At 35.1% G+C, this 67709-nt stretch overlaps 3 protein-coding genes across 9 annotated transcripts in view; 2 read left to right on the top strand and 1 right to left on the bottom strand.

The window, feature by feature from the left end:
- The first annotated feature begins 8199 nt into the window (after window positions 1-8199).
- Window positions 8200-22849, top strand: LOC131948299 (uncharacterized). The gene is made up of 8 exons (XM_059309859.1): window positions 8200-8297; window positions 12220-12385; window positions 15237-15392; window positions 20086-20168; window positions 20727-20930; window positions 21368-21472; window positions 22095-22151; window positions 22415-22849. Exons 1-8 carry the CDS (start codon window positions 8216-8218, stop codon window positions 22786-22788), a joined length of 1227 nt encoding a protein of 408 aa, XP_059165842.1. The 5' UTR covers window positions 8200-8215; the 3' UTR covers window positions 22789-22849.
- A 1489-nt stretch (window positions 22850-24338) lies between these two features.
- Window positions 24339-53515, bottom strand: LOC131948303 (pumilio homolog 2). Of its 7 annotated transcripts, none has more exons than XM_059309869.1 (21): window positions 53424-53515; window positions 52975-53221; window positions 43142-43222; window positions 42387-42587; window positions 41855-42015; window positions 41475-41724; window positions 41311-41392; window positions 40325-40408; window positions 36922-37131; window positions 36664-36798; window positions 36466-36579; window positions 36171-36320; window positions 35908-36090; window positions 34126-34264; window positions 33881-34015; window positions 33515-33773; window positions 33290-33427; window positions 32869-33116; window positions 31757-31846; window positions 31400-31614; window positions 24339-31313 (listed from the first exon to the last, which is right to left on the bottom strand). In XM_059309869.1, exons 2-21 carry the CDS (start codon window positions 53188-53190, stop codon window positions 31285-31287), a joined length of 3120 nt encoding a protein of 1039 aa, XP_059165852.1. In that variant the 5' UTR covers window positions 53191-53221; window positions 53424-53515; the 3' UTR covers window positions 24339-31284. The 7 variants fall into 7 exon arrangements, with proteins under 7 accessions (XP_059165852.1, XP_059165853.1, XP_059165855.1 ...); XM_059309870.1 differs by having other exon boundaries at window positions 41311-41389; XM_059309872.1 differs by having other exon boundaries at window positions 41855-41994.
- A 10244-nt stretch (window positions 53516-63759) lies between these two features.
- Window positions 63760-67709, top strand: part of LOC131948302 (cullin-associated NEDD8-dissociated protein 1) — a 15257-nt gene continuing 11307 nt past the window's right edge. Inside the window, exons 1-10 of the mRNA XM_059309866.1 lie at window positions 63760-63904; window positions 64868-64969; window positions 65190-65257; window positions 65492-65604; window positions 65885-65985; window positions 66294-66360; window positions 66483-66581; window positions 66733-66859; window positions 67154-67316; window positions 67594-67700. Coding sequence (XP_059165849.1) covers window positions 63863-63904; window positions 64868-64969; window positions 65190-65257; window positions 65492-65604; window positions 65885-65985; window positions 66294-66360; window positions 66483-66581; window positions 66733-66859; window positions 67154-67316; window positions 67594-67700 — 989 coding nt within the window. The 5' untranslated portion in view covers window positions 63760-63862. The remainder of the gene's footprint in view (window positions 63905-64867; window positions 64970-65189; window positions 65258-65491; window positions 65605-65884; window positions 65986-66293; window positions 66361-66482; window positions 66582-66732; window positions 66860-67153; window positions 67317-67593; window positions 67701-67709) is intronic.

The raw sequence follows: 67709 nt of genomic DNA, 5'->3' as shown, positions 1-67709 counted from the left end.
ACATGGGTAAGAGAAATGTGGTAACCCACGGGTCTAGTGACTGGTAACATGGGTAAGAGAAATGTGGTAACCCACGGGTCTAGCTGGTAACATGGTTGAGAGAAATGTGATAACCCACAGGTCTTAACCCTGTAGCAGTCTGCCTGACTAATAAACAAAAGTTTGGCATGACGACAGTTGTGAAGGCTAATCGATGTGTTTACGTGGGTCTAAGACATACCCCCCCCCCGATATTACCCCCGGAGTCATTACCCAACCCCCGTCAATCCCCTCACCCCACCCGCATGCTGAAGAACCCTAACCCCTACATAAATCCTAACTCCAACCTAACTCCAACCCTAACCCTGGCCTTAGTCCAAACCCTAACTTATCCATAACAGGGCGTGGGGTTCATTGACAGGGGGTAATTGACGAGGGGAGGATAATTGCTCCGGGAGTAATGTCGGGGGGGGGGATGTCCATGGGCTAATGCCCTGCTCCCGTTGTAGTGATACATACGTGATACACATGTGACAAATACACACAGTGTACGGATGAGTCCAAATCCTGACAACCATTTGCCAGGTTAAAATATCAATTAATAAACCAAAACAAATAACAATAAAACATATCGAGGTTTTAGTAAACAGCATAAACAGCGCCCTCGTAAAACACAATATTTTCTCCATCATAAAAAAATATATAAATTAATAAACCAAAACAAATAACAATAAAACATATCGAGGTTTTAGTAAACAGCATAAACAGCGCCCTCGTAAAACACAATATTTTCTCCATCATAAAAAAATATATAAATTAATAAACCAAAACAAAGAACAATAAAACATATCGAGGTTTTAGTAAACAGCATAAACAGCGCCCTCGTAAAACACAATATTTTTCCCATCATAAAAAAATATCGTAAATCAACTAAATCTATCAGATCCTAAACAAAAACTACAGAGAACTAAGCTATCGATATTTCAATTAGCATTAGCATAATTCCTTTTTTTTCTTAATTATAGACCGGCTAATTCAGATAATAAAGAGAAGGTAACGTCTTTTTTTAACACTATATTTTATAGCTTAGGTGTCGCTTAAGAGGATAATATTCGCTTTCAAGTCTAAAAATAGATCGGCTGAGTGGACAATATATTTCTAAAGATTGGCCTAGATACGCTGAAGTTTTTAACGCAGTAATTGATCTATTTTCGTCAAGGAAGTTTTAAGACTTTTCATAAAATAATTTTAATAAACGACTTTTTGGTTGTTAAATTGGTTGGCTGGTTGGTTGGTTGGTTGATTGGTTGGTTGATTAGCACGATTTAGAACTGGCACATAGGTCAAATTCAAGAGCATCCGGGTAATTCAGTCCTTAGCTAGTTTCTTCAATTGAGTGGTAATGGTATCATTCTTCAAATCAAATGTCCCCAGCGGTAGCCGATTTTTCTTGTATCATCCAAATGTCTTGAATCATCCATCCTATCTTTCTTATATCATTCTCAAATTCTCCCCAGTGGTAGCCCATCTTTCTTGTATCATTCTCCAACTGTCCCCAGTGGTAGCCTATCTTTCTTGTATCATTCTCCTACTGTCCCCAGTGGTAGCCTATCTTTCTTGTATCATTCTCCAACTTTCCCCAGTGGTAGCCTATCTTTCTTGTATCATTCTCCAACTGTCCCCAGTGGTAGCCTATCTTTCTTGTATCATTCTCCAACTGTCCCCAGTGGTAGCGTATCTTTCTTGTATCATCAAATTTACCCTGATTAGCTCGTCATTGATGTGCTAATTAATAAGTAGAATTAATCTAGCCATGTTCCACCGCTTGCTGTTCCTGTTAGAGACGGAACTTTAGAATCGAGTACTGATATAAACACTAAGCCGTCTCAATAGCCAAGTCATTATCGACAACCCAATCTGTTTCTGAAAGCAATTCACTTCTGTTGTTTGGTGTTGTGTTGTTGTTGTTTTTTTTTTAATTTATTTATTTATACTAAGAGCGTTCAAACGCAGATGTAGATGATTATCCTTTCTTTTTTATTTTTTCACAACCTTCGACCTTAACTAAGTTTAACTTTCCGCCCCACACCCCACTTAACAACCTTGAATAATGTTATTTGTTATGTTGTGCGTGCAATTACCCTCTCCCACACAACCATCCCAGTAAGGTATCATGCTCTGATCTCCGCCACCTTCCCCCTAAAATACTATCGCTGATATAATTAAGTCTAATACTCCCCCAAATGCAGGGGCGTAGCGAGGGGGGGGCGGGGGGTGCGGACCGCACCGGGTGACACCATTTAGGGGGGTGACACCAAGGCAAAAAATAGCAAAATATATAGAGAAAAACTCGAGGGGGGGTGCAAATCGAAAACTTGAGGGGTGGGGTGCAAATCGAAAATTTGAAAGTTTGTCCCTGGGAAGGGTCTCTATGCCTCTGGGGGGGTGACACCATTAAGTGCCGCACCGGGTGACACCCGACCTCGCTACGCCACTGCCCAAATGTACACGCTGATAAAAAGGCGAAATTAACTAATTAATTTTCAATTAAGCGCTCTTGTTTCAGCGTTATAAAAACGTGTGAATCGTTAAATGAGCATTTAAAGGAAATAACTCACAGTGGCTAATCGAGTTAGAAGTTTTTTGAAGGGCTATATATATGTATTACCTAGGGGCGATGACCTGCTAGTGAGTGCCTTTGTTTGTTCTAGCGGTTGATCTATTTCTTATGTCATAAACTATGATAAACATCGATTCTACGTTATGGAATATTAGCCACTCCATTCCCCCTCCCACCACACCCTAGTCCCATCACCAGTTAAGTCAGCCAGAGACAACCTACGTGCATTCAACTCACACCAGGCTACATCTGCTCAAAGTGACGTGTGTTCTAAGCCGGGCGTCACGTGGTTTAACGATACAGCCACTGCACCGTGTCACGAGGTAGGGTGATTAATGACTTTTTAAAACATCTTCAGCGTCCAGCGGGAATTCCCAATGGGGACAAAGTGTTTCTTTCTAGGAATAAAAAAAAAAGAAAATTCTTGAACAGAGCGAAAAAATATTCTGCCCATATCTCCCCCTCCCGGCACAATCAAGATTTATCTACCACGGTAAATGTGTCTTTCGTGTTCGATGCTTTACAGCGAGAAATACTCAATACTGAATACATATGTCTTTATTGATATGTCTTTATTGATTGCATGTCTGACTGCTCGTAAATTGCCGATATGGTCTTGTAGCGCTTAGAGCTCCAGGCTCTACACTTGTGCTTTATGTGAAGGCCGCTCCAAACTATGTTCTTAAAGCGTGGATGGGGGTTATAATATACACACATACGCACCGAAACCCCCCATCCCCCCACACACAAACCCATTGTTATATATATATATATATATATATATATATATATATATATATATATATATATATATATATATATATATGTGTGTGTGTGTGTGTGTGTGTAGTGTGTGTGTAAATGTGTGTATATAAATGTATAAATATATATATATATATATATATATATATATATATATATATATATATATATATATATATATATATATATATATATATATATATATATATATATATATATATATATATATATATATGTTTGTGTGTATGTGTGTGTGTCCACAATACTCATTGTACTAAATTCAACATACCGAGCTGAAAACAGTATAAACATCTACAGCAATAGAAAGGTGAATACATGTTTAGATAAGGCATAGGCAGCAATGTAGCAAAAATTATAGACGTTTACATAATGGTATACGATTATACCCAAGAGTGTAACATATATAGAAATTAATGTAGTCACTCCAGCATATAAAGAAATTAATTTAGTGATTCAAGCAAATAAAGAAATTAATGTAGTGACTCAAGCAAATAAAGAAATTAATGTAGTCACTCAATCAAATAAAGAAATTAATGTAGTGACTCAAGCAAATAAAGAAATTAATGTAGTGACTCAAGCAAATAAAGAAATTAATGTAGTGACTCAAGCAAATAAAGAAATTAATGTAGTCACTCAATCAAATAAAGAAATTAATGTAGTGACTCAAGCAAATAAAGAAATTAATGTAGTGACTCAAGCAAATAAAGAAATTAATGTAGTCACTCAAGCAAATAAAGAAATTAATGTAGTCACTCCAGCAAATAAAGAAATTAATGTAGTCACTCCAGCAAATAAAGAAATTAATGTAGTCACTCCAGCAAATAAAGAAATTAATGTAGTCACTCCAGCAAATAAAGAAATTAATGTAGTCACTCCAGCAAATAAAGAAATTAATGTAGTGACTCCAGCAAATAAAGAAATTAATGTAGTCACTCCAGCAAATAAAGAAATTAATGTAGTGACTCCAGCAAATAAAGAAATTAATGTAGTCACTCCAGCAAATAAAGAAATTAATGTAGTCACTCCAGCAAATAAAGAAATTAATGTAGTCACTCCAGCAAATAAAGAAATTAATGTAGTCACTCCAGCAAATAAAGAAATTAATGTAGTCACTCCAGCAAATAAAGAAATTAATGTAGTCACTCCAGCAAATAAAGAAATTAATGTAGTCACTCCAGCAAATAAAGAAATTAATGTAGTCACTCCAGCAAATAAAGAAATTAATGTAGTGACTAAAGCAAATAAAGAAATTAATGTAGTCACTCCAGCAAATAAAGAAATTAATGTAGTCACTCCAGCAAATAAAGAAATTAATGCAGTGACTCAAGCAAATAAAGAAATTAATGTAGTCACTCCAGCAAATAAAGAAATTAATGTAGTCACTCCAGCAAATAAAGAAATTAATGCAGTGACTCACTGGATCATCACCAACTCTCCCGACTATCCCAAATTTCTCAACTATCCTAAATATCCCAAATAACCCAATTATTTTAAATATGCCCAAATATCATAGAAATATTCCCAACAATCCCAAATATCCCAATTAATTCAATTATCCCAAATATTCCCACATATTCCCAACCATCCGTAATATCCCAAATTAACAGCAATTATCCTAAATACTCCTAGATATTTAAACTAACCCTATTATCCCCAAAATTATTCCCAAATCTCTCAGGTAATCCCAACTAGCTTGACCCTTCCCAACTATTCACTACTATCCTAGCTATCCCTAAATATCCCAACTAACCCATTTATCCCAACTAACAGAACCTGTGTTACATAAAACAACAACAATGTTCATTCCATACCACCCCTTCCAGACACCCCCCCCCCCTCAATTTCCATCAAAGATTAAAAAACACCACTCGTTAATTAGGAGCCTCAAATTACGAAATCTTATTTCAATTATAATTGATGCAACATAATCCGTTTTACCGTTAATTGATTTGTTAACTTAGCTGCAATTTTTTATTTATTTTTTATTTTTGAAAAATTAAATTTCCAGCAGTTAAATTTTGCGCTAAGCAGGCACAATGAGAGGCATTTCTTTTTAAATATCATACGATTTATTCAAAGTTGTCAACAAAATAAAGGAAATATCTTGTTACGGCTAGAGGTGTAGCCGTAACATGACCGGGCAACCAATGAAAAAAAACAACACTCCAATCACGTGACAAGAAAAGACCACTGGGCTCGCATCTGTGGGAACTTCCTATGAATACATTCATGGCTTTTGTTAACTGACGAATGAAAAACCGTGTTTACATGCGCGGTTATTGTAAACTAGCCAATAAAAATCATGTTTTCAATTTATAACCATAGGAACAAAAAAATATATTATTTCAGAATTTTTTAAATATTTATTTAAGTACAAAAAGACCACACCTTCTAACTTCTATACCGTAAAACTAGATTTTGAAACGAATCAATACGTAATTATTCCTCTTGTTAATTAAAATTAATGCAGTGTTTATTTTTTTAATAAGCTTTATTGTGTAGTATAGTCGTTTAAGGATAACGGAAATTATATAAAACGAATGGGGTTGGGGTGTTATGATTTTATTTACTTAGGTTTCTCTCAATTTATGAGCGATTTTCTGATTCCTACAAAACCGTCAGAATTTATCTATATATATAATTCTCTTCTTCGAGCCGTTAGAAAACAAGCTGCAAACGCTCTCCCTACCTCCCCACCCCTACATGGTTTTAGTGAGCTGTGTTCACTCTAAATGTTTACAAGCAGAGCCAACGATTTTAAACGTAGGGGGGGGAGGGGGGGTTATGGTCCTTAACGAGCTACTTATAGTGTTTTAAAGAAATATTTTCAGTGTCAGCGTTGGTACTGTCGAATTCACAAATTATGAATTATTGAAAATTAGAAACAACTAAATAGCGGCGTATGTTATGCCGCGGGCCGGCTCGTATTTTATATTTTTTTAAACATATTCAGACATGTCTGAATATGTCTGAAAGTGAAAGTTATATTCTATATTTCTGATAAACGAATAGAAAAACAGACCAGAAAATATACGATTTGCTAAGTTTAGCATGTAGAAATCTAATTAAAAAAATGTATCACAGTATCCATACAGTCGCAGCAGTTTAAAACCTTGCTGTGATGAACGTTACCGGAAATAGAACTGGTAAAATAATATTACCATAACGAGACTACATGTGGGGCAAAATGTTCGAGTGATTATTTCTAATCACAAATCAAGTGATTATCGGAAATTCGTTTTTTTCCTTACTTTTTTTATAATAAAGACGCGTTGATTTGGGAAAACTGTAAGGGGGGATAACTGCATCGCGTGCACGGTTAAACTTCGTGTCAAGGCAGACAACTGCGAGGTAATCAATTTCAAAACAATGTAGTCAAGCAAGGTTAAAGTTCAGGTTGTCCCTATAGTCAAAATAACTAGATATAAAAGCGAAAAAAAGTATTGTTTAATTTAAATTGGGTAAAAAAAACTTTAGTATTTGTAATGATTGTCAGACCTATAAAAGAATGTTAAACTCATGTATCAACAATCAACATTTATTATGTCGATAATGATAACTTACCCCACGCGATTAAAACAAAATTAGTGCGAGCTTTTGTCTTTGTAACTTGAGACCTATGCAAATCTGTTCATTTGAAACCACCGAATGGAGTGTTTTAAAGCTGTATGTATGTGTGTTTGTGAGCGCGTGTTTATGTGTGAGAGTACATCACTCTTTGTGTGTGCGTGTGTGTGAGTAAGAGAGAGGAAAACAAAACCGAGTGAGTTTTTTTAATTCTCGTTTATTCTTCAGTCAGTAAAATTGGAATCAGATGGTGATCACGCACATTTCAACATCAATGGATGGGTGTTTAATGGAAGGGGGGGCGTGGCATGTGTATCAAGAAGGCAAGAACAGAGGCGTAGCGAGGGGGGGGGGGGCGGGGGACACATGTCCCGGGCGCCGACCTTAGGGGGCCGCCAAAATGGGTTGGAAAAACAAATTGAAAGTTTGAGAGGGGTGGGTGTAAATCAAAGTTCGAGGGGGTGCAAATCGAAATTTTGAGGGGGGGGGTGCAAATCGAAAGTTTGAGGGGGGGGGGTGCAAATCGAAAGTTTGTCCCCGGGCGCCGGGAAGGGTAGCTACGCCTCTGGGTAAGAACAAGAGGGGTGTCATGTAGACAAGAGCAAGAGGGGTGTCATGGAGACAAGAACAAGAGGGGTGTCATTGAGACAAGAACAAGAGGGGTGTCATGGAGACAAGAACACGAGGGGTGTCATGGTGACAAGAACAAGAAGGGTGTCATGGAGGAAAGAACAAGAAGGGTGTCATTGAGGATAGAGCTTGGGGTGTTAGGGGAATAGAGCTAAAGGTGTCATAGAGAATAGAGCGAGGGGTGTCATAGAGGATAGTGCGAGGAGTGTCATGAGAATAGAACGGGAGTTGTCGTGAGGCTAGAGCGAGGGGTGTCATGAGAATAGAACGGGGGTTGTCGTGAGGCTAGAGCGAGGGGTGTCATGAGAATAGAACGGGGGTTGTCGTGAGGCTAGAGCGAGGGGTGTCATGAGAATAGAACGGGGGTTGTCTTGAGGCTAGAGCGAGGGGTGTCATGAGAATAGAACGGGGGATGTCGTGAGGCTAGAGCGAGGGGTGTCATGAGAATAGAACGGGGGTTGTCGTGAGGCTAGAGCGAGGGGTGTCAAGAGAATAGAACGGGGGATGTCGTGAGGCTAGAGCGAGGGGTTTAATCCCACCGCGAACTTCTGGCACCGCGTCACGCAGAGCTGACGACGCGCTGAGCTGTTGCTGGGCTAGGTCTGGTTGGTGTAGTTGGTGTGGGCTGGTGTCAGCATGACGTTTGTTGTCGTGCTCTGTCTACTGCAGGTGTTGGATGGTATTGTCGGCACAGGTGGATGGTTCCTGCCTAACACAGGTAAGTGAGGAGAAAGTGAGGAGGGGTTATATGTATTTCTTTGTCGATAACACACGTAGTGAATGTGTTAGTTATATTATATGTATAACTACAGTAAAAAAGGTTTTTTTTTATCCACTCATGACGATAGCGACGGGGAAATTTCACGGGTTAACGAGGGGGGGGGGGGTGGGGTAGGACTTTTCTCTTTTATAAAAATATAGACAGAACTGCTAAATTAAGTCTATCCTTGCCCATGTTGGAGTAGCGATAAAGAATCCGACCGAAAATAGAAGTAGTGCACATTTTAATTTTCTCGTGGTGTGTTGATAGAAAAAACAGAAAGCTGGTGTCACTTACAGGGCGATGAAATGGGGTGGAGTGGAAAGTTGTGAATACACTAATTTAATTTCATGAAAAAATAAACCGGAAGTGATCTCCCTTAAACTTTCTCGAATATACTTATATAACACTACCGTGATGGCAACTAGGGACACAGACATGCTTTTTGATCAGTTTTACATGCTAAAACTTTTTAAAATAGAATAGAATCTCGTAAAAAAAAATTGCGAACAAAGTGAACAGCAAACAATAAAAGTATAATAGTGCGGAATATTAGTACTTTACAAATTCATATGCGTTTTTTGAGAAATCGAAAATAGCGCCAAATACTTATGGTCCACGGAAATTACTCAGAATTTTACAGCAGACAGAGAATTAGATCTTTTACTTATATGTGAAATTTTGTTTATCTAACTGAAACAGTACTCAAGTTATAGGCTTTTGATAAACAAAAAGAATAAGATCCACTTCCGGTTACCGGAAATCGCTGAAAAGTTGATACAGAACTACTTATTTGATATAATACTTATATATGAAATTTCATTAACCTAGCTGTAACGGTACTCAAGTTATCGTGTTCACAGACATACACACATGCATACACACATTCATACATACATACACACACAGAGAGATATACGGAAAAAATGTAAAACTATGTTTTTCCGACTCAGGAATTACAATACTTCGAATACGAGAAATTAAAAATGCAATGACTTCTTAACATAAAACATGTTAATTGCATTATTACTAAAACAAGTTAATTAAAAAGTCTAGTGACATTAATGCGCAATTTCCTTATGTTATCTAAAAATAGCTCTGACGTATAATGCTGGGATGCGTTCAAGCTAGAAGAACGATCGGTTTGTAGGTGTTTATGTAATTTTAAAATTTGTGACTAAACGAGAGGATATTTTTGAAAACTTTCTTCGGCAATATTGTTCTAAATTATGGCAGGAATCGATTGGTACATGTTTCAAGTCGCTAAGTGGTCTGGTTGCCGAGATATGGGCCAAAAACTGCATTTGTTCGAGGTTTTTTGGCTTTTCCGGGAAATACATGAAAGAAACCCGGAATTTTTATGGCCTATGCTCATTCTCGTAACTTGCTTAACATAATTGCTTTTGGAACTAGTCATCGATATTGCTTCGTTGAGGAGGAGATACGACTTAAAGCCCGGACACACATTCATCCATACATTCATTCATCCATCCATCCATCCATTCCCAGAAATGACGCGTTAATAAACGCAATTCTCCAGAATGGAAATTGCGCTAAAAAAATCTAACATTAAAGTTCTAAAGGGAATTGTTGTATAAAAAAGTTTCAATGACAAGCTTTTATATAATTATGCTCAAAAAAGCATTAAAAATTATTTTCTTTAAATATATAATAATGCACTATAATTTAAATAATTATATAATTATATGTGTATGTGAGTGTGTGTGTAGGTGTGTCTGTATGTGAACCTTGCGTGTAGCCACGATGAAAAAAACATAAAACTGTAACATAATTAAGAAAACTATAAAAGCCGCGCGATCAAGCTATTTCTGGTAGCTTATTCTTTAATTAATGTAATCCTAACGCTACTAAAACCGCTGTTAGGCTAAACCAGTAGCTCTTAACCTATTTTGGGGTACCTAACCCCACCAGTTTCATATGCGCATTCACCGAACCCTTCGTCATAGTTCTATAGTCCAAACTTACAAAAATCCGATCGTGAATCATACGTCGAGTGTGTGTTTTGACCTTCGCCGAACCCATATTTTTTTTAATCATTTTTACTTTCTCGTATATATGTAGTATAGAGAAAGTATTGTAATCGTGCAAAAAAAAAAAATCGAGATTTTTACAAATCTCGACGTTTTACACCTCACTGATACGGAAAAACATAATTTTGCAATCTTGTCCGTATGTCTGTGTGTGTGTGTCTGTCTGTGTGTCCGTGTGTAAACACGATAACTTGAGTACCGTTACTGCTAGGTTGATGAAATTTCATATGTAAGTATTTTATCAAAATCGTAGATCCGTATCAACTTTTGAGCGATTTCCGATAACCGGAAGTGGTACTTTTTCTACTTTGAATTTTTCAAAATCCTATAACTTGAGTACTATTTCAGATAGATAAATGAAATTTCACATGTAAGTAAAAGATCTAATTCTCTACCTTCTGTTAAATTTTGAGTAATTTCCGTTGACGGGAAGTACTAATTTACGCTATTTCCGATTTCTCAAAAACGCATCTAAATTTATAAAGTACTAATAATATTGCGCACCATTATGAACATCTTTATTCGGCGTTCGCTTGGTGTGCAATACTTTTTTCTATGAGATTCTATTTTATTTTAAAAAGTTTATGTATTTAAAATTGATTAAAAATCATAACTATTTCCCGAGTTCCCATCCCCTGTTGTTTTATATAAGAATATTCGAGAAAGTTTAGGGGAGATCACTCCCGGTTTATTTTAGCGCAATTTCCATACTGGGATTGTTATTATTAACTCGTCATTTCTGGATGGATGTGTGTCCGCAGCCTTTAAGTCGTATCTCCTCCTCAACGAAGCAATATCGAGGACTAGTTCCAAAGCAAATATGTTAAGCAAGTTCCGAGGATGAACATAGGCCAAAAAATTCCCGGAATTCCTTCCTGGATTTCCCGGAAAAGCCAAAAAACCTCGAACAAATGCAGTTTTCGCTCCATATCTCGGCAACCAGACCACTTAGCGATTTAAAACATTTACCAATCGATTCCTGCCATAATTTAGAACAATATTGCCGAAGAAAGTTTTCAAAAATATCCTTTCGTTCGGTCACAAAAAAAAATTTAATTATTTAAACTGAGCATCGTGTAGGCCTAGGATGATATTTTAAACTGAGCATCGTGTAGGCCTACTCGTTAAAATAAAACTATTTCCGTTGATATTTTCTATTACCCCCTACACGTCCGCATATTTTTTTAAATCTCGTTAATAAATATTTTTTCTATTTTGTTTTGAATTATTAAAACTACTTGTGTTGCATTATTTATTTGCTGAATATATGATTTATCTCAATTTAAAATTGTTATGGATAACATAAGGAAACTGCGCTTAAATTGTCACTAGACTTTTTATTAACTTGTTTCATTTATTAAAATTAAAGTAAAGTTCCATTTTCGAAACTTACGGTCCATGGGGCAAACGAAGCAGAGTTTGCCTGTTAGTATGCTCATATTCAGCCACTTTTATATTTGTAGAAGTAATATGCCACACAAACATGCATTTGTCAAACATACATATGTTGCCGATTCATCCATTAAATCTCGGGCAGATGAGGCACGTTAGCTGGGGACAGCAACTCTTCTAGGAGAGACAACTCCAAAATCAAACAACTGCTGTCTTGTAGTTTGTTCTTGGTTGGACAAAGGCTATGGAAGCAAATCCAAAAAGAAAAGCAGGCTGAAATCTCAGTCAATGGCCTCAATGGCGCATAACCATGCAGTTGACACTTAATTATGTTGGAGGGGGATCCCTTCCAATACTAAAATTAAAAACGAAGAAGAAGAAAAGAAGAAGATCCATAAAATAAAATAAAATTGTCTAATTTTGAATTTTATCTACAGTTGAAACGGCAAGCGGACGAACCAAATTTATTTTGGTAAAGAACAAGGTGTCGTGGAGAGTAGCGTTCGATGCGTGCAAGAACTTGGGCGCATCTTTGACAAGAGTTGACACCCCTGCCGTTCAGCGGGAACTGACGTCATTTGCCAATAACCAATGGATCAACGAGTAACTTGACCATAATTATGTCTTGGTTTTGTTTTTCGTTGGTTAGTTAGTGAAAGTTCCTTTTCTAAACAAGCGGTTCATGGGGCAAGTGAAGTAGAGTTAACCTGTTTCTGTGACCTCGGCATATGAAGGGATAGTAAGGTCAGCAGTATTCCCAGCCGCCGTAAGCCAGGTACCCATCAGAGCTTGGTGGACTCCGTACCTTATTCGGACGTGAAGCCGGATGTGAACTCGAGACTTTTGGATTAGCAGTCGCATGCTCTACCATTTGACCGCGCCGTTCCATTATCGAACCTTTACTGTTTACCCTAACCCACCACTACCCTAACCCACAAATATCAAATACACCCAGAGACGTAGCGAGAGCGGGGTGGGGGTGCGGGTCGCACCGGGTGACATCATTTAGGGAGGTGACACCAAAGCAAAAAATTGCTAAATGTACAGAAGAAAAGGCTTTTCTGCCAATCCCATTAATAATTAATACAACTTAAATAGTCTTTTAAGTACAAATAGACTATTGTAACAAGAGAGTGGGAGTGACAGCGTGACATAAACAAGTTAACTGTAGAGAAAATAAAATACTTAAAAAAACTTTTTAAAAAACCACGTTTTTCTTGTGGACTAAAAAGTAGAAAATAACTATTTACATACATTTGATGACAAAAAACGTGGGTACGTTCACCATCACATTTCCCGACCCATCTGCCCGACCCACGTTTTTTGTCATCAAATGTATGTAAATAGTTATTTTCTACTTTTTAGTCCACAAGAAAAACGTGGTTTTTTAAAAAGTTTTTTTAAGTATTTTATTTTCTCCTTTTTAGTCCGTTGCTACACATGAAAAACGTGGTTTTTAAAAAAGTGTTTATAAATACACGGACTAAAAATCTTGAGCGACCAGGATTCGAACCTGGGTTGTCGCGGCCACAACGCGAAGTACTAACCACTATACGATCACGGCCAGCGCGCTCACATCGATTGGGGCCGAAGTAACTGTGTCAATAAGGCTCCAGTCTTGTCGGTATCTTTAGAAATCATGTCCTCAATTTTATGGTCCTTGGGGCGTAATTAAATTAAGCTAATTACGGTCACTAATTGCTAGTTTTTATGATTGCATCTGAAATTGTTAGGCGAAAGTAGCATGCATGCCAAATTTCAGGTCTCTAGAGCAATCAGAAGTGGGCTAATTTTCGATGTCAATTTTAACAACAAACCCACAAACGCGAAGCTGAGTTAAGAAAAACGTGTTAATAATGCTACATCCAACTATATTATTAACAAACTATAGATAAACATCGTTGCAGCGATTAAAGATTAAAAACATAATATACGCCGTAGGTGGCATGCATTTAAATTATAGGCCTCTGTAGGACGACACACATACACACACAAACACATACACACACACACATATATATATATATATATATATATATATATATATATATATATATATATATATATATATATATATACTTTGTTTCTTGGGGGGGGGGGGTGTAACACCACGAAGTGTCGCAACTGGTGACACCAGTGACACCAATGACACCCGACCTAGCGACGCCACTGAATACACCATTACCAAATCCACAATTACCCAATCAACCGCTGCCTAACCCACCCCTGCCCAACCCACACTATCCAACCCACCAACACTATATGACCCCGACCCACCAACAATGACCCCGACCCACCAACACTTTATGACCCCGACCCACCAACACTATATGACCCCGACCCACCAACACTATATGACCCCGACCCACCAACACTATATGACCCCGACCCACCAACACTATATGACCCCGACCCACCAACCCTATATGACCCCGACCCACCAACACTATATGACCCCGACCCACCAACACTATATGACCCCGACCCACCAACACTATATGACCCCGACCCACCAACACTATATGACCCCGACCCACCAACCCTATATGACCCCGACCCACCAACACTTTATGACCCCGACCCACCAACACAATATGACCCCGACCCACCAACCCTATATGACTCCGACCCACCAACCCTATATGACCCCGACCCACCAACACTATATGACCCCGACCCACCAACAATGACCCCGACCCACCAACACTATATGACCCCGACCCATCAACACTATATGACCCCGACCCACCAACACTATATAACCCCAACCCACCAACACTATATGACCCCGACCCACCAACACTATATGACCCCGACCCACCAACACTATATGACCCCGACCCACCAACACTATATGACCCCAACCCAAAACCACAACACTATATGACCCCAACCCACCAACAATGACCCCGACCCACCAACACTATATGACCCCGACCCACCAACACTATATGACCCCAACCCACCAACACTATATGACCCCGACCCACCAACACTATATGACCCCGACCCACCAACACTATACGACCCCAACCCACCAACACTATATGACCCCGACCCACCAACAATGACCCCAACCCACCAACACTATATGACCCCAACCCACCCACACTATATGACCCCGACCCACCAACACTATATGACCCCGACCCACCAACCCTATATGACCCCGACCCACCAACACTATATGACCCCGACCCACCAACAATGACCCCGACCCACCAATATGACCCCGACCCACCAACATGACCCCGACCCACCAACACTATATGACCCCGACCCACCAACAATGACCCCGACCCACCAATATGACCCCGACCCACCAACATGACCCCGACCCACCAATATGACCCCGACCCATCAACATGACCCCAACCCACCAACACTATATGACCCCGACCCACCAACCCTATATGACCCCGACCCACCAACACTATATACCACCTGTCCCCAGCTGGGACGAGGCCTGGATATCCCTGGTCTGGCACCAAGATGGCACCACGCAGACGCTGGTATGGGCAGACGCCTGCCAGACGGCCAACACGTCACAGTGGGCCAACTTCGAGAAAACGGATGACGCTCAGTACACAAACGGCGAAGAATGTTACTCGTAAGTTGACCTGTTTTCCTCTTCTTCGTTCTTAAACACAACATTGAAGGGGATTTCTTCCAAACTTTTTTTTTCCCCGGGGGGGGGGGGGGGAATTGAAATTTTCGGTGGGGGGGCGGACTAAAAAAATTGGGGGGGGGGGGGGGGCAAACACTGTTATAAGTATATATATATATATATATATATATATATATATATATATATATATATACATATATATATATATATATATATATATATATATATATATATATATATATATATATATATATATATATATATATATATATATATATATATATATATATTTTCTATATAAATTCCATTTCGTACGGGGAGGGGGCGGTAGACTTTCTTCGGCGAGGGCTCCACGTCCGTCACCCCCCCCCCCCACCCCCCGAAGAGATGCCTGGAAGAAACTCTGCCTCAAACACATGTAGGCCTATTACATGTCAGCATGTAATGCGTCATATGGCCCGTTGAGTCCGACTTCAGTCTGTTTCTCTTTTCTGGCTGTGCTTACATTGCCTCTGTCCACTCAAGAATGATCTGCGAAGGAACACTAAGTTTGAATTTGTGTATCGTCGTGCATTGGTTTAAGCCAGGGGTCGGCAACCTTTTGAGACGGAAGAGACGAAAGTTAAAATCTACAAAATTTCCCAGACTTTAAAGAGCCACTAACATTTGTATGTGCACTTCGGTAGTGGAAAGCATAGAACCATTGCCACGGGTCTGGCCACAACATAGTTGTGCGGCAGGGCCTAATGCCTAATGCCCTAGGCTGTCAACTGTCCATATACACTCTACTCCACCTATTCTCGTTGTTTTTTTTTTTATTTGTTTGAAGTATTTGTTTTTACAGTATAATTTTTTTGAGTTTCTATAATAAACAATTATAGGCTAATTATTATAGAACTAGAGAGCCGCATATTGACATCAATATTGACATGCAACTCGCGAACGGTAGGTTACCGACCCCTGCGTGCGAGTAATTTGGTTAACACAAGAAATCTTGTAGATTTTTTTTTTAATTTTTTTTTTAAATTATAAAATACTATTTGTTCATATAAAAACATACATATGTGTCGCACAAAACATAATAAAGTATTTTAGCTAGCTCTGATAGAATAATAAAATAAAATTATATAACTATAGCACTATCCCTACCCAAGTTAGAAGCTAATAACTAAAAAACTATGTCACTCAAGTCAAATTAATGCACACTGACACATACAAAAATGCTTTCTACTACTAAAACTACTTTTGAAAATATTCGAAAATAATAAATAAAATATGCACTTCGGTAGTAGAAAGCATGGAACCACTGCCACGGGGCTGACCACATCACAGTTGTGAGAAAGTAGATCTATACATTTTTTGAGAAACAAACAGTGAACAAAAAAATTGATTAAATATAAGGAATTTATTTTATTAACGCGAAGTTATCTTACATAGTTATGAGTTTCGTAATTTAATTAAAAATATTTTTTCTATTAATATCAATACATTTTAAAGGCAGACAAATGTTTTACATAACATTTATTAATACTTATAGAAAAGTAAACAAAATCAACAAGGATTTACATGAGTTTTATATTTCAACTGGGGTATTGGTTTATTTATTAATTTGATAACATAGTTTGAAGTTGTTTCCCTTATTTGTTTGGAACTAAAATATTGGAAGTAACAAAAAGAAACCAATATAATACAGATCTATCAAGTTGCAACATTGCTGTGGTGTATAGAAGAATTAAGATTTATGTTTACGAGAAAAGAGCGGAGCATTGTAAGAAAGGTTAATTTATTTTACTATATTGAAGGTAGAACTACTTTCCTAAAATAAAGAAGCTACATATTTGAAACTATGTGATTTTTTCAACTTGTTAAACAATAGTAAACTCGCGACATTTCTTTTAGAACTGTCCAGTTGTACAGTGAAACATGCATGTTGTTCTGGGCCTCCAAATCGTCAAACTTGCTCTTGAGATATGTGAGCTTACCGCTCCACAAATGTGTGGTTTTCAAATCTAGCAATTTGATTTGAAGCGAACCAGCATCAATTCCAAATCTCTTTTAATTTTGTGTTGAGAGAATCTACTTTGACTGTGAAGGTCAGAGTACTTTCATTTCTTTTGAATTGCTCAAATATCTCAGTGAACCCATCCTTCATTTTGTTTATAGTAATGCTGAAGTGATTCGTGTTAATAGTAGTGTTGGGTTGTTCATATTTTGTTTCAGATTTTTTAAAATAAAGTAATTTGCCGCTCTTCGGGTTTTCAACAAAACGAAGTAATTTGTTTTCGAAACAATCATCTTCTTCAAGCAAGGCATAGGCTGAGTTTTCCTTTCCGTGCAGTTTTTCTTTAGCTCGTTTAGTTTCTTTTGTGATCTTCCCCATGAAGTTGAATGTTGCAATTAGCAATAGACAAGTAAATAGGAAGTAAATTGAAATAGGGCGTAACTAAATATTCTAATGGGATAGCGAGTGTTTATTATTTTATCGTTCATTGCCGAGTATTGCAGAACAATATTTGTATGTGTTTTAAAAATAAAATAAAATAATTGTTAATATTTGTGCATGGAGCTGAAGAGCCGCATCACGACATCAAAAGAGCCGCATGCGGCTCGCGAGCCGCAGGTTGCCGACCCCTGGTCTAGTGGAATCGGATTGGTAATAGAGAATTGAGAATGCGGGTGATGAAGTATGTAGTTTTGGAGTACGGGAGTATTCATTCTTGTGGTATTAAGGTATTGAATTCTATTGACTGTTAAAGAGTAGTGGGTCCAATGAAATCGTTGTTGATTGGAAGTACCGTTTGTAGAGTTTGGTGTCGTAGTTCTGGAGCGTCGTGTCTAGTTATGTTTAAGTATCAAAGCTTGATATGTGTTGTGAATGTAGTAGAGTATATTGAGTAGTCTAGTTTATCGTACGTAAGATGCTTTCAATTCAGTCCGGAACACACTACAAAGAAAGGTAGGGGGTCCTCTAGCTGAAAAAATCTTTAGTTTTTTTTAGGAATCTATATTACCACCCTTAAAGTATTAATGTATAATATTAAATGGGATGGAATTTATAACTAAACGTAAACTTTGTTTTTTCAAATTATAATTTTTTTTAATATTTAATCAATAATGCTAGCATTGTCTAAAACAGATAAGCCTGTTTTATTTTTTGAAAGGTGTCCCTCTAATTAGGGGACGGAAAAACCTTTACAATGAGTGGAGATCAAGAGCAACAAATAATTGAGTGTCATCAAAATTGAATAGAAGTATGTTACGATAAAGCTACCAGGACATTCAAACTAAATCTACAGTTAAGTATTCAACAAGTAGAAGATATTGTTTTCACAATCTAACATAGCTAATATAAAAGATTTGTTATAATCATTACGTAATGAAATTTAGAGCGTTTTATTATGTTTTTCAAACATGTCTTAGTTACACTTGGTTAATTTAGCTATTCTTGTGAAAGTTATTTCCCTTGAATGAAATTTTGGTCTTTGGATTTTTAAATGGAAGATAATTCGTTGCTTAACTTTACATTCATTGCAAATTCCTGCACCTTAGGTTGACCGTTTACATATAAATACAACTTTAAATTATTATTTGCTATTGTAAAAAATATATATAGCTTAAGTTCTAAACGAAATAGTTTGGTAGGTTTTTTAGCATTATCAAATACATCTGTAGCCGTTGTATATTGCAATACTTAATGTTAGTAGACATACAGTCTTAGTCGTAAATTAAACATCTAATTCATTGTATTTTCATATTTTTCACCCTCTCCTAAAGGATTAATATAAAACAATTTTAGGCTGGAATCTATAACATTTATAACCTTTTATTTTTCAAAAACAAAAAAAATCGTTACATAATCACATTATACAGATATTTAACAATTATACCTAAAGACAGTTAAGCTTAGAACAGGTAATATTCGTTTTGGAACTCACCTTGGGAGAACTGCAGAGAGCCCAACACTACAAGAACTTTTTTTTTTGAGTGTTTTTTCCAGACTTTTTTTTTCTCCCGGGAGGAGGGGGGGGATTTAAATTTTCGAAGGAGGGGGGGGAGTGGCGGTAAAGTACAAAATAGACTAGTGGACTTAGCAACAATTTCAATAAAAACTTGCAAACTGTAATTGAAGGAATGAGTACAAACTTTTGAGACGAAGGAGGCAAGTAAAATTTGATTTTGATGTCTAATTATAACGTGTATGCAATTGATAACAAATAAAAATGTCACTTTTAATTGTTTTCTTATACATATGTTTTATTAATCAGTTTGTGTGAAAAGGCGTTTTAGTAAGTTTTGCCTAGGGCGCTAAATAACCTGGCGCTGGTGACATCATTTAGTATCATGCCCTTTTCGAATATGACGGTAAATGAGGCAAGTAAACCTCACCTGTTTCGACTCAGGGACTTGAACCTGGATTCGAACTCGAGAGTTTCGGGGTAGCAGTTCAGCGCTCTGAAACTTAGCTACGCAGTACCATTCGATAATATAACAAATTAACCTACTATTGAAAATTTACATTTTTTTCTCACTTTAGACTCGACAAATTGAACCTGAAATGGAACTCGAGAGTTTCGGGGTAGCTGTTCAGAGCTCTGCAACTTAGCTACGCAGTACCATGCGATAATATAACAAATTAACCTACTATTGAAAATTTACATTTTTTTTCTCTCTTTAGACTCGACAAATTGAACCTGAAATGGAACAAGAAAAACTGTGCCATCAGTCAATATTTCTTATGTACAAAAATGGAATATTACAGTAAGCACAGTTTAATTTTTTTTTTTTTGCTTTAATCTATCCCCAAAAGGACTTTTTGAGGGAGGGGAAGCAATGTTTCTTCCAGACTTTTTTCTCCGTGGGGGCACTTGATATGGGGGGGGGCGGACATTTTCCGGGGAAGGTGGGGGCGGACACTGGTAAAGTATATGTTTTGTATATAGATTCCGTTTCGTTCGGGGGGGGGGGGGTAAGCCCCATGTCTGGAAGAAACTCTGAGGGGAGGGTACAAATAGATTTAGTGGGGCTAGTAGAATAAGACGGGGGAAATAAAATTAATGGAGAAATGGGTTTATTGGAGGAGGTAAATATAATCACTGTAAGGCTAATATAATCATTACCAGTTAGGTTAATATAATCATTACCAGTACGGCTAATATAATCATTACCAGTACGGATAATATAATCATTACCAGTAAGGCTAGTACAATCAAGAAAGGGGAGGGGACAACATAGCACCCAGACATTTAAAGCATTTTGTAACCAATCAAATAATTAACAATGTTTACACTTTTCAACTTTGGATTTAAATGTGGCCAGACTTTTCAAAAACTGAGGGCTATGAGCCTGTGGACATAGCCTTGTACCCGGTCCGACCACAAGCCCCAACTAGCGAGGACTGTAACGCTTTCTGCGACAGGGTCTTTGGGTGTTTCATGACGTCATTTACAGACGAGACCGGCTGTGTTCTGGCGCTTATAAATTCTACAACCAAATCTTTCGTCAAATCCGACCGGATCATAGGTGAGAAGTTACGATTATTTTGTGTAAAGTTGGAGTATGTGAAGCAGACCTTCCGGAACTCTTTGCAGAAGAAGATTATGTTTGCTGCCAGAGTTTCTTCCAGAGTTTTTTTTTTCTCAGGGAGGACGCTTGAAATCTTCGAGGGGGCGGACTAAAACTTCATAGGGGGGGGGGGAGAGAGAGACAGGGATAAAGTATATATAAAGTATATATTTTCTATATAAATTCTATTTTGTTCGGTGGACCTTTTCGGGAGTAGGGAGGGGGATTTGTCCCTCCCCCTTCCAGAAGAGATGCCTTGAAGAAACTGTTTGCTACGGTTGACAAACACATCGATTTATTGTCGTCTTTGTTATTTTATTACTACAGATATTCGGGATTTTTTTGTATTTCTTTGTTGAATAAAATGATAAAATAGCTTGAACTTATTTTCCCAGCGGAAGTTTCTAACATTTCCGTGAATGATTTGGCATCCATTGACCAGTCGACAACCAGAACGTTCAATGCATGCGACACGTCTGTCATTACTAGCAGTCTACCAGGTAAGCAAGGTTTCTTTCAGATATTTTTCTCAGTGGTGGGGGGGGGGAGTGCTTGAAACTTCGAGGATATTTGAAACTTCTGGGGGTACTTGAAACTTCCGAGGGTACTTGAAACTTCCGGGGGGGGGGGGGGGGAGTGGTAAACTTCAGGGGTACTTGAAATTTCCCAGGGGCACTTGAAACTTTCGGGGGTACTTAAAACTTCCGAAGATACTTGAAACTTCTGGTGGAAGTGGCGCTTGAAGCTTCAGGGGGTACTTGAAATTTTCCTGGGGGTAATTGACACTTTCGGGGTTACTTAAAACGTATGTAGGGCGGGGGGGGGGGAGAGCTTGAAATTTCCAGATTACTTGAAATTTCCGGAGGTACTTGAAACTTCCGGGGGCGGACACTGGAACCAATATAAAATTATACATTTTTTCTATAGGTGAGTATTTTGTTTCTTAATCTATGATGAACTGCTTCGACCTGGATGTTTTAAAGCCCGAGATCTAACTCTAACCTTGATCCAACAATTAACGGGGAGGGGGGGGTGGCAGAGATAATTTGATACGATATTGTTTTGTATTGCCTAATGGCCTATACTATTTAATAAAGAGTAATGTGTTTTGTTATTTTACAGATGGCTACATTTTCATTGAAGGTATTCAAGTGTCATTATCATCGTCTTGTACAACTGGTAAGAATTTTTTTCATTTGATGGGGGGGGGGGGTAGGTAGGCTTACATAGAGCTTCACATGGTCTATGAAAATATTGTATAACTTTTTTATGTCGTGAGGGTGGGTCTAAAAATGTCCATATTGTGTTATATAACATGCACACGATCCGTAGTCGTATAGTATCATTATAAGATCATCGATAATACTAGTGAAGAGATTACAATGGCACCTCAGATAACGTTGATAAAAAGCACCAACAGTTATTTCCCTTTGTTGTTACAGAAACATTGACGGTGTCCGCACAACCAACAGAATTACCCACACTGCCTTGCAGCTCTACGCCGGAAGCCGGGACAACCTCCACACCCACCTGCACGCCAAATGTGGCGGCGGTTAATCTAACCAACGAGCAAAAGGACGCCATGCTCAGTTCCATAGTTGACGAGCTGACAATAAACGCTAAAACCACGTCTGTGGCGCTGCTGAGGTACACGAGCGCTGAAGACAAACGCACTTCTGCGCATGCGTTAGGTTTCATTGCCGTAGGTGTCCTGACAGTGGTTTTTTGCATTATTTTATTTATCGATGCGCCCAATCTTTATTTAAGTGTGCAGAATCGTATCAAAGGGAGTCACTGTAAATCTGTCCGTTGCTAAAATAAAGTTATACAATTAGGTTAAACTCCCGAATTCATGACCAGATAGAAAACTTAAGGGTGTGAAACGAAAAAGAAACGAAATTAAACCAAATACATTTTTAATTTACATAAGAAGTGAAGCAGGAGAATAAGTTGTTGCCAATAAATGACGTCACATCCTTGAATGTGACGAGGTGTAGAGGTGTTAACGTGACGAAAAAATCTTGACCCGGTTTAGCTTAGAGAGCAGATACACCCAGATACACTAAGCGAGAGAAACAAAACAATTCACCAAAAAAGAGAGAGATATTAGTCATGCACATCAATTTTTTACCGTGGTTGTAAAAAAATGTAATGACTCTACAGCTATAATACAATACGTCTTCTTCTTCTTCGTTATTAAATTTTAGTGTTGGAAGGGATCCCCTCCAATACCATTAAGTATACGTGTCAACTATTTATGCGCCAGAGAGGCCATTGACTCCGATTTGCTACCATAGCCTTTGTCCAACCAAGAACAAAATACAAGGCAGCAGTTGTTAAATTTTGGAGTTGTCTCATGTAGCAACCATGAGCTTTACCGACTCGACCACGCCATGTAATTTGTGTAAATAAAGCAAAATTTATTTTTATTGTAAACAATTTTTCCGAAACCATAAATTGAGAATTTAAAACTTGGCAGTTTCCTTAAGTCTATTGCTTGTTAATTTTTTTAGAAAATTTCAAAGTTCATCCAGATTAGTCGGACTTCAAAAGATTCTTAAAAAATTCAAATTTTGTCACAAGGAAAATCTGGTATTCAGCCATAGATAACCATGCTATGCATCTCTTTTCTAATTTTCGGCAACAAAGGCCTAAATTTTGGAAAAGTTTTGGAAATTTTAAAAATTCTGGGTCAAACTATTTGTAATTTTTTTTTTACATCATACAGTTAACTTTCTTTTAAGTGCTTTAAGCTCCTACTATAGTAAAAAATGCATGTGTATGTTTTGGGGTTTTTTTTGTGAATTTTATAGTTAATTTTCCATTGTGTGGGTGCATCTACCTCCTCAACAGCTTTAATATTAACTAGTGATAAGTTATGTTTTCGGCAGAATCAACCTACCAATAAAAAAAAAACTTTTATTAGGATGTATTCCTTTAGCAAGGAAAATCCCTCAATCGGGGTCTTAAAAAAGCTATCGGGGTAAACAAAAATATTCAATTATGATTTTTTAAAGTAACACGTCGGACGATATTTTCTTGAATGCCAAAATTTTCAAGCTTAAAAATATCTGAATTATTTTTTTTAAATGCCAACCCGGAAATGTCATTACTCAAATCCTGCGAATCCAGAAAGGGAAAAAATAGGATTCTCGAATCCGGAATATTTCACTTTATCTGTATAGTATATAGGGAAATAGATTTTATGTACAGAATAAAACGCCCCTTTCTGTGACTGGCGTTCTATCTTTACTTTCTATAGGATGATTGTCCAGAGCTGGGCGTGCTCAATAAACTCACAATAAACAAGTTTACATACCCACAATACAATCAACACAAAGGAATCCAAAAAAAAAAATATCAAAATAAATTCATATGAAAACATTTTATTTCTGATAATGTGAATCTTGCTATACAAGTAACTTCACGACAATGCTAATATTGAAATTCCCATATGAATTTTGTTGAAAACAAGTGCAGTCTGAAAAAAAATTACTTTTAAAATACAATCAAAATTAGACACCTCAGTATAATATATTCAATGTTATTTGATGTGATATTTCATAAGGGAAAATATTGTATATATGTATATAGAGCTATTAAACCCACACACTATGTACATAAAAGTTGGGGTGGTTGAAAAATGGAAAAGAAAAAAACAAATGGGAGAAATCTAATGGTAGCAAGTAAACAATGTAAGCTGCAGGGAGGATGGTACTTCAACCCAAACAGAGTAAGCTTTTGGGTAGTTCGGCAACGTCTGATTTGTGCACAAAAGTAGTCGGGATTAGTACTCTTAACGTGTACACACCTTACATTTAAATAGCTCTATGGAAGGGAGAAATAGTCTCAGGTTGGCCTTATTTTGTTGTTTTTCAAAAGTGCAGATTGTTTTTACACATCTTCAACCGCAGAACATGATGTAACAAAAAATACTTTTAAACAGTTTTGGCAAAGAAAGGTGCAATTTAACTGGAAATAATTAGTCAGCAAAAAATCTTGTGAAAGCCAATTAAAGGTTTTTAAAAGAATAATTATCCTTAACATCTAGAATAAACAGAACGTGAATTGTTTCATCAACTAAAAATTCTAAGAAATTTTCAAACCAAATTAAAAAAAATTTAATCACTAGGCGTCTGTCTGAGGCCTTTTGATTAATTTCAAAATGAACACCAAAAAAAACTGAAGTAATGATTGTCACAATTCCACTTCCTGTGAAATTATTCAAAGTATCAGTAAAAAATAAAGAAAACCATTGTTTTGTAACAGAAGCACAACTGTGTTAATCTACTTTGATTGCAAACAAGACTGCCTTGCTAGACCTTTATAGCAGCATTGCCATGTTCTCAATGGCTCATCTTTTCAAATTTAAAATGTGGGAAATCTACTGCAACTCCAGTATACAGGTTTGTAACTGATTAAATTATTTTTTAAAGTGTTAAGAAAATAACTAAATTCTTCATGAAAATGTAAAGTACAAAATAAGCTGTAAAAGCATTTTTTTCTTAAAGGAAAAAAAATTAAGCTGTAGAATAGGACAAGTTTGCCATTGTAAAGAGAGTTATATAGGAAAATCCCCAAAAATAAAAAAAATTAATGAAATCAAACAGACCCACACAATAGTAAACATTAGACAGTAAAAGACAGGCAACACCACATTTGCTGGATAACATTCTCATGCTAGTTGGACATATCTGACTGAATTCTGCAAGTATTCTATTTTAATATATGGATCTATGCAAATGTTTCAGTAATGATAAAAATATAATAAAAATAAACCTTTTTAAATGGACTAATAGAAAACAAGATTTTTTTTTCTATGTATGTACACTAGTGCTTTGAAATTTTCATTTGTTAATGAAAATATTGAATGAAAGAATAGGAGGGATTTTTATTTGTAGACATAAATTTGCTTTCTGTATACACAAGTGCGTCAACGCATAGATGAATTCAACAAAGAATGTCTTCAGGTTTAGTCAATTAAAATTTGAAAGGCTGAATGTTTAAACAGTTACCAGGAAGCTATCCCAAACTGACATCAGTACAACAGTCTTAGTTTCTCATGTTACATACTAGTTCAAAACTTTAAATCAAAATTTAATTAGCTTTTTAAATGGAATCCAATTAACCTTATAAATCAAAATAATTAAGTTCGCTGGAGGTCACTAGAACTTTAGAAGCATGGACAAGCTAAAAATAAAATCAGATAATAGCTGTTAAGATTCAAAAGCATTACAGAAGTTGTTCCACTGAGCACATTTAAAATTGTGATACATGTACAAGTAAAATATACAACATGCCAGCTGATACCAAGGCTACCGTGAATGCTCTGCACCCTGCCAACCACCACTATTAACAAATGCTTGGGTGACAGATTCTCAATGTCAAATAAATAAAATCATCTGCTCAACACTAAATTACAGTTGTATCAAATCATACAGTATAATTACAGTCCATTTTTAAAATGCAACTTACTTTAAAAAACTTCAATACTAACTGTATACTTATGATATATATATATATAAAACTTTTATACAATATTTCTGTGGTGTTGAATGATGTACAATTTATACAAGAAATGAGGTTTTACTTTTTCATTTATAAATCTACTGACTGTATAGTAAAGAAAGTATTCACAAATGATGGTGATTTATTGTACAAAACTATTAACAGTGACTGTTACTGAACACCCAATACATCTGACTTAAATTCTGTTCATTTTTACAGCTTTTATTTTCATTAAATAAATCACATGGATTTGTTTACTTCGGGAATATGTATGTACAGAATAGTTTACACTAGCATGATCTGGTTTTAAATGCTGAAATAGATCTACATTTGGTTTTATTATCTTAAAAAAATGTTAACACTTTTAGTTATAGTAAGAATTCAAAGCGGTATCAAACATTAATTTCAGATTTTAGACATTCTTGAAACTAAAATTTTCAGAAAGTTATTACATAATTTACACAAAATAATTGCAATAGTTTCCTTTTAAAGGGCATAATTTCTGTATTAAGTTTACAATACATATTTTACATAAAAAGATTCCTGATACATCATGTATGCCTCTAATTTGGTTCTTTTAAAATAGACAAACTGTACATTTAAAATGCTTTTTCATGAATGCACCTTTAGTTAAATAGTGATGTGAAATGTCAAAAATGAAGCTTACACTAAACATTAGCCCACTGGAAAGTTGGTTGTTTCAATTTAAAGTCTTCAAAAATGTCAGCAAGTCTGCACAAAAAAATTCACTTATCCTACAATTACGGATCTATGTGCATGTTAAATTGTTTTTATTTCTTAAAAACGGCTAGTGTCTACTGGAATGTTTAACTAATTTTTATGTCACATTGAAAATATCTACAAACTTTACCTACTTAATTACAATTCAGATGTGAACACAGAGGTGAGTAGATAGTTTTAGTATATAGGCAAATACTGCTGGATGTGTAATTACAAACTTTCCTCATCCTGGGGAATGTTGAGAATAATCAAACCCTAATTTTTTCTTAATTCTGAAACTAGTGCTATTGTTAAAATAGAAACTAAAAAATGGCTAGTATGTGGAAATTTAGACCAGAAAAAAAGCTAAACTTATGTTTTTAACTGGTGGTGGTGATAGTTATCTTCCAAATACTCCTAATAATCTAATCTACGGCAGTAGCATTCACGACATTGGAAATACATTCTATTATCCTGGTAAATAACCCTCTGAATATTAACAGCATAGTCAAATCTGGTCCAAGTTAAAAAAAAAAGGCAATCAAATTTTAATTGGGTACATAAAAAGCTTTTCTGTACAGTTTCCTATATATATAAGTTTGCAATAGACTATTTACAGTTTTTTTCTTTTAGTTACAACTAAGCAGGCTGACTCTTTTGAGCTCAGAGCTTGGCAACATGATGTATATCTATTTAAATCTGATTTTAAAATAAAAATAAAACATTTCAATTATGACTCAAATGTACATTTTGTTGTTTTATTTGCATAGGCAGTGTTTGAAAGGAGTTTACTAAATTACAAGCTGTGATGGTAAATTTTTCATACAAAGCATTTAGCATTGGAAACTTGAGAACATGTACATGGTTTTACTTGTATGAAAAACTTAACAAAAACAGATATTTGGTCCAGTCACAGAAAACAGACACATTTCTAGAATGTTATTGTTATAAAACAAGACTTATTTCTTCCACAAGTAATTCTAGCCTTATTGTAAATTAAAATTGTGCTTATGAATTTTAAAGTTTTAAATTTTGAAAAAGTCCCAGAATGGGTTATAAGCAGAATGAAGCCATTCTGAAATCCCATACCATTAGATATTACTATGGTTTGTTTCTATCTGACAAGACCAAAGAGAAATAGGGTTACCCATGACATTTGCTTATAGACAACTGGAATGACTTTCTTGTTTAATTCAAGTCAAATAAAAAAATGTACCATAGTAAAACAAGGATAATGGACCTACTGACAATGAGTTTAAAGTACTTATTTAAAAAATTCTATGACCAATGAAAATTGTAGCAAAAGTTAACTGGCAATCTATGTTCCCTACTGATGATTTAGTAAAACAAGGCAATGCTGTTGTAACTAATTGAGAAAATTTCTTAACTTACAAAAAGCTATATTTTAGCTTATCTTAAAATGAGTAGGCTTCATTCTATATACACTAACAACTGTTGACACTTAAAAACAAATTTTTGAATTAAAAACAAAGGGTGCTTCAATCGCATCCAATGCGGAATCTTTGAAATAAAGCTAGCACTACGTGATTTGACTATTATTAATTACTTGCTTTGGAGAAGAAAATATCAATTCACCAAAATATTCCATTTACTGCTTGAAATGGAAACAGAAAGAAATGTCAATATCACCCCCTTTACCAAGATTTAATTCAATAAAAGAATTTTTTAAAACTTAAAATGATGATTTTAAAAAACTAACTTAAGTTACTGACTTGCACAATGAATAATTATTTTCTGACATAAATCTGTGTAAAAGATGGACATGTATTTACTATAAAAGAAAAAGTGTACAAGTGTACACATCCCAGCCACCACAAGGGAAGAAAAAGTGACCAATATCTAGACAATATGTACACACCACATAAACCATTTGCTTATAAAAATGATAAATGCACACAATAAAAAGCATTAGACTACACAAAGGCACAATACTTAGAGAAAAAACTGATTAAGAGAGAAAGTTCTCAATTATAAAATATATATAAATTGTAATGACAACAATGATATATTGTTAGAGCTATGCACACACACATTGTATTAATCAGTATCTACATTCTACTTAAACCTATGTCATTTTTATAAAATATGTATAAATATATATAGATATATACCATAGAGATTAGACATTCTGATTATAGTCAATAAAAAGTTTAAACAGATTCTTAAAATAAAAAACAATGCAAAAAAAAAACAGATTCAAAAGGATTAATGAAATGAAGGATAATTAAATATTTTCTTGCTGAATATTGGGACAGTGAACTAACTTCCCAGAGGGAAACAAAACAAGTGCACATAAAAGATTACAACTGGGATGAAAATCAAAGAGCAGGTCCAAAAAATTCCAAATAATGGGAAACACTGCACTAAATGACTTGTTTAAATAATACAATAAAGAATGTATAAAATATTAAAACAAGCATGTATTAAATGGTAAATGTAATTACATAAACTGAAGAGGTTAATTTAGATATTGCCTCTTGTAAATACAAAAATCCAACAAGCACTATAGTACACTGTACAGTGGCTAATATAAGAAATTATTGATGTTTTCACTTAGCCCAGCGATTCCAATAATTTTATACCAAAATAAAACTCACTGTTTGTAGCAAAGTTGTGCTTTTCTAATAACAAAATGTTTATACAGTTAACATAGCTATTGCAGATTATGCACTGTAAAAGATTATTAGGCAAAAAAATAGATGCCAATTTATTAATTCCAAGAAAAGAAAAGCCAACACCCATTTAAACCTTAAAAGGAAAAAAAAATCCATGAGATTTTTATGAAATCAATCTACACAAACAGCGAAAACTGGATATTTGTCAAAAATATTGCTAACCTTCACTAAACCAGAGTTTAAGAATTACTAGTACATTTTAATACTGTAGATTAAAATACAACTGAACTGCTTAGATGTTTAAATTCATTTTACTACATTCCTTGTTAGATCATGAAACCTACAAAGGTAATATTAAAATATTTATGCTGTTAGTAGTCAAGAAATAATACTGATATCTAATTGGATCCAAAAAGCAAAATTTTTAATGTTTAATTTGATTCTTCATTACTGATGTTATCAAATATATAATAACTAATTAACAAAAGGACAATTTACAAATGAAATTTAGAGTGCAATTGCTTTACTACCCTTTATATTTACATGTTTGACATTTCAAAAGGCATGTATTTATTTAAAAAGATGCTAGAATTGATTAGTGTGGTACATGTTAGTCCACTATCTTAAAAGTCATGATGTATGCAAAGTCTCCACTTAGATGACATTCACAACCATGAGGGCAGAGGTAAAATTAGCATCTCTCACCAGGTATGACTGAAATTATTTACACACTAACCAAGAATTGTCTATTTACTAATGTACAGGAAATTACCATGCCATCTTGTTTATACATCAACACAATATATTTCAACAACTATAAAGGTAATTTGTGTACATTTTTGACATCAATTGAATTAGGAGAAGAGTAAGCTTTTTACATCAACAAGATATCTGATTCAGAATAACAAAATGTCCTTATACATTTAAATACAAATAAATACAAATATTGTATCTTGCAGATTAGCTTATATTACATCCTACATCATTTTTGGCCTTTGATAAATACAGGAAGCATAAATAGTGCAAATAGCTAAGAATATTTTTTTTACAGTTTGTTAGGAATGTCTACCATACCTCTAAACAAATGTTTTAACTTAATTCACTTCTAATACTAGTTCAGGACAAACAGTGATTGATCTGACATTTGATTAAAATAAGCAAAATTTTTATTGTACAGAAAGGGAAGAAAAGCCTGTTTGTAAGACATTTAGACATTTAACATGCAAATATTCTATAAAGTTAAAAATCCCATTCTAGTGAAGCATATTACATTCAGATATATTGTCTTGCTAAGCACTTGTTTGTATCAATACAAACAGCAGTAGTATTGGTATAAACTCTGCATCATGGCTGTGTCCAAAAACACAATTCAAACAATTCCATATTCCAAGGATCATTGCTTCCATTATATTGTGCTTTTACATCAATTGGGGTTTTCCACTTTGTACTTACATTGATCCATTAGCAGAAATTCCAGCTGAAAGTAGTTTAAAAACATTTATGAAACTTTTCAACATACATTTAATCATAGTAAGTTATCCCAAACTGTTTAAAGTAACTTACTGATTGGAGCCATGTCTGGACTATTTTTCATAAAAAACTTTTCAAGTTTTGCCAGAATATGCTTGCCATAAGTGTACTTTCTAAGTGTAGCAATGTGTGGTCTTATTTTATGCATTAAGACTTTACGCTGTGGTGGCTCTGCAACATCAATCATTTTCTGGACAACATAGTTAGCAAACTGGTCCTTCATCATTGAATACAAAGCTGAATGATGTCTGAAAATGAAAGGGTTATAGCTAAAGTAAACTCCTGAATATCTGCAAAATCCTACTCAAATTCTAACAGTACATAAAACTTGAATAAAACAGTTCTCTTTCCATACATGAATAAAAATACAACTTAACATAAAGAACTTACCCATATCCATCACTCATGTTACAAACTTCTTCAATCAACATTGCTCGTTCTTGTCTAGATGAGTGAGATACACATTTCTCTACAACATTGCTGAAAATAATGAAATTATACACATTTAAATCATTTACTACTAAAATCCCATTCCAGTAACCTTCCACAAACTAAGAATGATAAAACAGCTTTTTCGTTGAAATCATTTTAAAAGTATCAATTCAATCATTCAAGTTCACAAAAAGTGCTGGATTTAACAAAATTTTTTAAAAATTGAAAAATGTTTTTAGGCAGTATTCATTAAGGATATAATGTCTGATTTTTTCAGCAGACTTAGTAATATTAAAAAATGCATACTTAAATATCTTACTTATCTAACTTAAAACCTTTTCTTTTTTTAAATTCATAAAATTTAATTTAAAAACAGCTAAACTGCAGGTGAATACCCAAAAAGTACCACTATACTTAGGCTCTTTACACACAAAAATAATAGAAACAATAGAAATATTCTGGGTACGTCATATTTGGGGGCAATAATATCAAAGGTGTTGCTACTTCAAACAAGAGTAGTCCAAAATATTGTCTAGCAATGCTAAATGTAAATGGTTGTCCTCATTATCCTTTTAATAGTAAATGCCAAGACTAATTTAGTTACAGCAGAACATTTACCCCACCTGCAATTTTAACAGCAAAAAATGAATTTTAATTTTTCTACTTTTACTAAATACAGAAACTTAAACTGATAAACTATACCAAATTATCAGTGAAATGACCAATAAATACAAATTTTGCTAATCTTTTTTACACATGTAGGCTTTTGGCTAGTGGTTTATTTAATAATTTTATCTAGTCTAACGAGTCAAATTACTTGTTGCAGTGTGCAATTTGTTGTTTGAACGAATTTAACATTCTTCAAAGGCTAGACAGCTCATGAAGAATTGCAGCCAACAAAGATCATGTTTATGTAAATTTACTATTTGAACTAGTTCAGTGTAAGTAATGCTCTGATCACAGCTTTCATAAGAGGTGTCAACAGTCTCATCATGACTAGTTCTATTTTCTGATGTCCGATACAAAATTAAGGGATTGTACAAACATCTCTACTATGTAATTTCATTTACCTGGCAAATTTATGCTGACTCAACAAAAGCACTTTCCCTCTGATAGTATTAACAATTTTGCTCTTATCTTCCATTCGGCCATGTTCCAGCACATGTTGAATGACATAATTTCCATACTGGTCTTGAACAAGGCGTTCTGTGTGCTCATGCAATTCTTCAAGGACCGGTGCCGTTTGATCTCCTGTACAATGCTCAAGGATTCTCTGGATAACTCTACACCCATAAGGATGAGTAGAAAGACTAAACACCTGGTGGGAAAAATTTTTTAGTTAATTAACATCCAAATTGTTATTTTTATCGTTTTCAGAACTAGACAGCTTTTAAAAGCTTTTTAAGTTTAAAAATTGCAACATGTATTAAAATTGTGGCTAAAGCTTCATGAGTACCTAGTCATGCACTGGTTAATATTTTCTTAGCTTACCTGGCCTTTAAAGGCATCAATAATGAATTGCAGATATTTTGGATCCACACATTCTATACACTTCTGGACAACATGGTTTCCATTTTGATCTTTGACACATTTCAGAACATGGCCATCCAGCTCTTTAACTATCTCAACCTAAAAAGAAAACAAGTATGGTTTTTGCTATTCCTTTGCTCATTTTTTTAAATTGACAACACAAAGATAACAGAAATTAATACCAACCTGCATATCAGCTGGAATGGACTCCAGTGCTTTCTGTATTACTCTACAGCCATACATTTGAAGAGCTAGTGGTAAAACATGGCCTCTTACTCTCTGTGCTAAAGTTTGCTTCTGATCAGGTGATCCAAATTCAAAAAATTTTTGGATAACGTAGTTACCAAAAACATCAGTCATCAATGAGTATGCAGCTGAAAGAATCTCACCAAACACCATATTTTTTTCTTGTGGTGTAGCACGTTCTAGTTTTTGTTGGATGAACCTTAAAATGTAGAAAAATAATTCCATTTGCTTTGCAACTTAAAGCATACTACTGGAACAGAAAAAAAATTACACTACGGTTCAAGACAACTGGAGTGAAATAGTTACCTGGAACCATGCTGATCTTGTGAAAACTCAACTACATGATTAACCAAATCCTTAAGAGAAAGATTTGGAATACGATTATTGCGAAAATCTTCTAGCAGTCTGCTACGTCCTGTAACCTCCTTTGATAAACTGGCACTAAAATGACAAAAATGTAAAAATTTCATAATGGAATTCACAATGTTCTTGTATTCTAGCTACCAGCATATATAGACTAAACTTTATTATAATCTACAAAATGTAATCACCTTCTTGAAGCCATTGTTCTGTTCTGAAAAAAGGTGTTCCCAAAGAGACCATTTGCAGGTGAAACTAGTCCAGGGTTTCTGAACTTTGCTGCTTCAGCACCAGGTGCTGCAGAGTAAGGTCTACCTCCAATATTTAATCCTGAAAATTGTGTTAATTTTCAAATTACTCAAAGAATGAGATACAATTTTTAAGGTTTCTTTTTTAACTAAATGCATCTTAGATTTTTCGGATGTTCTGATTACTGTCTTCTTTGCTCTTGTATGGGATTTCCGGTCAAGTATTATATTTCAACTCGTTTATACACAAAATAAGCTGTTCACTCCTATTTCAGCCTGCAGTTCTTTTCAGATGAGCTTCCATAGCTTTTGCCCTTCCAAGAACAAACTACAAAGTAGTTATTTGATTTTGGGTTCGAACTTGGGCTTTTCAGTACTGCCTGATGCGCCTGAACTATGTATGCAGGGCTGCCTACCCCAAAAAAGTTTTCCCCGTAACAAGAGCATAGGTTTTCCGTAACTTTCCGTATTTTTACACATTTTTTAAATACAATGTAAATAAGACCCATATTATATGATCGTAAAGCTCATCAGCGTAATGATGACAGTCGGTGACTCGTGCTACTTTTTATTTTATGGACTAATAATTAGTTTTTAAAAAAAAAGCCGTTAAATTCAGAATGTAAGGCGACAATGGAAAATTTCAAATAGGAATTGTTCTTGCAATGAGTAGTATGACGTATGTTATAGGCCAACACTACGGATATCTAAACCAATGTGAACTCAGTGACCCCTCGACTGTGTGTGTGTCAGGATTTTTTCTCCCGCAAACAAGAAAACGTAAGCGGCCGACGGGTGACGATGTTTAGAATTAGCATATTTCTTGAATATTTTTTTTTCAATCTACATTTTATCAATGTAATATCTAGAAGAAAAGAACAATTTTAAAAATATGATCCGTAATTGATCTCGGTGAGCCTAGATCTCGTTGTTTAGTAAAATCTTGTCTTCTCGCACATCTCAAACAAAATGCCTCGATGTCTGCTCGCTATTTAGGCATTTAGCCGTAATACCGCCTCAGCAAATATGTCTCGCCAGACTGCGCGATGAGACTTTCAATGATTTAGGCCACGCCCTTTTTTTCTCTACGGACAACACCGACTCATAATCGCGGGGTCAATAGTTCACAATATAAACACGACTGCCGCCAGCCATGACAAGAGCGGGAAGGGAAGGGGGAGGGAGGATTGTTACGGAAGAGGCTGAGAACCTTAGAACCGGATAACACACTGATATTAGTGATATATAACTAGCTAAATTAAAATATAAAACTCAGACCGGGAACATAAAGTTAAGTTACCACCAGAATTTTTTTTTTTTACACTAAAGTCGATTTTGATCTCTACTGAAATCAAAACCGTAATTTTGCAGCAAAATCGTAATTCCGTAACCTGGGTGTCAAAATCGTAAAGTTACGGGCAAAACCGTACAAGTAGGCAGCCCTGTGTATGGTACTCACTTGTAACAAGCTTATTTAATTGGAATTAAACGAATTCTTTTAAATAGTAAATTTGTTGTATTTTTTAAGTTTCCAAAGTTTACATGACCTTTTATTGTAAACTATTACTCTATAATCCAGTTTAATGCTTATTGTTTTAATTTTTTTAATATATGGATATTTTAATTTTTTTTTTTATAAATGTCTGGGTTGAAAAAGCAGTCATTTGATTAAGTAAATAACTTAAGCCTAGACTAAATTAAATACAAATTTAAACGAAATATTACCAAGCGTGAGATTAGAGTTTGAGCCAGATAACGAAGGTGGTGGCGTCATTGACTGAGCTCCTGTCATCATGCTGGTAATACTTCCAGCTGGTGAGCTGGCCATCCCAGGTAGGGGAGCATAGTAGCCAGTTAGCCCTGCAATTGGCTGCTGTCGTTTCATGTCAAATGATTCCCTTCTCTGGCCTATAAAAAGTAGTTAGCATTTGATATAGACCTTTTAAGAGAAAAAAATGCATCAAACAAAATGTATATGACCACCATACCAATAGTTCCAGGTGGATTTGATCCGATGCCTCCAAGTCCATTGCTGAAACCATTTTGCTGTGGTGCAGTTAGTCCCAGATTGGTGGAAATAGGAGTGAACAAACTAGTGGTCACCTGAGTATATCCCAAACTACTTGTTGGAGAATAACCTGTTTATTTAAAAACAAAAATACTTTAGAAAATTGTAACTTAAGTCAAAAAGAAACACTTTTTAGTTGAAGCGATAGCTGAAAATTAAATGTTGCTAATTTATTAGTCTTTAAATTCACATTCTTTGATAAAATTACTAAATACCTAAAGCATTGTTCTGTCCAGTTGAAGGTGTGTTACTTGCAACGGGTGGTGTCTGTTGTCCTTGAGTAGTGAGGAGACGTAAAGGATTGTTAGTGGCAAGTTGATTCGAGCCTCCTAAAATTAAGGTGAAATCATTTATGCATCCTACATTACGGCCACTTACTCAAAATTTAATGTTACCATGGAAAAAAAATCTACCTTGCTGTTGAGCTCCAGGATTGACTAATAGTGGTGCAGGTGAAACCAGTCTAACTTGAGGACCCAACAATCTGGGGTTTACAATCTGCCCATTTTGGTCTATGTAAGCAGGTGTCATAAGCTGATAACCTGAGTCTTGAAAAATTCATGCATTTTAGAAATTGGGAAATAACTTAAAATTCAACTAACTAAATGCTTTGGCAAGATAAATCATGGCAACGCCTAACCATAGAGACAACCCTCAAAGTTAGGGCTTACTTTGCATCTGATTGGACATCTGGTTTGCAGATGATCCAAAACCATCACTTTGTGCAGGAGAGCCAGCTTGTCCTCGCAGCATCTGCTGCTGTTGTTGCTGCTGCTGCTGTTGAAGACTCTGTGGTGTCTGCTGCCCTTGTAGGAGATTAGGGATGTTTGCAGTGGGAAACATCATAGGAATTTGATAGTACTGATGCATCATTGATGGACCTGAGGGTAACATTTGTATTCATAGGTTAAACTTGATTTTTTTTAAAAATGGCTTTAGAGTCAATATCCTTTTTAATACAAAATTTCTACATAAGAAAATATTAACACTAACAGCAATTTTTAACAATTAGTAAAATTTTATGAAGTTTGTATTCTGTATTTCTATATTAGAAGTTTAAACACAAGATATTTAAATAAAGTTTAGTTAAAAAGAATTGTGTTAGTATGTTAGTCAATATTTTTTAAAGCATTAATAGAACTAACAGACATTTTAGAATAAAACATACTAGATTTGCTCTCGGTCAACAACTTCAGCAGAACACTATTAAAGTCAAAAGGAGAGATTTCTTCAAGTGAACTAGCACATACTTTTGATCTAACAATACTTGAATCATAGTTAGACATTTGGTCAACTCTATTTGCATTCTGAATATGACACAAATTAGCACTGCTCAAAGATCTGCAATCGAGGGCAGACCTTACAATGCTAGAATCATACAACACCATTGAATCACAATCATTGGAAGAGAGATGATTTGGCATATTCAAATTATCTGTACTGGTGTTAAAATTGTCATCTTTATCTGGAATAGAACCACTTGTAACTGCAAAATCTGTAGAAGCAAGCTTCAAAAACTCAGTTGGACAAGCTACGTCAACAGTTGTTTCATCATCAGGTTTAGTTTCATTTTCAATTGCCATACTGTCTTGCAGCTCAGTAGCTTGTGATAAACTTTGTTCTTGTTTTTCAATATTGGAAGGCAATGACTGTAGCCCAGATTTTACAACATTATTTAAAAACTCCCAGAGTTCTTGTTGCCTTTCATCTGGCTCCTTTTTTAACTTTTCTAAAAATCTACCAATGTGGTAAAATGGATCTTTTGTTGACGAGAACAAAGTAATAGGCGACATAGTAGCTTTGCTACTAATTTCTCCAAAAGAACATTTACAAAATGTTTGGGCAATGGAAATAGACACTTCAGCATTAGAAGTATCAACTTCAGTAGCGTTTTTTTCACTTAAGTTAAATGACTGTTCTGAAAGTAAGAGATTTGTTTTTGTAGGGGAATATGGAGGTGATATAGAGTCAACACCAGTGTCTCCACTATTGGCTTCTTTGGTAGGTGTCACCACTTCAGTAGCAGGCATTTTGAAATCAAATCCCATTAGATTGCTTTCTTTTGGTAGGTTCGATATCTCCAAATAGAAATCTTGCAAACTTGCACTTATTTTTTGTTGTACATTTGAAATTACCTCTTGTGAAAATGAACAATCTTTTAAAGTGTTAAATTTGCTAAAAATTGTTTTTGAATCTTCTTTAGAGATTTTTTGTTTCTCTGTTGACTTGGAACTAATTCTATTATTCTCACTATCGCTAAGGTTTAATAGACTAGTCTCAATTTTATCCAATTTATCTACAGTGGCAATTTCTACTACACGAACATCCTCCAACAAAAACATGTTTTCAGTGTTTACACAATGCTTTTCCTGCTTCATTTCAGGGCTATTGCTCAGATCAACACATTTATCTTCAGCTACAAGACTTGCGTCTTTGTCTTCCATACTTAAGTTTTGATTCCTTATTTTACCTTGAGTGATTAACGTACAACTAGCTAGTATGTTTTTAAGTTTGTGAAATCCAACAATGTAAATTGTTTTTCAAATTATTGAAATCACAGCACTTAAATTTTGATAGATTTTTAAAGTGTCCAACAATTACAATGCAATTTATGAATTCACAAATATTTCCAAGATTGCAAAAATGCATGAGGTGAGAAAAAACACAAAATCAACAACACATCCACTGAGTTCACATTAACTTTATCCTATCCTTGACCTATTTTAATGTTGAGGTGAACTGTTTTTAATCTTGAGTAATGTTTATGTTAACATTGTTGTGAACTGAAAGGTGTGTTCCATCAACTCACTTTAAGCAACAAAAAACACTGAGTACTGATTTTCCAATATACTTGACTGAAATTTGGTGCATTACAGATACACTTATTAAAGCCATTTTTTTCATTCTGATTCACTATCTCAGCTCTAACCAAACCAAACAAAATATCTAAATTCCACTCAAAAGTGTATATGCTTTGTGTAATAGGATAAAATTTATGTTCAAGTAGTGCATTTAAGTAAATGCTTTAAGACAATTACGTTTTCATGATTATTTTTTTGCTGAATCCTTGTATCCTAATTTAATATTTAAGTAATTCAAAAACCTTTAAGAACATTAATAACTTATGTCATACATTAATTATTTAAAACATATAAAGCACACATTAAAAAACCTGTGTAACACTAAAAAGAAATTAAAATTACATGCATGATTCAGCATACTTTTTTTTAAATAAGGAAATTAACTAAAAAATTATAACTTTCTATATATTATACCTTGTGTATTAACTGACATTTAAAAAAAATAATCTTTAAATAATGGAGCAACATGAGTTTAAACTGGCAAAACAAAACGACTGTCTCGACATTAGATGTCCCCTGACACAAAAATTTATGCTGTTTACAGAGCAGATATATGCATTCTCTAGATGCTTAAATTATTAAGTTTATTGCATAAATGTAATTGAACAAAACTCAGCTAAAATTTCTACCCTTTTTTTATTAATTGTTAAGTAAAAAGAGGGAGTGTACCAATAATTTCAATATAATACAGCATTAGATTTTTATTAGATAATGAAATGTTTACTTTGTTTTAATACTCTTACTGGAGGTTTACTGTAATATTTAAGTTTAATGATAGAAAACATCCAAAAAATGTATCATTTAACCTACTAAATACTTATTCATTAATTTCAGTATAATTCACAAGGTATAAGTTGATTCCACTATAGTGGTAGAACTACAATTTAAAAATAACCTTTTTAAATACATATTAAACTAAGAATAACTACATAGTTAACACAAATAAAATGCACAAGTATAAACATGTTTAAATTATTTTTTTAAATGAAGATGTTAAAAAACATGCTAATTCAAATTTATTTTTAAATTTCTTAAGGTTAGAAATTCAAAAGAAAAGCTACCTACCAGAGTAAAGAAAGACAGATAAAGAAACAAGATGGAGCAAGATCTCTAGTGAAGACTGCAATTGTTGCTACAGGGGAAGATGTGAGATAAGATTTCAGGGTTGTTAGTAAAAGTTGTGGGATTAAAGGTTAGGTGTGGGGGTGCTGACCTGCGAACGGAACGCCCGCCGTCACGTATGGGTCCTGGGCTAGTACGTATGGTCCTTGCGTGATAGAATTTGGGCCTGCCACCCCTGAAGGAAGATCAATATAAGAGAGCCAAGCACACACTTAAAAGCCATGCACAAATAAAACAAAATATAAACAAAGAAAATTTGTTTTTACTCCACCAATACAGTTTGAAAAATAAATACTTCAGTTCTTGCAGTTAATTAACATCTGCAGTCTTATTATACAAATGAAATTTCACAAATTTGTGCCTTTTTTGTTACAGTTTCTATATGAAGTAGTAATTTTGGGAAAATACATAGTATTACTTAATGTCTGGGTAAAGGATTGGAATTTAAGGATTTTTGGTTAAGTGAAGATTCAAAAAATTTGACCAGCTTTAAGAAAATGAGTACATTTATCAACATTCTAATTATTTAAGAAAAGTTAATTGTGGTGAATTTTAACTTATCAGTTTTACTGTTTTTATTTAAATACAAATAGAAATCTGACAAACAACAGCTTTTATCATACATCAATAGCTGGTGCAGTTTTGTACTAAGGAAGCCACTTGTGAGGAATAAACCAAAACACATTAGATGGGGATATTTTTCAACGATTTCACAAACTAAACTAGTTTACCAAATTATTTAAATTTCAACCAGGAACACTGAACTTTAGTAACTTTTACTTTAACCAACTGTCAAGACACTTAAATCACCTAGCAATATATATATATACATATATATATACATATATACATATATATATATACACATACATAAATACATACATTAAATCAATCTAATCCTAATGATATAACAATTCGACTACAAATAAAAATGGAACCACATTTCTTAAAAGCTGAAATCAAAGTGTAAAAATGTATACAAGTATATAAAATACAAAAAGCAAGGAGGGAGGGAGCCCAATTAAAAAACAAAAAAATTAAGGGTAGAGGGAAGGCCACATTTCAAGAATTTCATACCTATTGGTTGCTGGCCTGGAAGCCCATATGGTTGTTGAGGTGCAAGCATAGCTATGGGTTGTTGCTGTCTCTGCAATAGCTGCTGGTGGAAATGTTAATAGTATGAACATACTGAATAATTGAATATTAAATTAAAATCTTTAAAATAAAGAAGGCAAAAATACCTGACTGTAATCCATACTGTAATTGTTGGGACTATCCATATTTGGCATTAGCTGACTGCTGAAATCACCACCATATGAAAGGTGGTCAATTCCAACCTGTTCAAACTGATGGTGATGTTGATCTAGACCAAAACCAACTGGAGGCTGGCCATTATCTAGAAAATCTCCTCCGTCGCGAAGGTGAAGCTTTTGGGGATCCATGTTCATCCCCTGTCTTTCATCATCCGCTGGAGATGTCTGGCGACTTCCCCTGATAAGTATTATTTTGGTTCAAAGTTGGCTTAAAACAAGAAGTAATTAAAGTACCATTGTGATGATACTCGTCTAATATAAAAATATCTCTGATCTGAAACTACTCAAATAATTGTAAAATATCTCACCTGTAACCACCATCATCCAACCCATTGGACATCATGCCATTCGCTTGCATGCCATCCTTCCCATCATCCCCTTGACCATCCTCGAATGGTGATGGCGTTTTACTTTTTTTATCTTCACCAATATTGTCTTGTTGTGGAACCTGATGGTGAGCATACTGCGTCTTTTTTGCAACAGATATTATTGATTAATACATACCAAATACATGCTTCTAGCTATTGTTAATAATAAAAACAAATGCACACTGGTACAGTTTAAAACTATTCATGAAAATAAAACTTCAAATCTAATTGCTAACATATTAACTGAAGTATTGCAATTGGTTCACGATAAAAACTTTTTCTTCTGGCATTTGTTAATACAATGTACTAATATAAAAAGACAATCATTCAAACAATACATCTTTTTTTAAATCAAGCATGCTTTGTATAACTGGTAAAAATCCAAGCCTATAATAAAATGTGACCAGACTGTATAAACTGCTTTGTACATTAATTATTTTAATAATGTTGAGATAAGAATACAAAAACTTACAAATGGTTTAATTCTGCTTAGAGCTCCAGCCTCCAATTTGTTTGGAGATCCACCAAGCACATACTCCACCATATTTACACCAACTTGGTTTGAAGACTCTGTGAAAGTCCAAGTGTCATCTCGTGTAGTCCAACCATGTTGAAACATCTTATGCTGCCCGTCTCCAGCTTTATGTAGGTCATCGTCCCAAAATTTTTTAGACTAAAGAAAAATTTCAAATTTTCTAAATTAAAAGTGTTCACTGATTGAGAACGGTTAAATTTCATTCAGATTAATACCATTAAGAATGAACAGTTTTATTTAAATGAGAATTTTATAAAAGGTTTACAATGAATAAAACTCAATTTAATTTCAAAGGTAAGCAAACTGTTACAAACATCTAATTTTCCATATTCTTATAACTACCAATGACATAAATACTTCGAAACCTATTTAAACAGCTGAGTGAGATAAACAACACAAAGGTTGTTCTGCAATTTTTGAAAAGATAATGTAGTGGTCTAACAACTAAAACATTGTAAATGTAAGTGTTCTTTATAGTGCAAAGTTCACAAATACAGATTATTCCTCTATAAAACTATGAACAGCTTCTCTGGCAAAAATTTTCTACTGAGCATTTTTTAACAGCTGTGAAATTCAAAAGTTACCCATTTTTAATCAAGTTAAACACTACATACAAGGGTCTATAAATGTTTTGAAATTATTCTTTTCAATGTAGATAAGTAGCAACTGATCAAGTCTACATTTTTACAAACCTCATGTCTGACAGGACCCTGAGGCATTGCCAGTCCCTGAAACTGTCTTTCCAGTTCCTGGACACTGGTCATTTGTCTATTCTGAAATTTTTTAATCAAAGAAATTATTATAGAAAGACTAAAGTAGGTAAGTTTTATTCTTAAATTTAAAGAACTATGAAAAATGGCATGAAATGTTGACAAAGTTTATTTAATTAACCTGAAGTACCTATATTTCCATTTGACAGGATGCTACTTATAAATACAGTCACAGCAGCCAAAACTTTATTTAGAAATAGAAGTCAAACCTATTGTAACTTTTAATTTATGAAAAGCGATATTTTCTGTTCGAAGTGCTAATTTGTAGGCTATTTAACAACTTGGCATGGTTAGGCCTAAAGGCCTAGCCATGCTGCCCGAGACATTTATTTGGATGTAAAATTAATTAAGCATGATAATGAGATCAATGAGACTTATTTGTAAACTTGAGATTTTACTTCTTTATACAGGGAAGAGGATGTCGCTGAACTGGATTGCCTCAAGAAAAATAAAAACAGCAACGATCATGGGAGACGTTAGGTGCACAGAAAAAAAACAGTCTATCATAGGGAACAGCAAAGAAAGTCATCAGGAGCGACAAAAGTGGAAAGAGATTCATGTGAACGCCTTGAGTGTCCTGTGCAGATGATGATGACAAAGAGCAGCTACTTTATAGCCTAAAGTCTTTTGTTTAAATAAATGAATCATGAAATTTAAAAAATCTCCCACCATGTAAAAACTGAAAAAATTGTGTGAAATAGTGGCTAGCAATTACCAGCAGAAGAATGTGTTTGTTAATGTATAAAACAGATCACCAAGGCATCTGTTCCTTGAGAAAAAACTATGCCACAGGAATAGTATATAATGTCCAGAGCACTGTACAACTCACTCACAAACTGTCATAACGGCAGATGATCGGCTGCTATTCCCCTTTCTGTGGTGTTACGGCCAACCAAATCGACCGTTATTAAAATTGCGGTTAAAATGAGAATGAATAAATATATGTTGGTTAGGGGAAGTAACAATTAAAAAATGAATTTCCTTCCTGTTTCCATTATTGGATTGCTTTCTGTTTGTACATGAGGTTTGATTTTTGTTTAAAAAAGGGAGTGAATATTTTCTCAGTATTTTTACTTTAAATATGTCTGTCTAAAACTGCAGATTGTCGATCTTGATTAGAAAATAACCTTAGAACTTCTTTATATCATTAATTACAGTGAGAAAATAAAGAGATGACTAGACATTCATGTTTGTGGTCTTTGTTTCAGTATTAAAATATTTTAGTAAATAACTAGATTTAATACTGAAAAATTCTAAATGCATGCCTTCTTTACTGGAATTCTTTGTGTGAGCGCAATGTGCAAGTCATGAATGAAATAATTCATACAAAATCACTTTCCAACAGTAGTTTATATAACTATGTATTATCTAAAAGCTAATGACTTCTAGTATCTAAAATGTAGTTTCTATGAGGTTTGGAAATTTTTTTGGGGTTTTAAGGTGGGTTGAATACAGAAGTTGGGTAGTCAAATCTTACTCTTCCTGGAAATGTCAAGGTCACTATCAACATACACAAATTAAATACAAATTATTTGTATATCAAAAGATTCCTTGTCCAATATACTTTCAGAAAATGTACACATGTAAGGGTCTATGATTTCATTCAATACACAATTTTGACAACATACGAAACTTAAAATGGCCTGAAGCCACAGAACTGTTGCTCTTGACAGTTTGTGAGTTAAGAAACAAGCATTGACAGTGTAACAAAGTATGAGATTGGTGTACATCTTGTTATAAAACTGTCATAGCATCTATAGCCCCATCATAAATTTTGAAACTCAAGACATGTCCAACAGATCAAAAATATCAAATTCAATATATTTATTTAATAACGTTTACCTGTTTGCTTAGTATATTTCCCTAAAAAACATCTGGTGTTTCCCTAGCAAATTACTATGGAATATTTTTCATTAGTACCAAAAGACACATCCAACCATTGACAATGTGAGTAAGTAAAGTAGCAGACAGACAAGTGAAACTCACACAGCCCTAACAATAAGAGATGCACAGATGCTACTTTACTATAGCAATATTAATCATTCAAAAAAGGTAAAAAGCTCTACATTATACAGTGTACAGTAGATATGAGCATATGTAGTTTGAGTATACAATCATTTATAGCCTGTATGTAGTCTATAAACAAACATTTTTTTTAAAAAAGGTATCCCCCTTCCATTCCCCTTCACTTTTTACTTGCTATGACTGGTACCAATAGTAGGCTAACAAGTTTTGGTATGCAAGTGGATTGATCGTATTGGCTCCAAATTATATTTTATGTATAATTAAAGATTACAAATCCCCATAACATTTCTGTATTTGTTCATTGTATTATAAATGATATAATTTATCAGGATACTTCAAAAAAAATTTAAATGTTACCTATTGCATTGCAAAGTAAATTATAAGTTAACAAAATACTTAATTTAAGACCCAAACTTTTGGAACTGTAATAAATCGTTTTTTTTAACTTTCTAGTAAACCTAGTATAGAAGAATTTGTAATTGTGCAATTTTGGCAAATCTCTATTTTACACTGCCCCGAGTCATAAAAACATAGTTTTACAATTCTGTCAGTGTGTGTGTGGATTTTTGTCTGTGAACATGATAACTGAATACCGTTACAGTTAGGTTAATGAAATTTCATATAATTCATGTAGTTCTGTATCATTTTTTCATCAATGTCGGTAACCGGAAGAGGCCCTTTTTCTACTTTTGGTTTTTCAAAAGCCTATACCATGCGTACTTTTTCAGATACATGGATTCATTTTCACATACAAGTAAAAGATCTAATACTCTGCCTTCTGTCAAATTTTTAAGTTATTAAAAAGTGACTAAAAATGATGTTTATATCAGGAGTTGACATCTCCTGTAGTATTATTTTAACATTCAATATTTAGGGGAGATCACTATTTTTAAAATTCATGATATGAACTAAGAATTATTAAATGTTTTGATTCTTACTCGACCAGTAATGGGTCAAATTGTCTCAATAAGATACTCTCATAAAGGTGTTTATAATGTGCAATTATTGTGTAATGAACAAAGTCAGCTAATCTGCTTTAATTAAGCACTACTTAAAAATGAGATTCAACACAAGCTGTTGAGGGTTTAGGTTGTTTTGGCTGTGCCATCTAACAAAGAATATTCCACTGTGGCATAATTGAAAGCTAGTAAAACCCCCTCGACATACCAATACAAGCATACAAGTGTTAATCTAAATCTTTGTACCTTCCACTTAGGACCAGCCCAATCTAAAATAGGTATTTATACTATTCATTACTCCAGAACATTAATAAATACAAATACTTATGTTCACTATTTCAAAACAGATAGGTTGTTTTAGTAAATTATGTAGGTTTAGAATCAAGTGATATTTTCAACTTTAACTTTCTGTCGTTTACTGCTAGAATCTTACTATTAAAAACAAATAATCATAGTCAAACACATTGGGCATGGCGGAGTGGAAAGCAACTGCTATACTGATAGCTTCTGGCTAAAATACGAAGTTTATCTGTGCTTTTTTTATTTACATAATGCTGATGGCAAACCATAACTTTGTACAGAGTAAAAACGATTTTGATTTTTGGCATTTATTATCTAAATTTAGGCCTACAAATGTTACAATGTCATGTAAAAATTAATTCATTGTAGCCTATACATTGAGATTAAATGAGGACCAGAAACCATAACACTGAAAAAGCAGGCATTGCTTAAATACTACTGGATGGGATGGTCATGTGTAAACATTCCCATTTTCCTGGAATGCCATTGGCCATTAAATAAGTTATGGGGTTTTTAAAACTATTTCAGTCCCTTAAGGGGGCGCATCGATGAACTAAGCTTGAAAAATCATGGTCGACCTCGGAAAATTCATTTTTTTTTTTTTTTTTTTTTCTATTACTTTAACCACTTATAAACATAATATACTTATCAAATTTACAATAAAATATAGTTTTTACACTTGTTTTTGCATTTGAAGTGGGTATGTGTGTGTAAAAAAATGTATTTCACCCCGATATACGCCCATCACAACGATGTGTAGCGAGATCTACACACCGTAGTAAGCCTAGCTTACCATATATCAAAATGCGCGGAATTTCGAGGTCAGTCTAGCTAGCCTAAGAACATTGACCTAGTTCTAAATATAGTATTTCAAAACACGCAATGAAAGTGTGCTTCAAAATGGGAAGAGTCATGTATCTATTGGTCAATAGATGTCACATGACGCTTCTGTCTAAAAATCCCGTGCGCCAAACTCAATTTTGCTAACTTTTGTCAGGAAGTTTCGGCGGTGTCCTAGGAGATGCTATTTTTAGCCGAGCTGTAGATATATTTGCACCAACTTTCACTTTCTACTTTTTGAATTATTTTTCGTTTCTGGAATTTATTTGAAGGTAAATTATGAATTTTTCAATTATTTCTATTCCTTTATCAAAGTATAAACTATAGTTTTATCTTAGATGCCAGATTTTACGTAGATTTTGATGTAGATCTAGTAACTTTATTACGTAAACTAGATCTTAGTCTTAGGCTCTTAGCCTAGCTATCAGTAATCAGTATCAAAGGCTGAATGTAATCAATGTATGCAGATAATGTGCATACCTTTTAGTACGTTGTGATTATTTTTTTAAAACAGCTTATACATTATTATGACTTGTTTTACAGATCTACAATGCCTGCACAAAAGTTGTATGCAAAAAAGGGACAGGCTTCCAGAAAGCAGAAGGCTACATTGAAGTACATTGGCTAAGGCTTGTGCTACCAAGCAGCAAAAATCAGCTCTTGCAGGATCTACTGCAGATCCAGAGGCTGCTGGTTCAAGCACAACTACTGCTGCCACTACATCAACTGCTGCCACTGCATCAATTGCTGCCACTTCACCCACTGCTGCCACTTCACCCACTGCTGCCACTGCATCAATTGCTGCCACTTCACCCACTGCTGCCACTGCATCATCTGCTGCCACTGCATCAACTGCTGCCACTGCATCATCTGCTGCCACTGCATCCACTGCTGCCACTTCACCCACTGCTGCCACTTCACCCAAAGCTGCCACTGCATCAACTGCTGCCACTGCATCATCTGCTGCCACTGCATCCACTGCTGCCACTTCACCCACTGCTGCCACTTCACCCAAAGCTGCCACTGCATCAACTGCTGCCACTGCATCATCTGCTGCCACTGCATCCACTGCTGCCACTTCACCCACTGCTGCCACTTCACCCACTGCTGTCACTGCATCAACTGCTGCCACTGCATCATCTGCTGCCACTTCACCCACTGCTGCCACTGCATCAACTGCTGCCACTGCATCCACTGCTGCCACTACACCCACTGCTGCCACTACTCCTACTACTGGATATACAACCATCCCCACAGTGGTCAGTGCCTCCAAGAGAAAACTTAGCATGTTTTCTCAATGTGAAGCACCTCAAGCTACTACAGTAGGAGGGCTGGTCATTGTAGACCTGGCTGAAGTAAACGCCCTCTTTTCGGCAGCTCAGTGCAGTACATGTCAAGGGCCCTTGCAACTTATTTTGACTGGACGCAAGGGTCTAGCACATCAACTGCAAGTCAGCTGCAGTGTGCAACTCCATAGCAGCAGGATCAAGCTCCAATATGAGTAGCAGCGACAGGTGTTATGATATCAACAAGAAATTTGTCGCTGCTTTCCTCAACATAGGATTAGGCTATGCTGCTATGGATAAGTTTTGCAATGCCATGGCCATTGAAGGAATGACAGAGTCATCATACTGCAATATCCTGAACAAAATATCAATTTCTTCAAAAAATTTCTCCAACGCCAGTCTTGACACAGCTATTGACCTGGTGCGCAAATCTTATGGCGTTGAGATCAGTCAGTGAGTTTAATGGTGGCAGTAAACATCTGGCTGCTTTTATGGATGCCATTGGCTGTTCCTATGCCACTTCTTCTCAAGTCAAAGCAGCAAGGCATGACAAGAGGAGGATTGACAGTGCTGAATGAAAGGCGTCAGCTGAAGTCAAAAGGAGAAGGTCCAGAATGATCTCGCCAGCTCAAAAGCCCAACAGGAGTTTGAGAAGCTGGAGGGAGGGCCTTCATACAGTTCTGGAGCCTTCTAAATTGTTATTTGTTTTAAGCTAAGTTAGTTTTATTAGTGTAAAAACTTTTTTTTTTTTTTTTAATTTAATTTTTTTTATTTCCATCAATATATGTAGTCTTTTTCAAACCCTTTTTACAAAATCAGTTTTTACTTAATTTACTACTAATGATGAAATTATCATCATAAACATGTTGATAAAGCTTTTGAAATAGCTCTTTACATTGTATTTTCAATGAAAAAAGCTTTTTTTTTCCATTTTTGTTACGTTTTTAGCGTTTTCTCAATAACGTATTTTTTTACATTTTTGAACACTGAAAAACATTTTCCTCAAAAACTACTTGTTCAATTTACATGAAATTTCTGCTGAAGCTACATAACACACTGTTGAAAAAACAAGCAGAAGAATAATGGAGCTATCTTCAATACTTTTTTTTTATACAAAATTTTTTGCAAACCTTATAGGTTAAAATTAATTAGTCATTAGTAGAAAATTCATAATTAAAAAAGTTTCTGCAAATATGTAAATTTTCTTCTATGGATTTTCTCACATGCATGTGGACTATCTAAATCCAAAAGTTGGACTTGAAATTATAGATAGTTACTGAGGAAAAGTTTTTTAAAAATTGTATGTAAAAAATGTACATTTTTCCCGCCAAATTTAATCGGCTAACGATTACCATGAAAAATTTTGTACACCAAAGTGTATTAAACATATATACTAATGCCATAAATGAGTTATTTTCTGTAAAATAGTTAAATTGTGCAAAAAATGGTATTTCAATACATTTCATGACTGTCCCCCCTTAACTCCTTAAGTCCGTAAATATTTTCATGTTTTACCAGAATTATTTTTATCCTTCAATTTTTTTCAGAGCCCCTGCTGCTAGACGACTCAATCTTTTTACCCGCTGATTTAAAACCCACACATTACAAATATAAATTAATCATAATTGAATGTCCTTAACACTAATATAAATTTTTAAGTAAGTATTTAATACTTGAAGAAAGTTTTGAAGTAGAAAAATAAAGAATTTACTTTTTCGGGCAAAAAATATGCTTGTCAGGAAAAATTAAAATAAGAATTACTTTTCTTGAGTTCTTTATCATAAAAACCGAAAGTACGTACATTTTTCTACAAAAATCATGGATCGGATTAGTCTTAGCTTAAATACTTTAATTGTGGTTAATTTTATAATGCGGTGACATAAATCTTTAGACACAGCAGCTGAAAGGCATTCCACAGTGTTTTAAAAAAATTCAGTTGTTAGTTTTTTTTATTCTATAAGATACAAAAATCAACCGAACGAGAAAACTACAGGTAAATACAACGAAAAATGGCCACTAGTGATATAATGACCTAGATTTACGATTTAAAGCTTGGATTCTAAAAAACAACTAATTAAATTAAATGGTCTTAAAGAGTTAAGTAGTTCGGGCATGTAAACTGGTGTTTTAATTACTTATATTTTCTTACTAAATCAAAAAGTTACTCAATTTTCAATTTAAACATGACCACTGAATGATAGACATCCATATTTAATCCATTAGGCACTAATTTTGAAGTTTTTAGTTTGTTTGAAACTAAAATACTTAATTTAATATTTATTTGCACTCACTGCCATGCACGACACACCTCTCATGACAACACTTGTTATATCACTCTAACGTTTGAAGCAAAGGCAAACCACAAATCCGGTTCGACTTTTTAATTGGCTATGCACCAGCGTTCGTCACTAGTGATCACCAAATAGTTGTCACGTGGTTTAAAAAAATAAATTTGGTTGTCATTCAAATGCTGTGTTTAATAAAAATGTTTATTTTCACAGACTGATAAACCTAATAGTTCTACAGACTCCCAATTCATTTTTGTACTCCCTGGGTTGATATTTAAAAAGTTCTATTATTTTTAACGACACCAACTTGTAAATTTAGCCTTCATTCTCAAAAGCAAATAAAAAATGCTTTTCTGGCATATTTAGCCCTGCCACCTATAGCATGTTTTTATAACATGAAAACCCGCCATTTTGCTCGTGGTAAACATTTTTGAAGTAATTCTAAGAAGGTCTCTGGAACTAAGATAAAAAAAATCGTCAGAAGTCATGCATCCGGTCTGTACTCCATATTGTTAGCAACCAGCCACATCTCCAGGGTAGTGAGCAATATTACTTATAATGGATATGCTTTGCAGTTGAGTGGGTGAAATTAGAAAATTCCTTGATTTAAAATTTTTAAGGCAAGATTATCGCATAACTTTTGTGTGGGCAGAGTAGAAGTAACGTTAACACTGTCAGTACTCAATATTGCTAAAATGAAATAAGCATTACAGTGTCATTACATTATTAAGAAAGACCTGTTCAATTTTTTTATGAGGAAATTCTGGATATCTATTTTTAGATTGGTCGACTGACAGATAAAGCACCTGCAATTAAAATGCACAGCCATCACTACTGACCCAAAAAGATAGGCATATCCCATCTTACAAATTTGCTAGAAAGCTAACACTTGAAATTTTTAAAGTCTTTTGTTGTCTCCAGTAGTAGTTGACAACTCCTGATCACATACTATTTATTAGTATTTCTTGCTAACTTGGAGGCGTGGTCCGTTGCTAACAACAATATGGCGTCCGGACCGGACGCTTGTCTACCGACGATTTTTCGGCCAAATTCCAGAGACCTTCTACTAATTAGTTTTTAAAATGTTTACCACGCGCAAAATGGCGGGACTTTCACGTTATAACAACAAGCTATAGGTGGCAGGGCTATATATGCCAGAAAAGCATTTTAAAATTTGCGTTGGAGAATGAAGGCTAAATTTAAAAGTTGGTTTCATCAAAAATACTAGAACTTTTTAAATATCGATTTCCATATTACAAAATTGATTTCCATAGTAAAGCATTATTAGTTTTATCAGTCTATGAAAAAATAAATCAAATATCGTCAACCGTTTTTTATAAGACCAGCCGCAAAAATGACAACCAAATTTTTTTTGAAAAAAAAAACCACATGACCACTATTTGGAGATCACTAGTGAGGAACTCTTGTGCATGGCCACTTAAAAAGTCTAACCTGATTTGTGGTTTTCTTTACCTTCAGGGGTTAGAAGAGTTGTCATGGAGAGATGTGTTGGACATGGCAGTGATTGACAATAAATATTAAATTAAGTAATTTAGTTTAAAAAGAACTAAAAACTCCAAAGTTAGTGCCTAATGGATTAAATATGGATGTCTATTATTCAGTGGTCATGTTTAAATTGATAATTGCGTAAATTCTAGATTTAGTGAGAAAAACTACTATTTATTAGGCTGATTCTAGACGGAAAAAGATACGCATGCGCAATGGAGAGAAACTACGACTTTCCTTCGTTGCGATGTTTTCTATGGTACTGCGCATGCGTGTGTTTACAAACAAACCGCAGAACCCTAACCCAGCTATTAAGGTCACTTCGCATGCGCAGAACTATCTTTTGACGACCAAATGGAGACACTGGGGCAAAAAATCTTTTTCCGAGTAGTAACTTCGAATTTTTTAACCTAACCAGCCACCACACCAGGAGATGTTTGAGTTATGCAGCTTTGATGTGTTCTACAGCAGATTATGACATCTTAACCATTTTCACTGCACACAGATTATTTTCCACAAGATCTAGAATCTAGATAATGTTAAATTCCTACCTGTTCTAAAATACTGTCATCCCCAACAGCCCAACGTTTGTGGTGGAATCCCCCACCCATTGGAACATCACTGTGACTTCTCTGATATAAATATCCAACATTTGCATCATCTTGTGACCGAGTGCCTTGGTTTTGCCTCATCCCTGTCATATCCCGCTGGTTCAGCATTGCCTGGCTGCCCTCCCAAGAAGATGGATTCATGCTTGGTACCGGCATCTAAGTGTTATCCTATTGCATGCCCTGTGAACTAAGACAAAGACAAACAAACTAAAATATTTTTTAGTTACTTTTTTCAGTAAACAGAATGAACGTGGATTTCTTTGTCATCGAGGGGATAATATTTTCATATTTATGACATAAAATAACGTAAAATACATTTCTAATATGTATATTTAACAATAAAGGAAGCTAGAGATTAATATTTTACATATAAATAATATGATTCTAACCTCGATTGCGTACGATAGTTTTGGCTCACAGGAATTTGTTCATGCGTTGGCCATTTTTCTTCGCTGTGCATTATGGGGGGAAATATAATGTTGACGTCATGATTCACTTGTCCTAAAATAGTCTAGCGCTAGTTAGGCCTAGATAGACCTACTAATCAAACGTATATTTGTTTTAACCGGTAGAAGAATAGATTGTGAAATAAGTATTATTTACAATTTTTAAAAATTCGCACATGAATTATACTAATCTATAGCTTTTCTTTGATTGGGACAATGCGTAAAAAAGATGATTAAATAAATTGGTCTTTTGTAGCTAATGAATCAGACGAAAAAAAACTAATTAATGTAGGCTAATGACATGTAGGTTTATCAAAAGTATTAAATTGACCACGATTTTTTTACTATTTTGCCCCCATTTCTCCTTTCAGCTCTTCGCGCATTTGTAAACAGAAGTCAACCTATCTTTTTAAAATGACTTCAAATCTCACCATCCCCATTGCAATTTTTGCTGTTGAGATTTTAAAATCCGCAATTTTTTTTTCTACTGTGATTCTAGGCCTGTAGGACGACAACTGATCAATGTTTATAACTTTTTAAACTTTTTTTTTAACGTGTGCATTAGATCTAATAGATCTAGTAGAAATTCATTTTAAAGTTTTACTTTTTAAATGCAAATGTGTGAGGGCACATTGCACTTTCTGATATAACCCTTCCCAATCGTAACACATCGTCACTAAAATGTATCCCCCTCCCCACACATACACACACAGTGTTTCTTATAGATTTTTTTCTCCGGGGAGGGGGGGGGGGGGGCACTTGAAAGTTTCGGGGGGGGGGGGGGCGGACTAAAGTTTCCGGGGGAGGGGCAAACGAACACTGTTACGAGTATATATTTTCTATATAAATTCCGTTTCGTTGGGGGGGGGGGGGGTAGGGGGCTGTAGACTTTCTTCCTCGAAGAGATGCATGGAAGAGACACTGTACACACACACAAACACACACACACACTTGTAGTGAGGCGTCATTGATAGTCGACCCATTCACAAAAATTTCGTGCTTACAAAAACATAAAGGGATATCTTGAATTTAGAGGATAATTCAATTGTTTTACCGTATTGATATTTTACGGGTCCTATTCAACGCTCAAATACGCGATAAAACCATGGCCCAATGGCAGTGGCGTAGCAAGGGCGGGTGTCACCTGGTGCGGCACTTAATAGTGGTGTTACCCCCCCCCCCTAGGACAAAATTTCAATTTTCGATTTGCACCCCCCCCCCCCCCTCAAACTTTCGATCAATTTGCACCCCCCCCTCAAACTTTCGATTTGCACCCCCCCCCCCTTAAATTTTTCTCTATATATTTTGCTATGTTTTGCCTTGGTGTCACCCCCCCTAAATGGTGTCACCCGGTGCGGTCCGCACCCCCGCCCCCCTCCTCGCTACGCCTCTGCCCAGTGGGACTATTGTTACAACACAATTAGGTGTCGTATATAAATAGTGTTACGTAGTTCATACCATTATCCATTTTCTATAACAAACACAGTTTAATGTAAGTTAACTAGGGTTTATTTTATTTATATTTTTAGAAATAGGCTCACAAGATATTAGCGCCACCCCCTTACGCACCGATTCACGCACATAAGTGCATGAAATCATTGATGGCACGCCCTTTTGATAACCTATATTATACTTACACACAGTAGCGCCACTAGGCGGGCGGGGGTGACACCATTTAGAGGATGACACCGCATGGAAAAATCGTAAAATTTACTATCAAACGTTTTGTCCAGTTTAAGTAATAAAATCGTAAAGGAGGGAAGTGACATCTAACCAAAAATGTATAATTGTTTGAAGCGGGTGAGGTGACACCGGGATCCGGACAAAAGGCCGACATAGACAAAAGGCCGACACGGACAAAAGGCCGACATGGACAAAAGGCCGACTGGCAAAAGGCCGACATCCATAAGGCCGACAAGACAGAAGGCCGACAAGACAAAAGGCCGACTGCCAAACGGCCGACATCCAAAAGGCCGACAAGACAAAAGGCCGACAAGTTTTATAAATATCTAAAATATGTAATTATATACGCCTTTTTAAGTTTCTCATAAATATTATTAGGTACTTACAATGGGATAAAATAAAACACACGATGTAACCAATTATTTGTTGCCGGTATATTGGTCCATATATAGAGAAATCACAGGGATAAGTTTACACGAAAAACAAAACTAACTTACCAATTTTGGCACACTTGTATCACAATCACAACAGAATTAATGAATACAACGAATATAGTATGATCTTTTTTTCAAGCAATTCGCAATGGACGAAACTAAAATATAATTCAAATTTTGTCTGTATTTAACATGTAGTCCAGTCAAGGCACGCGATTGTTCTACTTCATTCGGTTTCTTTGATTTCTTTGCGAAATATGGTGGTAACACCACCTATTTGTTTATCTATTGTCCACTCCCGTCATCTCCAGTCGCATGGACCCCATTGTTCACCGTATAAGGATCGCAACTAGCATTGTCTCTTGGTGTTCCACCTTGTTCCATGTGGGTTCCACTTGGTTCTTTGATGGTTGTCTCACCTCTATTATGAAAGACAGCAGTGACCGCAGCTCGCGATATTTAGGTGTTGATCTTTTGTGTTTGAGACACTCCCGTAATCTCCAGTCGCTTGACCTAATGGTTCACCTTATAAGGATAGCAACTAGCATCGTCTCTTCTCTTGAACGTTTCGTCTTATTTGTATGCGTTATTTCGATGGTTGTCTAGATAGGAGCTAGTAACACATATTTTGCAATATAAGTTTTTTTATGTTTGTCGGCCTTATGGTTTGTCGGCCTTATGGTTTGTCGGCCTTATGGACTGTCGGCCTTTTGGCAGTCGGCCTTATGTCCTGTCGGCCTTATGTCATGTCGGCCTTTCGGCTGTCGGCCTTTTGTCTTGTCGGCCTTTTGGATGTCGGCCTTTTGTCCTACACCCGGTGACACCTTCACTAACTGCACCGGTGACATGGTACTCGACCTTGTGATGCCACTGACTATTTATAACTGACTCTTACCAAGTCATTGTAACAGGGGCGGAACTACAGTGCCGCCAGACCCCGCAATGCAGTGGGGGGGGGGGGGTCACGCCATTTATGGGCCCACAGCCGATCATAATATTTTTTATAGTTAAAAAAAATGTTCTTGCATTTTTGACTTGATGGTTGTTTTGTAAAAAGATTGCCGTAGCTGCGGTTGGATTATCTTGTACACACGCTCTTGTATATTCTTTTTCCCTTTGTTTTTAAACCACTGTAAAAGCCGAGTCCTCTTTCTCCTACAATCAAACTTGTTAAAGATAAGCAAACGTTCAAACCACTTCCATGAATTATTTTCCTTTTTTTAAATAGTCAAATAGGGGTGCTCATAAGCTATAAAAGAGGACAAGTATTTAAAATTAATAATAAAAATACAAAAAAAAAGAAACCATAAAAACAAACATAACACGAGACACCATTACTTATACAAAGCTTTCGTGTTTTATATTCTTTTGACCGACAAGAGGTTAAGAGGTCTCATAGCAGAGATAAAATAAAACTGATTTTCACAAAACACACGACATGATGTTGTAATTTGTTTTAATTGAAAAACATTTTTTTTCAAAGCCCGAATAGGCCAGCAATGAGTATCCTATGTTATGTTCGTATTTTGTGTCTGTATATATATATATATATATATATATATATATATATATATATATATATATATATATATATATATATATATATATATATATATATATATATATATATATATATATATATATATATATATATATATATATATATATATATATATATATATATATATATATATATATATATATATATATATATATATACGGGGGGAGGGGCTAAAAAATTTGCTAAAGTTATTTCAGCTCTTCTTAAAAGCCCCCCCCCCCAACCCCCTCACTCAGTCCACCACGTCGATGAAAAAAAATCCCTTGAACCATCATTTAATTACACATTTGCATTTCAAGGTTGGCTTTTTTTAAAAATAAAATTGTTATTAGACGTTTTGTATTAGATTATGTATAGGTAAACCATCTTAAATGAATGAAAGTAGGCTTCAAGTAAGAAAGAAGTATTATTATTGTAAATCTGTATCAGTCCTCACAAGGCGATGATGAAAACCGTAATACTAAGGCAAACTGATGCTGTAAATTACATGTCTGTGGCGAAAAAGAAAAAAAAAACAAGTTATTAAAAAGTCTAGTGACAATTTAAGCGCAATTTCCTTATGTTATCCATAACAATTTTAAATCGAGATAAATAATATATTCAGCAAACAAATAATGCAACACAAGTAGTTTTAATAATTCAAAACAAAATAGAAACCAGTATGGAAATTGCGCTAAAAAAAGACAACTATATTAACCTATATCAACGGAAATAGTTTTATTTTAACGAGTAGACCTACACGATGCTCAGTTTAAAATATCATCCTAGGCCTACAAGATGCTCAGTTTAAATTTTAAAAAAAATTAAATTTTGTGACCGAACGAAAGGATATTTTTGAAAACTTTCTTCGGCAATATTGTTCTAAATTATGGCAGGAATCGATTGGTAAATGTTTCAAGTCGCTAAGTGGTCTGGTTGCCGAGATATGGAGCAAAAACTGCATTTGTTCGAGTTTTTTTTTGGCTTTTCCGGGAAATCCAGGAAGGAATTCCGGGAATTTTTTTGGCCTATGCTCATCCTTGGAACTTGCTTAACATATTTGCTTTTGGAACTAGTCCTCGATATTGCTTCGTTGAGGAGGAGATACGACTTAAAGCTGCGGACACACATCTATACATCGGACACACATCCAGAAATGACGAGTTAATAATCGCAGTTGTCCGTATGGAAATTGCGCTAAAAAGTATCTTTAATACATCGGATGCAGGAAGTATGAATAGCAATCAAACAGTTGTCTTTGATCTGTTATGTATAAAATGATAGAAACATATCTTTTTTACTTGATCAAAGTTGATCTACTAAACGTGTTCAATTGGAATTTGATTTGTACTCTAGGTGTCAAAATCCTTCTCTACGTACCATTAAGGTGAAAAATTCGTCCTGTTTACTAGTAATTGGTCCTCACCCGTAGGCATATTTGTTTTCCTGCTACGCAATTGATGTAGAAAACAGTGAACACTGAACACAGTCTGTAACTGACTGTAAAGACACGTATAGGCCTATACTGATCTATCTTCATAATTTTGTTTATAATTCACAAACGCGGCTCAAACTAAGCTTTAGAAATGTAAAGGGTACTTCTTTTGGCGCATCCAATAGTCAACAGTGGCACCCTAGCCTAAAATATAACTTTTTTATATTGTACATTTGTTGATGCTAAGACATTGTGTCAACGAGAAACAATACTGCTCGCCAGGGGCGTAGCGAGGAGGGGGCGGGGGTGCGGACCGCACCGGGTGACACCATTTAGGGGGGTGACACCAAGGCAAAAAATAGCAAAATATATAGAGAAAAACTTGAGGGGGGGTGCAAATCGAAAGTTTGAGGGGGGGGGGTGCAAATCGAAAACTTGAGGGGGGGTGCAAATCGAAAGTTTGAGGGGGGGGGGGTGCAAATCGAAAATTTGAAAGTTTGTTCCCGGGAAGGGTAGCTACGCCTCTGGGGGGTGACACCATTAAGTGCCGCACCGGGTGACACCCGATCTCGCTATGCCACTGCTGCTCGCAATGATTGTGTTTGAGTTTGATCTTCTTTTCTTCGTTCTTGATATTAGTGTTGGAAGGGATTCCCTACGACACAATAATATGCTTCCATAGCCTTTTGTGCAAACAAGAACAAGCTACAAGGCAGCAGTTGTTTGATTTTGAAGTTGTCTCTCCTAGATGAGTTGCTGTCCTCATCTGCCCGAAGGTTCGAACTCGAGACTATCAGTACAGCAACCACGAGCTTTACCGACCCCGACCCCTATTGTGTCTGATAAAGTTAGTAATTTTACAAGCATTTATTACACGCAGAGGCGTAGCGATGGGGGGGGGGGGGAGGGGGGCCGACATATGTCCCCGGGCGCCGACCTTAGGGGGCGCCAAAATGAGTTGGAAAAAGTAATCTAAAGTTTGAGGGGGGGGGTACAAATCGAAAGTTTGATGGGGGGGGGGTGCAAATCAAAAGTTCGAGGGGGGTGCACATCGAAAGTTTGAATTGGGGGGGGGGGGGGGGTGAAAAATCAAAAGTTTGAGAGGGGTGCAAATCGAAAGTTTGTCCCCGGGCGCGAGGAAGGGTCGCTACGCCCCTGATTACACGCTTTTATTTAACTTGCTTTCTCGTGCTTTTGTCGAGCTTGGTGATTCGTCGTGGATCGAAACGGGCGAGCATAATTTCGACCACTTCGGGACCGATTTGTTTCAAGCTTTATCTGTTGAATACCTTTACTAAAATGTAAGATAAGCGATCCACGCTTTCTTAATAGTTATTTCAACAGTACTACATTATTATATATTTAAAGAAAATAATTTATTTTCTACTTTTTTTAAAGTGGAAAAGCTTGTTGTTAAACTTTTTTTTTTTTATTAATTTTTTATTTCGATGTACAAGTGCAACATGAATTGGATAAATGACTCAATTCAAATGCACCATTTTATTGACTGCTTCTCGTAGATTGATCTTTGACATCATGGCAATTGTTATCGGTAACAAATGTTTTGTCCATTCTCCCAGTCTGAGGTCAAGGACATAAACGTTTTTTTTTTTGTTTTGATCAGCAATGGACGTTTAATTTAACGTGTATAATTTATAGGCCTACCAAAACTTTTGCAAAACCCCAAGCCCATTCACAAAAAGTGAAGCCGACAGTCCTAATCCCTCGCGTATGGATGCTATTGTTAATGTTAAAATGAATGATCCTCTACGCTGAGCAGATTCTATATTTTCTTTGAGTCAATGTTATCTGCAATTGTTCATGATTTAAAAATATTGGAATGCCTTGTTAAGTTGTTATCCTAGTATATATTACTTAAAATAGATACAAATATCGTAACAAAACAGCGAGGATTATTATATTATGGTTCATTATATGTATATCCCTAAATTACTAGATTTAAAGTCTATACTAAAGTTTTAAAAATAGACGTCAGTGATAAGGGCCTTTATACAAATAGTATTAAATTAAATAGTTCAGTAAATAAATATATATAAATTTAAAAAAAAAGGTTTGGAAGGACTTTAGATTAATGTTAAAGAACATGTATGTATTGTTTAGTATATCTGTTGTCTGTAATGGGCCAGGGCTATTTAATTATTCATCGGTTTGAATAGCAAAACAATAACAAACAATCAAACGCATGCACGTAAGCCTGACGTGGATGTTATGACGGCGTAGAAATATCAAACCGGTTGATGTCGCATCACCGCCATGACACATCGAAGTAGCGGGGTTTCCCGTGTTGCTAAAAATATTCCAGGCCGACGAATCATTCGCACGTGCATTCGGTTTTAAAAATAACAATCTCAAAGCTGGGTGTGTGTGTGTGTGTGTGCGGGGGTGGGGGGTATTTGTAAATCTAGTCATATCTAAATTTGAAAAAGTCAATTTTTATTTTAGTTTCGCATTAAGTAAAAAATTTAAAGAAAACGAAACCTAACATAATTAAGAATAAAGATATAGATAGAGCGATATAACTCGTAATTATGGTCATTGTTTTAAAGGGGGGGGGGGGAGTGGGGCTGTTGCTGTTGATTTTTTTACAAGCTTTTTCACACTGAACATATTGATTTATTTGTCTATGGGTTTGTAACTCAATTTTGAACAATCCTATTAATTTCTAAATGAGTGCTTATTTTTCAAACCTAGCAAATTGGGATGTTTTCTATTGAAGTTTAATTTTCAATCTTCATCGCTTCTGTCCAGTTCTCTTATATTTGGAGAGATCAGTGAGGGGGTTGGGGGTGGCACACACCAAGAGGAGTGGGTATTGATCGCACAGGATGAAAACACGCAAGAGAGTGACAAAAAAAATGCCAAATGCAATAAGAACATATGTTTTGTTAAGTTAACACAGTGTTTCTTCCAGACACCCAGGCACTTTTCTCTCCGGGGGGGGGGGGGGGGGGGCACTTGAAATTTTCGGAGGTGGGGGGGGGGGACGAAAATTTTCTGGGGGTGGGGGACGAGACTGACACTGTTAAAAGTATATACTTTCTATATAAATTCCAGCAGACTTTCTTCGGTAGCAGGGTCTTATCCAAATAAGTTTGTATAAAAGTCAAAATGAAAGTTACTACACTACTGTTTACATATTCGTTATCAACAACGCCCCCTCCCCCCCCCCCCCCCCCGAAGAAAGTCTACCGCCCATCCCCCGAACGAAATGGAATTTATATAGAAAAATATATACTTTTAACAGTGACCGCCCGCCCCCCGGAAAATTTTGTCCGCCCCCCAAAAATTTCAAGTGCCCTTCCGGAGAAAAAAGTCTGGAAGAAACACTGGTTATCAATCAATACCTTATAGTATAGTTATAGTTTTGTCATAGTTTTATTACATTTGAATGGATCGGTATAATACAGATTTTAATAGATGAGCAGTCTTTGTGAATGTATTGCTGCTTTACTACATTTTGATTAAAGTTTCTCTCACATTTTGAAATTAACTTTGTAAATATTATGACTGATACTGATATGAGAATGGATCTTTTTGTATGTTGAAAATCATAATTTGAGCCAAGATGTAGCCAGGATATAATACAGGATGAGCCAATGTATAGCCAAGATATAGCCAATATTGGGCCGAGATGTAACCATGATATAGCCAATATTGGGTCAGGATATAGCCAATATTGGGCCAAGATATAGCCAATATTGGGCCGAGATGTAACCATGATATAGCCGATATTGGACCTAGATATAGCCAATTTTCGGCCAAGATATAGCCAATATTGTGCCAAGATATAGCCAATATTGTGCCGATATCATGCCGAGTTTCACTACCAATGTTTGGCCAAGGTTAAGTCAATGTTGCACCAAGATATAGCCAATATTGGTAACCAATGTTTAGCCAATAAAAGTTTAACCCCGCCACTTTTTTTCCATTTCCAACGCTGGCATCCGTTCACGAAAGTCTGAAGTATTATTAGTAGTTAGTGTTGTTCTCTGGACGTCTCAGCACCGTAGATAAATCATTTAACATTGCTGTTAAAGTTAAGCAGTCGTATTTTGGAAAGCATAGACAATGCTCATAACGTCCAAAGTGTGCGGAGGGGGTTGAATGTGTACCTGACCTTGCTGATGCAGCTTTTGATGTCCTCATCTGCTTACCATCGTTGCTTATAACACTTCCTATAGATATGTGAAGCAATCCATCTCCGAAAGAGTCTTTCCTTATTGTCTCAAACGGGAGTTCTTGCTTGTTGTCATCACTGGTTTTCACTGAAAAAAGGGAAATAACCTAGCAGTTTGAGTCTTCGTAGATCTGTGGATGATCTTGATGGGTGTCGGTTAGTAACCTCGAACCTATAGGCTATGATAAACATCGTAAAATAAAAATCGAGTATAAAGCAAAAGCTTTTAACGGGAGGGCTTGAAAAGTGTGTAGGCCCTATACACAGACATTTTAAAAAATAACTTAATGTCGACTTACTATAATTACATGTTTACAATATATCTATTATCAAAATGTAGAAATAAAAATATAGGCAGTACCTAATAAAAAGCGTTTGAAGTGAGAAAAATAAATTAAAAAAAAAACAACAACAGCAAACAAACAAGAAAGCTACTATAATAGTACAAGTACAAGTAATGCTCACCAAAAAAAAAAAAAAGAATAAAATATTTCTTGACTGACCTCAATATAAAATGATTATTTCTACATTTTCTACCTGCATATATATATATATATATATATATATATATATATATATATATATATATATATATATATATATATATATATATATATATATATATATATATATATATATATATATGTGTGTGTGTGTGTGTGTGTGTGTGTGTGCAGTGGCGTAGGCAGGGGGTTAGGGGGGTTATGACCCCTCGGTATTTATATTAAGTATGAGGGGGGGGGTGCAAATCGAAATTTTGAGGGGGGTGCAAATCGAAAGTTTGTCCCCGGGTAAAAATTGGAACCCCCCCCCCCTTGAGACGATCCTGGCTACGCCACTCTGTGTGTGTGTGTGCGTGCGTGTGTTCGTAGTAAGTATAGTGTAGGCGTAATCGATACAAAAAAAAATAAAGACATTAAAAAACAAAAAAGCGAAATGCTCAAATGATCTAGCATTTTCATGCGCATGTTCACTGCCAGACCCTTACTGATCTTCCTGTTTTGAAACGAGCAGATAGATCTAAGTTTCGGTTCTAGACACCTTCTAGTTTTATGGTTTTCTTCACTTGGGAAGAAAATAAATCGACACAAAATGGCCAGCGTGTCGTACCATATTGCAAATTTATTGGAGAAGGTTTGCAATAATAAGAAATCGATTATGAAACTGAATATTATTAATGTAGTTTCTCACCAGCAGACCGGTCCTGCGACCCACATCCCAGAGATATCGACTCACCTGTCTCAACCCACTCTTTACATTGAACATTCAATTTTCTAGATCTAGAGAATCTAGTCTATAATGTCACTATAATCTATATCGTCTAGATCTAGGTCGAATCTATCTAGAGCAGACACTATCTGTACACAGTGCGAACATAACTTTATATTACTTTATAAACATCACACATTCTAAAGTGAAATAATCCCAAATGTTCAGACTTTTAGACCATTTTAATTGTACACTGAGCCATTTTAAAATTTTTAATGAATCCATTTGATTTGGCATTCCAGAACAGAGAACAATAACACTGACTAACAGAATAATGATTATCTGTTGTTATCGTACTGCGTAGTGTTATATGATAAAATAGACTATATCATTCTTTCAATCTGTTATTGCTAGAGAATGTAAACACTATCTGATATGCAAGTAAAGTAAACCTCAGGAAAGTAGGCCTATTTACACATAAAGGTGCATCACTGTCAATGGTGACTCAGTGACTGCAATAGGCTGATTTCCAGAGTGTTCCAGTTCGTCTGTTTATGAGAAAAGCTGATTTGAGGGGGGGGGGGGGGGTTGAATAATTGTTCTTACCTTTATCACTTATTAACATGTTATATGTGGGTAGCATTTTGTTTTGTCGGTGCCTAAAAATGACATTGATTCTGCAAGATATAGTCAATACCTACAGCAACTAGGCCTATATTTACAGTATTTTACACGCTTACTATTACTGACTATAGATAGAAAAAAAAATCTCCTTATTTCGTCCAAAAATGTTGAGTAATTGAGCACTAAATAATTATGTTTTACAAATGGTACAATTTTGGAGATAAAAAGCACTATGACAGTTTCCTTTACTTAAATGTTTTTTAGATGACGTCCACAGACAAGGACTTCCGCTTTATGGCCACAAATGATTTAATGGCCGAATTGCAGAAGGATTCAATTAAACTAGATGATGACAGTGAACGGAAGGTACATTTAAAAATTTTGTAATTTTAAAATATGTTAAATCTAGTTTTACAGTAAAGGAAAAGATGCAGGCCTATATAATTATGATAGTTATCTACTTATAAATTTATTTACAAAAAAATTATTTTAAAAAAGCAATGTTAGGGCCTACACTTTTATTGCTTAAAGTGAAATAAGACAGAACCATTATACACTTAAATATGTTTTTGTTTCTTTCTATTAGGTGGTAAAAATGTTACTTAAACTGTTGGAAGACAAAAATGGTGAAGTTCAGAACTTGGCTGTAAAATGGTTAGTTGCTAATTGAAACATTTAGTACTTAATTTCATTGTTTTGTTAATTAAAATTCTATGACTAGAGTAGTTAACCAGTTTAAGTTTCTCAACGTATAATAGCAGATTATATTGTATAATTACAATCAGCATTACTCATTTAATCCTTGACTAGATAAAAATTCTTTGGTGAGCTGCTATCGATTTTATATTGTATTTATATGATCTGATTTGAACTAGTATTTTTATCCAGTCTTGGTCCTTTAGTGAGCAAAGTGAAGGAATTTCAAGTAGAGACTATTGTAGACACACTATGCAGCAATATGTTGTCAGACAAAGAGCAACTTAGAGATATCTCTAGCATAGGTAGGTACCAAATTTTTTCTCTGTACTCTTATTTTTAGTTCAAGTATCAGATAGGAGGATGAATTTACCTTTTTTTTTGCTTAATTTTTTTGCATTCTTTGCTTTTAACATTTAAAAAAAATATTATTAGGGTGATATATTTTAAATATTGAGACATAATTGATTAATTAAGCATACAGCTTCTTATACTTAAGATTTTTTTTTATAGCTTAAAGAATATAAATGCATTGATGTAAAACATTGTTCCTTTAAATAAAAGTAAAATGGATAAAACTTTCAGGCCTTAAGACTGTGATTACTGAGTTGCCCCCTTCCTCAACCACTTTGGCAGCTAGCATCTGTAAAAAAATAACAACTCGTCTCACCAATGCTATTTCTAAGGTTAGAACTATCTTTATTATATTTGGTATTGTTCTGCAAGCATATAAATGCAGGCTAGTATCAGGGCTTAAATGGCATGATCATTCCATGTATAAGTGGGAAGTCAAGTGAAAAAAAACTATTTAAGTAATATTATTATTGTGGAAAAATGTTTAATTTTTTGCTTTGAAAGACATTTTCCCCAAATATTTTTCACATATTTTATCGATTCTTATCTCTTACAAGTGTTTAAGTTCAAGTCCTTGAACTAATACTCTTATAGAATTTGTTTTGGTTTTTAAAGATGTCTATTTTTCTGTGTTTTAAAGCAAGAGGATGTATCTGTGCAGCTTGAAGCATTAGACATTCTTGGTGATTTGCTTAGTCGTTTTGGAGGTAAGTTCTTCGCTAGATACTTAATTTTTTAACCAACACTATTTTTATATTGTATCAAAAAATGTAAAAAAATTGAATTTTAGTTTGATTCTGGATTGATACTTTTGCATGTATTCCTCAAGGATTGCTGATCAGCTTTCACATCACAATCAAACAAGCTCTCCTCCCTCAGCTAGCTAGTTCAAGGTTGGCAGTCAGAAAGAGGGCCATAATCGCAATAGGTCAGCTACCTGTTACATCTTTTATTAAATATAGAATAGTGAATGTTGAATTTTACAGTTAGACATGTTACTTAATCAGATAATTCTTTAAAAAGCCGGCTACATTTATGTGGTTTCTTGTAAAATTGCATTTTATATAATGTTTTCACAGGTCATCTTGTTATGAGCTGTAGTACATCTTTGTTTCATGAGCTTATTGAATATTTGTTGATTGAACTCACCAAAAACTCATCAACATCAACTACACGCACCTATATTCAGTGTGTTGGAGCTATTAGGTGTGTACATTTAAAATATATTTGAATATTGCTCACATCTCATACTATTTCGTGTTTATATAGTCAAGAAAATTAGCTAATAAAATTTCTATTAGTAACTGAAAAACTGGCCCTTGATTACATAACAAATCCACAATATTCTGTAAGGGATATAACATTGAATTATGAAGATTAGATTTCCTCTTCTTTTTTTTTGACCAAGTAGAATCATTATTATTCCATTGTTTTGTGATTTTTCACAAATGTTGAAATTGTTTTACTCAGTTGTATTGCAAACTTTTGTTTAACAAACAGCCGTCAAGCAGGTGGCAGATTTGGAGAGTATCTCGACAAGATGGTGCCACTGATAGTAAAATTTTGTAAAACTGATGATGATGAACTGACAGAGTTTTGTCTGCAAGCCTTTGAATCTTTTGTGCGCAGGTGCCCAAAAGAAGTATCCAACTTTATTCCTGATGTAAGTGGGATGTAAATCTAGTGAATATTGCGAAATTGGCAGTATCAGTTCAAGTTGCATTTTAAAAATGTAGCAACTTGGTATAGGATATATTTTAAAACAAAATATCATGCTTTTAAAAGAATAATCCAAAACTAAGATAAAAGGATTTATTTTTTGGTTGCCGTAAAAGTGTTTGCTGATGATAGTTTTTAAAAATTTGATTTGTGTTTATTTCTGGTATTACTAATAGGCTCTACACATTTTATGAAACCTATCATTTTTGAATCGTTGCCAGATCATCAGCATTTGTCTGAAGTATGTATGTCATGATCCAAACTATAACTATGATGATGATGATGATGAAGACATGGACACTGATGTACAGGATGAAGAGGATGATGAGTAAGTTGA

This window comes from Physella acuta, unplaced genomic scaffold, assembly GCF_028476545.2.
Source record: "Physella acuta isolate Inbredline_101_S28 unplaced genomic scaffold, ASM2847654v3 ptg000637l, whole genome shotgun sequence".
Taxonomy (NCBI): Eukaryota; Metazoa; Mollusca; class Gastropoda; family Physidae; genus Physella; species Physella acuta.
Note: the sequence above shows the minus strand (reverse complement) of the source record. Positions and strands in the feature narration are given on the sequence as shown.

What these genes read in the sequence shown, in the direction of transcription:
- LOC131948299 (XM_059309859.1), top strand. Translation starts at nt 8,216, where the DNA reads ATGACGTTTGTTGTCGTGCTCTGTCTACTGCAGGTGTTGGATGGTATT. An exon ending in TACAAAAATGGAATATTACA is followed by an intron (nt 20,169 to 20,726) that starts GTAAGCACAGTT and finishes AAATGTGGCCAG; the next exon opens with ACTTTTCAAAAACTGAGGGC. An exon ending in CATTACTAGCAGTCTACCAG is followed by an intron (nt 21,473 to 22,094) that starts GTAAGCAAGGTT and finishes GTTATTTTACAG; the next exon opens with ATGGCTACATTTTCATTGAA.
- LOC131948303 (XM_059309867.1), bottom strand. Translation starts at nt 38,694, where the DNA reads ATGGAAGACAAAGACGCAAGTCTTGTAGCTGAAGATAAATGTGTTGAT. An exon ending in AGAACAATGGCTTCAAGAAG is followed by an intron (nt 34,016 to 34,125) that starts GTGATTACATTT and finishes TTGTCATTTTAG; the next exon opens with TGCCAGTTTATCAAAGGAGG. An exon ending in TCCAGACATGGCTCCAATCA is followed by an intron (nt 31,314 to 31,399) that starts GTAAGTTACTTT and finishes AACTACTTTCAG; the next exon opens with CTGGAATTTCTGCTAATGGA.